Source organism: Lolium perenne, chromosome 5 (assembly GCF_019359855.2).
Source record: "Lolium perenne isolate Kyuss_39 chromosome 5, Kyuss_2.0, whole genome shotgun sequence".
Lineage (NCBI taxonomy): Eukaryota > Viridiplantae > Streptophyta > Magnoliopsida > Poales > Poaceae > Lolium > Lolium perenne.
Window position 1 is genome coordinate 180165370 of NC_067248.2, and position 68619 is coordinate 180233988.

Genomic DNA, 68619 nt, shown 5'->3' on the forward strand with positions numbered 1-68619 from the left:
TCATGTTTCCTCCTAAGTACACTCTAAAAGACATACCGGTAGGACGAGGGTCTATAATTGGAAGAGATAATATAGAAGATTTTTTCACTCATGTTAGTACAGCTGAAGATTTTGAAGATAGACACTTGGTAGAACTTGCTCCTACTTATGAAATTGCTGCTGCCTCTTTAGTACACATGTTGGAAACTAAATTTGTTAATCTCAATCCTATAATTCAGCATATGTTTCTTACACGCTCTGATATGGAGGAAGGAGAAAAGAAAGATTTTGTCTTAGAAACCCTTCTTAAAGAATTTGGTGGTGTAGCAAGAGAGGCTAGAAAAGTCTTTATTAAATATAAGATGCTTGGCTCTTACACCAACTTTGCTAGTACCCTTGAAAAGATGGACATTGATAGAATAAAGTACACTAATAATGTTAATGATGGAGGGGAGATTAAGACATCAATACCTTGCAAGCTCCTAGGAATGCATGAAGCTCTAGAAAATAACTATGGTTGACTTGTTCCTGAAAATTTGTTTGATGAGAATAGCAAGCCTAAGAGTAATGAAAAAGGAGCCTCTGAAACTTACATAGATAAGATACAATGCATAGTTGAGAAAACTCCAAACCCCTCTGTTGATGCTTCATCTCTTGATAATACTTGATTCACACTTTCTGCGCCTTGCTGAAAGGCGTTAAAAAAAGCGCTTATGGGAGACAACCCATTATTTTACTACAGCACTTTTGTTTTATATTTGAGTCTTGGAAGTTGTTACTACTGTAGCAACCTCTCCTTATCTTTATTTTATTGCATTGTTGTGCCAAGTAAAGTCTTTGATAGTAAAGTCAATACTAGATTTGGATTACTGCGCAGAAATAGATTTCTTGCTGTCACGAATTTGGGCAGGGTTCTCTGTAGGTAACTCAGAAAAATCTGCCAATTTACGTGCGTGATCCTCAGATATGTACACAACTTTCATTCAATTTGAGCATTTTCATCTGAGCAAGTCCAGTGCCTCTAAAAAAATCGTCTTTACGGACTGTTCTGTTTTGACAGATTCTGCCTTTTATTTCGCATTGCCTGTTTTGCTATGTTTGATGGATTTCTTTGTTCCATTAACTTTCAGTAGCTTTGTGCAATGTCCAGAAGTGTTAAGAATGATTATGTCACCTCTGAATATATGAATTATGCACTAACCCTCTAATGAGTTTGTTTTGAGTTTGGTGTGGAGGAAGTTTTCAAGGGTCAAGAGAGGAGGATGATACAATATGATCAAGAAGAGTGAAAAGTCTAAGCTTGGGGATGCCCCCGTGGTTCATCCCTGCATATTTCAAGAAGACTCAAGCATCTAAGCTTGGGGATGCCCAAGGCATCCCCTTCTTCATCGACAACTTATCAGGTCACCTCTAGTGAAACTATATTTTTATTCAGTCACATCTTATGTACTTTACTTGGAGCGTCTGTTTGCTTTTATTTTTGTTTTGTTTGAATAAAATCGGATCCTAGCATTCTTTGTGTGGGAGAGAGACACGCTCCGCTGTTGCATATGAACACATGTGTTCTTAGCTTTATTCTTAATGTTCATTGCGAAGGTTGAACTACTTCGTTCATTGATATATGGTTGGAAACGGAAAATGCTTCATGTGGTAATTGGTATAATGTCTTGAATAAATTGATACTTGGCAATTGTTGTGCTCATATAGATCATGTTTAAGCTCTTGCATCATGTACTTTGCACCTATTAATGAAGAACTACATAGAGCTTGTTAAAATTTGGTTTGCATGATTGGTCTCTCTAAGTCTAGATATTTTCTGGTTGAGGTGTTTGAACAACAAGGAGACGATGTAAAGTCTTATAATACTTACAATATGTTCATATGTGAGTCTTGCTGTACCATTTATACTTGAGTTTGCTTCAAACAACCTTGCTAGCCTAGCCTTGTATTGAGAGGGATTCTTCTCGTGCATCCAAATCCTTGAGCCAAAAACTATGCCATTTGTGTCCACCATACCTACCCACCACATGGTATTTCTCTGCCATTCCAAAGTACATTACTTGAGTGCTACCTTTAAAACTTCTATTCTTTGCCTTTACAATACATAGCTCATGGGAAAATAGCCTTAAAAACTATTGTGGTGAAGAATATGTACTTATGTATCTTATTTCTTAATAAGTTGCTTGTTGAGCGGTAACCATGTTTCTGGGGACGCCATCAACTTTTACACCTTTGTTGAATATCATGTGAGTTGCTATGCATGTTCGTCTTGTCTGAAGTAAGGGCGATTTTCATGATCAAATGGTTTGAGTATGCATATTGTTAGAGAAGAACATTGGGCAGCTAACTAAAGCCATGATTCATGGTGGAAGTTTCAGTTTGGACACAAATCCTCAATCTCTTATGAGAATTTTATCTGTTGTTAAATGCTTATGCATTAAAGAGGAGTCCATTATCTGTTGTCTATGTTGTCTCGGTATGGATGTCTAAGTTGAGAATAATCAAAAGCGAGAAATCCAATGCGAACTTTCTCCTTAGACCTCTGTACAGGCGGCATAGAGGTACCCCTTTGTGACACTTGGTTGAAACATATGTTATGCAATGATAATCCGTGTTAATCCAAGCTAATTAGGACAAGGTGCGAGCACTATTAGTATACTATGCATGAGACTTGCAACTTATAGGATATCTTATACATAACACATATGATTTATTACTACCATTGACAAAATTGTTTCTATGTTTTCAAAATGAAAAGCTCTAGCACAAAAATAGTAATCCATGCTTCCCTCTGCGAAGGGCCTATCTTCTACTTTATTGTTGAGTCAATTTACCTATTCTTTCTATCTTAGAAGCAAACACTTGTGTCAACTGTGTGCATTGATTCTTACATGTTTACCTATTGCACTTGTTATATTACTTTGTGTTGACAATTATCCATGAGATAAACATGTTGAAGTTGAAAGCAACCGCTGAAACTTATATCTTCCTTTGTGTTGTTTCAAAGCTTTCTACTAAGAACTTATTGCTTATGAGTTAACTCTTATGCAAGTCTTATTGATGCGTGTCTTGAAAGTATTATTCATGAAAAGTCTTTGCTATATGATTCAGTTGTTTACTCATTGTCTTCATCATTGCTTCGAATCGCTGCATTCATCTCATGTGCTTTACAATAGTATTGATCAAGATTATGATAGCATGTCACTTCAGAAATTATCTTTGTTATCACTTACCTACTCGAGGGTGAGTAGGAACTAAGCTTGGGGATGCTTGATACGTCCCAAATGTATCTATAATTTCTTATGTTCCATGCTACTTTTATGATGATACTCACATGTTTTATACACATTATATGTCAATATTATGCATTTTCGGCACTAACCTATTGACGAGATGCCGAAGAGCCAGTTGCTGTTTTCTGCTATTTTTGGTTTCAGAAATCCTAGTAAGGAAATATTCTCGGAATTGGACGAAATCAACGCCCAGGGGCTTATTTTTCCACGAAGCTTCCAGAAGACCGAGGGAGAAACGAAGTGGGGCCACGGGACGCCGCCACACTAGGGCGGCGCGGCCTAAAGGGGGCCCGCGCGGCCCTAGCGTGTGGGGCCCCTGTGACTCCTCCGACTCCGCCCTTCCGCCTACTTAAAGCCTTCGTCGCGAAACCCTCTGTACCGAGAGCCACGATACGGAAAACCTTCCAGAGATGCCGCCGCCGCCAATCCCATCTCGGGGGATTCAGGAGATCGCCTCCGGCACCCTGCCGGAGAGGGGAATCATCTCCCTGAGGTCTCTTCATCGCCATGATCGCCTCCGGATCGATGTGTGAGTAGTTCACCCCTGGACTATGGGTCCATAGCAGTAGCTAGATGGTTGTCTTCTCCTCATTGTGCTATCATGTTAGATCTTGTGAGCTGCCTATCATGATCAAGATCATCTATTTGTAATGCTACATGTTGTGTTTGTTGGGATCCGATGAATATTGAATACTATGTCAAGTTGATTATCAATCTATCATATATGTTGTTTATGTTCTTGCATGCTCTCCGTTGCTAGTAGAGGCTCTGGCCAAGTTGATACTTGTAACTCCAAGAGGGAGTAATTATGCTCGATAGTGGGTTCATGCCTCCATTGAATCTGGGACAGTGACAGAAAGTTCTAAGGTTGTGGATGTGATGTTGCCACTAGGGATAAAACATCGATGCTTTGTCTAAGGATATTTGTGTTGATTACATTACGCACCATACTTAATGCAATTGTCTGTTGCTTGCAACTTAATACCGGAAGGGGTTCGGATGATAACCTGAAAGTGGACTATTTAGGCATAGATGCATGCTGGATATCGGTCTATGTACTTTGTCGTAATGCCCTGATTAAATCTCATAGTACTCATCATGATATATGTATGTGCATTGTTATGCCTTCTTTATTTGTCAATTGCCCAACTGTAATTTGTTCACCCAACATGCTATTTATCTTATGGGAGAGACACCACTAGTGAACTGTGGACCCCGGTCCATTCTTTACATCTGAAATACAATCTACTACAATACTTGTTCTTTACTGTTCTTTGCAAACAAACATCATCTTCCACACTATACATCTAATCCTTTGTTTACAGCAAGCCGGTGAGATTGACAACCTCACTGTTACGTTGGGGCAAAGTACTTTGATTGTGTTGTGCAGGTTCCACGTTGGCGCCGGAATCCCTGGTGTTACGCCGCACTACACTTCGCCGACATCGACCTTCAACGTGCTTCTTGGCTCCTACTGGTTCGATAAACCTTGGTTTCTTTCTGAGGGAAAACTTGCTACTGTACGCATCACACCTTTCTCTTGGGGTTTCCAACGGACGTGTGTTAATTGCAAGCATCAAACCTCCATTCCTATTTTCGCTGCGAAGAAACAACACTCAGTCGTCCTCCTCATTGGTGTCGTCGTGGTAGTGTCGGCGACAGCGCATCTCGTCGAACACCATGACGCTCATATCAGCTCCGCCAAGGTAGGAGAATGTGAGCACGCAGCTGGCTTCGAGGTCGTGGTAGCGCGCGAACTTCTCCCAGCCGGTGTGGAGGTACATCTTGCCGCGCCCATCGAAGAGCACGTCCATCGGCCACCAGCAGCAGTCGCAGCCAGCCTCGCGCAGATGCAGCGCGGCCGGCTCATTGCCGGCGACGAAGTCGGCGAACTTGTCCAGCAGCCTCTGGATGCCGAGTGGGTCACCCTTGAGGATGACGACAAACTCGAACAACACGTCATGCTCCTCCTCCTGCAGGTTCGACGATGAAGACGACGATGTCGCAGGCGACAACGAGCGTGCAGCTCTACCGCGGCCACGACCACGACCATAGCCGCGACCTCGGCCTCTGCCTCTACCAGCCATGGCGTCGACTCTTGAGATGGTGACGGCTAGGGTTGGGGAGAGAGGCGCTAGGGTTTGTGTGTGAGGGACGATGAGAGAGCGCCCCTTTTTAGAGGCCGGAGGGAGGCGGGAGAGTGGTGGCGCTCATTAACGCCGACACGCAGAGCTAGACACGACGAGACGCTTCGCTGCGCCTCTGCGGGAACTGCACCGTCGCTGCGCGCCAATAACTTCCGTCGCGAGGTAGGTGACGGTTAGGTTGAACTTCAATGTGTCGCTGACGCGTCGGTCCCACCACTCCTCGCTTCGCTTTTTGTTGTGTCATGCATGCCCAGAGCGTCCCCTGTGTAGCGGGGATGGGCTCGGGTCGCCGGACACCTATTGGTCCGCGTCGGACGGAAAGAGGCTTTGGAGCGCACGGTTGAACTTTTTTTGTCCAACGCACCTCTAATATTTTTGAGGGACGCTTTGGGAGACACATCCGGAGATGCGTGGCCAACATTCCGACTTGCTCCTAAATCTAGTTTAAAACCATACACGTCCATCTAGCTTCTTAGTTTTCAACAGGTCTCCCTTGAGCTAGCCTTTGTGTTAAGATTAAAAAGAAGAGCCCTCTTTTCATACGACTCGGTGATTCCATTGCTCTATCCGGCCGCAAGATTCGATCGCGTACAGCACGAGCACGAGATGGGTTGGGGACTTAGAAATGAGCTATGGTCGCTGTGGTAATAGATAGCCCAAAATGGGTGCTAACAGTTTGTAAGGATATCTTCTTCTAAATATGTGATCTTGGCCTTTTTGGAAAAAAGAACTTGCAAATGTTTGAAAACTCTAGAAAAAGGCCGACCTTCTCGAAGGGAAGATAACTCGTTCCGCACGCGAAGTGGTCTCTCTACTCGCCACGTGTCACAAGGGGAAGCAATGTGGGGATGAGGGAGGAGAGAGAAGACAAAGGAGGCTGGCTTGTGTCAGCTTTTCCCATTTTTTTCCTAGATTCGTTTTTCCAAAATAAAATATCTTGAGAACCGTAAGTCCAAACTACGAACCGTTTCCACTTTTGAGACCCTCTCGTCGAGATCTTCAAAACTAGATCCCATGTTGATAGGTTTCAAGATATTTTTTTCGTACTTCCTATACTACTATGGTTGTAATCGTGGTGTGTACTTAACTGTACTCGTGCTTCAACTGATAAGTATTTCTGTTTTTAGTGTATTTGATACAGTTTTTTCCTTACTCAGTAATTGTACTTACCCGTGTGCTACTGTACATGTATTCTGTAGCAGTACTTCCTCGTGTGCCCGACTGTACTTCTGTACGTGTAGTTTGTCGTGCGTATTACTGTACTTCTGTACATGTACTCGCTCGTGTGCATGACTGTACTCGCTCGTCTGCACGACTGTACTCGCTCGTGTGCGCCACTGTACTCGTGTGTTGTACATAATTGTACTCGTCTGTTATACGTAACTGTACTCGTGTGTTGTGTCGGGAGTGCTAGCAACGCGCACAAAAGTATAATTTAATTGCATGGAGAAGTCGCAGTAGCGCGGGGCGAGTACGTGCGGGACACGACCGCGAAGCACAAACGACATATGTGGGCGAGTACGCGCGAGGACGTACGCGGCTCGCTTCGTAGGCGGACCAGACCCTTAGGAAGGTTGGCCTTTTTCTAGTTGTACCCATGGCAAATGTTCCCTCACGAGAAAGATTGTGAAAATTATTCTTTATTAATATTTTTTGAATAATTCTAATACTAGATAGATATAAAACTTTTCCTTATGCAACAAAAAGGCAGAAACAATTTGTAAGAAGAGTTAAATTTTGCAAAGCCAAACAACATCCCAACAAGGCAACAACCTCATAAAAAAAAAGAATCAATGTTCTTCAAGTCAAAAAAAAAATCAATGTTCTTGTTTGGGAAGATTATAAATTTGATGATACAATCCTTTAAAATCAAATCTTTTTCTGGCAGCATGCATCTAATGAGGAGGTTAGGTCGCTTAGGTCAGTCTTTAAAATTATCAAATCTCTTCATTGAAAAAGATAGAGATCAAATCTTGGCACATTTATAGTTACTATTTAGATTAGAAAGTCATAAATACGCGTAATTAATTACCCCTATAAATATTTCACTTCCAAACATAGATCTGCAACATCTGGGTGGCCACTTTAGGAGCACGCCGGTTCCGGAACAGACCATCCGTCGCAGGCGGTGGTGGCCGCCTAGCCCCAGCCCCCAGCTCGTCGGAATTCGGAGACCTCCGCCACTCAACCTGTCTCCATCTCTCGCCGTCCACATCACCACGGCGGCACCGCCGCGGCGCCCCGCCTGACGTCTGTTCCAAGGTGAGTGCCTCGTCCGTCCCCTTCTTGTACGGCAAAGTTTGTCGGAGGACCGTCCCGTCGCCGGATAGATATATGGCCGAATCGGAATTTTAGGGTTTGGTTCTTATCTCCAATGTTGGGCTCGATTAAAGGTGCCTTTTTTTCTAATCTGGATTTGTAGAGCCCGTGTCAAGAATGGTGGGTGTGGAGCCGCCGCCGGCGCCCGCGCGAACTCCGATTGGCGCCAGACTGGCGGCCCGTGGGGTGAGGCCGAGGAAGGTCTCCGCCAAGCGTTCCTGGCCGCCCGGCTGCGGCCGCTTCGCCCCTGCCCCCGAGGCCGGCGACGGTGAGAAGGGCGCCGCCGGTGGCGTTATCGATGGCAGAGTGGAGGAGGCAGCCGGCCACGCCGGCGTTTCCTCCGCGGCGTCTAACAGCGACCTCCCGCTCGCTCAGCCTCAGCCGGAGACTGAGGGGTTGGTGGATGAGAAGAAGGATTGTGGAGGAGCGGACATCGCCACCGCGTCTGTTTCTCCCGCGGCGTGCAACGGCGACCTCACACCTGCACCGCCTCAGCCAGAGACTAAGGGGCTGGTTGAGGTGAAGGAGGAGGGTGGAGGAGCGGACATCGCCACCGCGTCTGTTTCTTCGGCGGCGTGCAACGGCAACCTCCCATCTGCATCACCTCAGCCAGAGACTAAAGGGCTGATTGAGGTAAAGGAGGGTGGAGAACAGGACATCGCCACTGCGGCCGTTTCTTCCCCGGCGTGCAACAGCAGCCTCCCGCAAGCCCTGCCTCTGCCGGAGACAGACGGGGTGGAGGAGAGGAAGGAGGGTGGAGAGGAACAATTGCCGGACAATGGCAATGTGCAGTCATCTAATGGCCTTTCAGAGAGCATGGCGATCGAGGTGATGCCGCTGGCGTTTGCTGCTCCGCATAATTTTACTGTTGCTGCTGTCAATGGTTTTGTCGACAATGGCGGGCATGGGGCCGAGCCCTTGCCGATGGAGGCCAAGGGAGGCCTGGGGAGTGATCAGCTGGTTAGGGAGGAGGATCTGTCTGGCAATGGGGGTGGTGGTGTGATGGAAAACAGAGTTGATTCTGGTGAATTGGAGAGGGAGGATGATGGCCATGATGCAGTCAGAAAGAAGAGGTGGTTAATGTCTGTTGTGAATCCACCTCCCAAGAGGAGAGCCGTCTCGGCTATACGCAAATTTCCACCTGGCTGTGGGAGGTCTGCTGTTACTGCAACTGGCAGCAGAGATGACAAAGTGCTTGTATTGGATGCCACACCTATCAGTTATGCCACCGGGGCTGCCTCTGTAGCAGATGCCTTGCGCACGGCTCCAGCTTCAGGTCTCGGTGCTTCTCCAGCGTTACAGCAAGATGCTTCTAATAAGGAGGTGAAAGGCAAAAGAGAAGGGGTGGCAGTTGCAGAAACTAACAAGGCAAAAGGTAAGAACCAGGAATCTCATGTTGTCGATGGTGTTGTTTCTAGTGATTTTGTAGGCAGCCAACCCGATAGTGGCTGTCCACAGAATGCTGTTACAAAAGCTTCACCAAGGCATGGTTTCGGTGAAAATGTGAATGGGAAGAGGCCATTGCATGAAGGGAAGCATGTAGCACTAGTAGCTAGGGATCGTGAGGTGAGACGCAAAGTCGAAGGAAGTTTGCAGGAAGGTACAACCAAGAGTCATGGCAGAGGTCTTGTTGATGCAAAGACATATGTCAAGCGGCCAAAGAGTAGTGTCACAATGAGAGACACATTGCCGGATGATATAGAGGTCTCTAGGGATAGCATGCCAAGAAACAACAATTCGGACACTCGGAGAGGCAATGAGCGCTCCAATAGTGACATGAAGCAAGGCATTGCTAAGTTGAAGAGTAATGCCATAGGCAAGGGCTCTTTGAATAGGAAATCTAAGGAGTCTAAGTGTGGAAATCATGATGCGGCCGATCAAATTGAAGAAAACGACAATTTGAACTTTGTTGCCGATAAGGTAATTGTACAAGCATTGATGGCCCCGGACAAATGCCCATGGACAAAAGGAAGGAAGTCTATTGGTAGTGCTTCTAGTTCTCTTCCTCCTAGGAGCAAGTCTCTTCCTCGTAGGAACAATAAGAAAAAGGATGATACTCCAAGAAAAGAATTGCCCCCCAAACCGACCCCTTCTATAGAGACCGCTAACGACACAATCGAGGACCAAGAACAGTCTTGCTCGGAAGATGACGATGCCTCTATGGCATTAGTTGTTGATGAAAGAAAGAAAGAGTTGTGTGTCACCCTCCCTCCTTGTGCTCCGTCTGGGGACCAAAGCGTTGATGCCCGAAGCAAAGCCAAGAAGTTGCTTAAGTTGTTCCAGCTGATATGTCGGAAGCTCATGCAAGCCGAGGAACAAGGTACACGTAAGGTTGGAAGAATTGACATTGAGGCCGTCAACGCTATCAAGAAGAACTATGAAGGATATACTAAGCCCGGGCCTATCGTCGGCAATGTTCCCGGTGTTGATGTTGGCGATGAATTTCACTTTCGAGTTGAGTTGTCAATTGTTGGACTACATCGGCCGTACCAAGGAGGTATTGACACTGCCAAGGTGAATGGTATCCCCGTTGCAATAAGCATTGTCGCTTCCGGTGGATACCCCGATGAATTGTCTAGCTCGGACGAGTTAATATATACGGGCTCCGGAGGTAAGGCCATTGGCAAGAAGGAGGCGGAAGATCAAGAGCTTAAGCGTGGTAATCTTGCCTTGAAGAATTGCATTGAAGCTAAGACGCCGGTCAGGGTGACTCATGGGTTCAAAGGTCAAAGCAAAGGTGAAGCCGGGAATTCTAAATCCAAGCAAGTATCGACATACACTTATGATGGGTTGTATATGGTGGTGGATTGTTGGCAAGAAGGAGAAAAGGGGTCGATGGTCTTCAAGTACAAGTTGAAAAGGATCCCGGGTCAACCTGAATTAGCTTTACACATAGTCAGGGAGACAAGGAAGTCCAAAGTTCGGGCAGGTCTTTGTTGTCCTGATATATCTCAGGGAAAAGAGAGGATTCCCATATGTGTGATCAACACAATTGATGATATGCAGCCAGCACCATTCAAGTATACCACCAAAGTCATATATCCACCTTCATATGCAAAAGAAACCCCAAAAGGTTGTGACTGCACCCACGGTTGCTCAGACTCTAATGGATGTGCTTGTGCAGTGAAGAATGGAGGGGAAATCCCATTCAATTTCAATGGTGCAATTGTTCATGCAAAGCCTCTCATATATGAGTGTGGTCCATCATGCAGGTATGTTCTTTATTTCGTTGAGTTAACATATCCTAACTAGATGGGAATAACCATTTGATTTTAATTTAGTTGTTTTTTAGATCACCAAATTGAATTGTTCTTTCACATTGGACAACCTGGTTAAAATGAAATCACATAGTTCTTTTGCTAATTAGTGATCTAACCAAATGCTGGAAATTACATTCAGGTGCCCTCCAACATGCCACAATAGGGTGAGCCAACATGGTGTAAAAATTCAGCTGGAAATATTCAAGACAGGAGAGACAGGCTGGGGTGTAAGATCTCTCAGTTCTATCTCTTCAGGCAGTTTCATATGTGAGTATGGAGGTCAGCTATTGCAAGATACGGAAGCTGAAAAGACAGAGAATGATGAGTACCTGTTTGATATTGGTCATAACTATGACGATGAAGAACTTTGGAAGGGTCTTCCATCAATGATTCCAGGTTTAGAATCTTCTACCCCTGAGACAATGGAGGAAGCTGTGGGCTTCACGATAGATGCTGCAAAGTGTGGCAACGTTGGAAGGTTCATCAACCATAGCTGTACCCCAAACCTGTATGCACAAAATGTCCTCTGGGACCATGATGACAAGAGGATGCCGCACATTATGTTTTTCGCTGCAGAGAACATTCCTCCGCTGCAAGAGCTGACTTACCACTACAATTATACAATAGGTCAAGTCCGTGACAAGAATGGCGAGGAAAAGATAAAAGAATGCTTGTGTGGTTCGTTTGAGTGCTGTCACAGGCTCTACTAAGTTGTTGGTGGCTGGTGATGGTAATGTTCATATTCAGTGGAAAGCAGTCCTATCACGGCAGTGCTCATTCGCTGTACCCTTCTGGTCACTTTGCACTCGCTGATGACATGTAGTCTTTCTTTTCTGTTCTACTAGAACTCTTATCCGTTACTGCATTTTGAAGAGCATATGAGCTAGAGTAGCTCACCCTTTTCATCTATATAAGTGAAACTTCAAAGGAGTATTTCGAAGTGTCCAGGTATGTTTTACTGTTTCTTCTCTTTCTCGAAAGGAAATTGTACTGTGTATTACATGAGGTTTGACTGTTGGTCTTTTATGTGATGGATTTTGCAGAACCAAGCATTTTGCCCTCTGCACATTCTCCTCGTGAAATCTTCGCATGGTACTGAAGGATACAAATGTGCAGTGATTAGCTTGTTGGAGCTTCGCTGTTTTTTTGTAGGTTAGTAGTTGCATCAACCTAGTAGGAAAGAGGATAGCCACAATTGTTCAGAGCTGCGCAGGCCGAGTTCCGCTCTTCCGATGCCTGGGACAGACTGCATGACAGTTTGCTGTGAAATGCCTCTGCATAAGGACTGCCCGCATCATTTTGCTCAGTTGTGGATCACAAGGCTGCAGCAAGCTGGTGACTGAAGTTGTGGATTCCAATGTTCTTTTCTATTTTGTGTTTAAAAATGACCATCTTGGATCAAAAGCTTTCCTTAGAATACTGCCAGCTCTTCCTGATTGTAGTGTTATTTTGCACTACTATCCGATAAACTTGCTGTAGAGCTGCTTTCTGATGCCAGCACGCATTTTGCAGCATCAGGCCAAATAATAGTAATAATATTACAGCTGTTTGAGGTTCTATTTGGTAATGCAGTGGAATATGACCGTCTTTCAGTGAAAACAATATTTCTACATGTTTGTATTCTGTTATGTTTGTTGTTTCGTGAATCCTGTTGCAGGATCAACATTGCTCTCCTTTCTAGTTAGATGATAACCGATGATTAATATGGAGAACCAGGTAAGAAACTAAAACCTGTTGGATCTTGGCATATTAAACACACATGCACGATATACACTGGAAAAAAGATAATCCAGCTGTTGCCAGTGAAGCTGAAACCATGGCTACCCCTCAACAAGCAGCCTCTAGCTCTTATCCTAGGCCTGAACCATACCCCTCAACAAGCCTCTAGCTCTTATCCTAGGCCTAAACCGCCTGAACCTCTAATTACTGTACAATGAGTAAAATACACGGGACATCATGGAACTTGTCCTTAAAAATCAGTTTGGTCACTGTACTCAGGAAAACTGAATTTACGGTCCTGAAAGTCGCGTTGCTGGCTCATGTACGATCACTGAAGACAATAAACGTACGTATTTGCAACCGTGGCACGATGTTGACCAAGTCAGCTGTGCATTTATTTTGCAAAAAGCCCCACGAATTATTTATTAATCGTCATGACATCTTCTCCATGAAACAAGGACGAGGCTTTCTTCATCGTGCAGGACCTCACGCCGTTCTGCTCTGCCCGTCCCGCACAGGAGAGCGTGACCTCGCGGCCACAGTAGTTGATGCATCTTCACTACCGGAAAATCTGTCTATGCCGTGTGCCCAATGTTTGCCGTGCGGCAACACACGGCAAAGAAATTAATGCCGTGAGCCTACAGAGCGAGCGCACGGCATAGAACAAGCCCACGGCACATTAGTCGAAAGCGCACGGCAAAGACCAGGCACACGGCAAAACCTTCAGAAGACGCACGGCAAAGGAAAGCCCACGGCATAGAACGGGAACGACGCACGGCAACTTGATGACGCCGCCTACAGGGGGACAACCTAGCTTCAACAACCTCGGCATCGTCCGCCGGCTTTGAAACCTCAACTTAAATCTTCGGGTGTTGGGCAATGTGTCAATGTATTATGAATCTATGCACTTGTTATGCACTATTTGTGGTTATGGAACATGTATTATGCACTATTTGTGGTTATGAAAATTGTATTATGCATCATTTGTCAATGTATTATAAATCTATGTTGGCTTTGATGCAAATATGTTGCTGTGGTGCCACTGCTGTTGGATTAGATGCAATTATATCAATATCTCTATTTTAATTGCAGGGATTCCTGTAAACAAATGAAAAAGAAAAAAAAAAGTGGCCTATGCCATGTGCCAGCACACGGCAAACAAACCAAATGGCCTATGCCGTGTGCCAGCACACGGCAAAGAGGCCACGCGTCGCCTAGCTGTGTACCTGCGAGGGGTTTTGCCGTGAGTCTTTATCCAGGAAGCACACGACACATATAAATGCACGGCGAAGCATCGGCTCACGGCGAAAAATGCCACACGGTGAAGAGACAGCTCACGGCATAGTCAGACGCACGGCGAAGCAACAGCTCACGGCAAAACAGCGGCGCACGGCAAACATCAAAACAAGGGCGCACGGCGAAAACTTCGCTCACGGCAGACTGCGCCTCGGACCTACCATCTGGTTCCGTCGACGTTGGGGCCGTCGTTAGGTGCTTTACTTTGCCGTGGAGCTCAGCACGGCACACGGCAGAAATTTTGCCGTGCGGGTCTGCGTATGTGCACGGCAAAGATTCATTGCCGTGGCCTTCTCTGCCGTGTGTGCTTTGCCGTGCGCTTACACACGGCAAAGTGTTTGCCGTGTGGGTTTAGGTATTTGCCGTGGGTCCTTGGCACACGACAGAGTCCAGATTTCCGGTAGTGCTTGCATCTCCTCTAGCGATGAGCACTCACGCCCGCGCTTGGCGCGAACAATCGGTTCAACAAGAGGTTGCTGGAGGTGCATCTCCATCGGGGCGACGTGACTGTTTGTGTCCGCGCGGGTCTAAAATGTGTTAAGAATCAGATCTAGCGGCCTGACGCATATTGATCGGGCCGTCCGCGGAGACGCAAACGCAGCGCATGTTTGCCAACTGGCCGTGGCCGGTACAGGATTACGTCGTGATCGACGACGACGAGTAGACGCAGGCGTTAGTTTTTTTATTTTCCTTTCTTTACTATGTAAATTATGTTTTTATGTTGGAAAATGCAAAATCAAAAAAAAATGCGTCGTGCCACTGGACCCACCTGACGCAAACAAACATGCAGTCAATTTCGACTATTTAGATCGACGTAATCGAATGGGCACGAACATTTTAAGCATCCATTTTGCGACGCCCCGGCTGGCAACAAGTAGGATACTCGTTGTTTGTACGCTGAGTTAGCTATGATGCTAAAGCTTCATACAAACCAGGAACAGTGGCAGACCCATGCACCATGCACGCACGTGCCTCGCATCAGCCCAGCCAGCTCGCGTGCAAACAAACGGCATCGCCCTCTTCCTTTCCAGCGAGGATGGCGATTAAATAATTTAGGGAGCTTTTTACAAAATAAACGCACAGCTGACTGGTCATCATTGTGCCACGTTTGTAAATACGTATGTGTATCGTCTCCGGTGATCGTACATGAGCCGGCAACGCGACTTCAAGGACCGTAAATTTAACTTTCCTGAGTACAATGACCAAACTGATTTATACGGACAAGTTCAATGATGTCCCGTGTATTTTACTCACTGTACAATTGTACTGAATACGACCACCACTCACACCTATTCCAGACCTTTAAACCCCTGACCACCTAGATCTATAGTAGTAACTAAAAGACCCAATCACCAAAATAACCCTCTCTATCCCCCTCCCTGACATGAACACTTGTTTCCAGCCACCTATGGCCTTCCAAGACTTAGTTTCCCATAAACATGAACAGCGTATTTAAATATATTGCATATTAGTTGTCGCTGATTTCTTATAGGTTACTACTAAATCGGCCGGTGGATGTGCGGGTCACGCACTACGTTTTGAAGGTGACCGATGGTGTGTGGAGGCGACAGCCCGGGAAGGTGTTGTTGGTGATTTGTGCAGAGCGTGGCGATTTTTTGTCGGAAAATGATTAGATACCCCCGGGGGACGAACGTCTCGCAGCCTCCTGCTTGTGCGTGCGACGCGTGTCGCTGGGCCCACCCTAACTGCGTCGTCTCCTACCTCCTGCTCTTCCCCTTTTCCGCCCCCAAATCCCCGTCCGACGGCACCACACCTTCCCGCTGCGTCGAGCTTCTCGCCTCGTCGCCGGCCCGCCTCCCCCGACCTCCTCCAGCAGTCTCCCCGCCCTCGCCAGCGGCCGCAGCCCCCTACCTCCTCCTCCTTCAGGCGCCCTGAGGAGCGCGCCGCGGCGGAGCGAGCGCACCGAGTAGGGAGGTGGAGGCGCGCGGATGCGGAGGCGGAGGCGCGGAGGCCGAAGGAGACGGACGAGGGCGTGGTCGTGGCTCCGGCGACGTAGGGCTCTCCAAGGACCGCCCGCAGCGTCGCAAGCAGCGCGATCCTACCGACGATCGCCATCGTCGGCGGTGGCTTGCGGAGACGCGCAGCGAGCGAGCGTGGATCAATGCCACGCTCCAGCTCTCACTCGCCAAGGTCGAGGAGGTCAGTCTCACACTCACACCGGCCCCCCGCACTCCAATCCCCATCCCGCGTCTCCCAGCACTACTAGATTGGTTCGTGTCGGAGTTCGTGGGAGAAAATCCGTAGGTGGCGCTCTGCGACTCGGTTCCCGATTTCTGTGTCGATTTTGACTTCATTTCAATTCCCCCTGCAGGCGGCGTCCGGGGCGGTGCAGTGCCAGCTGCTCGACATGGTGCTGGCGCGGGCGGCGGCGCTGTCGGAGCGAGCAGCGTTCGGGCGATGGCTGCAAGACGGACTAGAAATTGACGCCGTGCTGCAAGGTCGTGCGTTGCTGCCGGCGGAGGCCGGCGTTGCTACCTTTAAGGGCCAGGCGTCGACATGCTACAGCCATGTTCCGGTCGACGACGCTGCTGTGTAGCCCAATTTTGGGATGCTACTAGTGGCTGTCATTGGTGCTATCAGCCGAGGGCGTTGATGCTACAAGCGGTCACCGCCGATGCTACAAGCGCCGCCTCCATCTCGCGCTCCTCTGCTTCGTTTAGGAGTTTTGCTGCCTTAGGCCTGCGGCGTTGCTACCTGCGGAGGTCGTTTTTGCTATTTAAGGTGTCCGACATTTGCTACCGGCGGAGTGTGGATTTTTGCTACCATAGACATAGGGCGTTGCTACTAGCAGCTTGTGGCGTTGCTGTCCTGGACGGACGGAGTTGCTGCAACCTTGGACGGCGTTGCTGCCGGCGGCAGGCGATGTCTCCGTTGATGTCTTAGAGGATTTGCAGCATATGAATAAAAAAATTGCTACAATTTATTTGCGGGTTTGCTACATCTGCGTAATATGTTTGCTACGTGATCTCCGGCGAGGTTTCCGGCGGGCCCTGCCTTTTTATTTTCTTTTCTTTTCTGAACGAACCGTTTTTTGCTTCAGTCATTTGCTGCCGGGGGTGATTTTTTGCTGTCGGAGATGTTTTTTTGCTACATGCAAATCTAACCGTCAAAATGGTTGATCCGACGGCTAGGGACCCGGGGGCTGGGGAATCAGATCCCCGGGGGACGCCCAGCAGTTTCCTTTTTTGTCTGGTTTTTTTGTTAACTAACCAGGCAGTTTTTTTTTCTTAACCTTAATCTATATCTCTTATCAAGCAAAACCACACCAACATCCAGATATTATGTCTTTACATGCAACCTGTCCACATCATCTCTTTTTTTATCCATCCAATTATTCATGTCACCCCCACACATTTATTAATTACAGTTTAGATTTGCATGCAATGCAACCACATCATCCATTCATCTAGACATCCTTTATCCATATTATCAACCTTTAGCCATCACATACACAACCATTTCACTTAAATTCAGAAACTCGGATATTGTGACCATTTATATCTTAGACAAATTTAGAAGCAATATGGGCCCAAGGCCCAAACCCCGCGATATCTCCTCGCATCATCTTCCCCGCACCTCCCACATCCTGCCCAAGCTCCGCTCCTCCCCTCCAATGGCGCTGCTCTTCCCACACCCCGCCCTCTCCCCCAAACCTCCATTCCCCTCAACACGGACACGGCGTACCACCTGTATCAGCGGCGCCTCCTCCGCTCTCCCCTCCGCCGCGGCGCCATCCCCATCCACCTCCTCGCCGTACAAGGCGCCGGCGCCGGACGGCGGCGCGGAGGTAAGTAAGAAGAAGAAGAGGAGGAACCTCAAGCCGAGCTTCGAGGAGCAGGCCCTCCGCCGCTGGTCGGCGAGGGCGCCCTCACAGCGCTCCTCCTTCCCCTGGCAGCGGCAGCCTCAGCAGCAGCCGCGGCCGGCTCACCGAGAAGACGAAGCCGCGCACGCCCAAGAACCCACTAGCGCCACGCTTCGGTCCATCGTGGAGTACTTCGACTACGACTCCTCGGCTGGTGGCGACGGCGGTGTTGATGTTGATGTTGGTGCTGGTGCACGAGGCGACAGAGGAGCGGGCAAGGGCAAGAACAGTGTAGCTCTCGGCGAAGCGGCCCAGGTTCGGGACGAAGAGCCGCGTTCACAGCCGAGTTATCTGCTCGGGAGCCGGCCGGTCTCCGCGCCGTGGATGCACGGGCAAGAAAGACACGCCACCGTCGACCGGCTGGTCTCGGGTCCGGCGGATGATGGAGACGAGGAAGAGGCTGACAGGAATGGTGTGTTCGACGATGAGCTAGGTTCGGTGGAAGAAGACGAGGAATGGGTGGACAATCTTGCCGTACTGGAAGAAGAGCCAATAGCCGAGGATTTGGAAGGGGAATTGTACGAGGATGAGGATCCCGCCTCGCCGACAGCAAATTCTTCTTTCCAGCTGGATCCTATACTGGACCGAGGTTCTACAGGCAGTGGTTTCGACATGAGCACTAGGCGAAGCAGTGTAAGCTCAATCGTCAACACATTGAGGAATTCGATGGAGGAAAGTGCCACAATTGGGCGTTCCGACGCGGAAGATTTCGTGCAGAAGCTTGGTCCAGTGCTGCTTCCATGGGAGAGGGAGGGAGGGGGCGCGTCTGATGGCGGCATGCGAAGGAAGCATACCAATGCCGAGCTGGCAGAGAGGACTATCCCGGAACCGGAGCTCCGGAGGCTTAGAGATGTGGCGTTGAGGATGAAGGAGAGGATGAGGGTTGGTCCAGGAGGGGTTACTCAGGCCGTTGTGGAGACCATCCACAGCAAATGGAAGGTGGATGAGGTGGTCAAGATGAGGTTTGAAGGCCCTCCAAGCCTGAACATGAAGAGAACTCATGAGTTGCTAGAGGTACCTATTGCCATGGCCTTTTTATCCTCTTTGATTTTACCTTGTCACTACAACCATGGATTGAGCGAAAGCATGTGTTATTCTTGTGTGGTTTTTTCAGTTCAGTGAAATCTGATAGGCATTTGTATTTGTGGCCTTGTATTTGTCAATCAGGACAGGACTGGAGGAACCGTGATATGGAGGTCAGGGAGGTCCATTGTCTTATATCGAGGGATGAACTACAACCTTCGATGTGTGCAATCATATGCCAAAACAGCGGAAGTTGATTCGTCTCAAGAGGCTGGTGATGCCATTAGTGCTGTACCCAGCTCTTTGCAAAAGTCAAGTGCAAACGACGTGAATCGAGCGACATCTATTGTGATACCATCTCAAGAAGCTACGGAAACATTTGATATCGATAGCTTCTTGGATCAGCTGGGACCACGGTACAAGGATTGGTCTGGTCGCAGCCCCATCCCTGTGGATGCTGACTTGCTTCCCGGTTTAGTTCCTGGGTACAAGCCACCATTTAGGCAACTTCCTTACAGGACTAAAATTAGTTTGAAAGATAAGGAGATGACAGCTCTGCGTAGACTTGCAAGACAAACTACTCCACATTTCGCTCTAGGTACTGGAGTGGAGTTGTTTGATCGCTGTACTTACTTGTACTCAATCTTCAATTATTTTTTCCCTCAAAAAAAATCTTCAATTATTTTGTCACCGTTCTTAATTACATGTTTATGGATAGGGAGAAACAGGGAACACCAAGGTCTAGCTACTGCTATTGTTAAATTGTGGGAGAAAAGTTCTATTGTAAAGATTGCTATCAAGAGGGGGGTGCCGAACACATCCAATGATAGAATGGCAGAAGAAATCAAGGTAAAACACACATATTTCAATGTCAATATGCCACGTTATCTGAGTGCTTTACGATACACAAGATTGTTTTATAGGCAGATTTTCTGCTTTTGCTTGCTTATGAGGATGCAATATGTTAACCATTGCCCCTTAGTATTGTTTCTATAATTCATGGCATAAATTATACTGTTAGAAACCTTGAAGAGTCGGTTGGGGAGAAATCACTGTTTCACAACAATGTAGCAAATGGTAAACATTGGGCATCTATGAAACAGATGTTGTATTTCCTTTTCACACTGTGCTATGTTTGCTCTTCTCCTGCTGATTCTTCTGAAGTATGTTTTGAACTCATTGTGTCCTTGATCATATTGTAGCCTATGCATTTTTTTTGTTAGAACATGTCTTGAATCTGTGTAATAAAACACTTGCAGAAATTGACAGGAGGAGTACTTGTCTCGAGGAACAAGGAGTATATTATTTTCTATAGGGGAAATGACTTCGTAACGCCTAAAGTAAGGCAGGTATTGGTGGAACAGCAACAACACGCAATCACTCAGCAGGATCAAGAAGAGCTGGCCCGGCTTAAAGCAGCAGCCTCAATTGCTCCCATCTCCAATTCATTAAAGAATCCTCTAGTTGCTGGCACTCTTGCAGAAACTAGAGAAGCCACATCTCGATGGGGGGAATCACTTAACGATGAGCTGCGGAAAAAGGAAAATACTCGCTTGATTTTGGCAAAACATACCTCTCTTTTGAGGAACATGAAGAGAAAACTGATTTTGGTATGTTCTTGTAGAGACAAAGTCTATATTTTCCTACATTTTCATTCATTCTCTCCATTTTTAGGAATTTTTTGGTTGCGATCTCTGTGCAATAATAAGTTGGTAACAAGTCTTATGTACTTCCAGGCGAAAACAAAAGTTGCAAAAGCAGAGATGGCTTTGGCCAAAGTTCAGAAATATCTCTCTCCAGCAGAGCTTCCAACTGATCTGGAAACTGTTACAGATGAGGAGCGTTTCTTATTTCGCAGAATTGGCCTGAAAATGAAGGCCTTTTTGATGCTTGGTACAACTCACTTTTCACGTAACAGTTGCATTATGGAATGCATAGGGTGAACAGTGCATGATTTACCTCAATGTGTTAATTTCGTAGGCAGACGAGAAGTTTTTGATGGAACTGTGCAAAACATGCACTTTCATTGGAAGCATCGAGAGTTGGTCAAAATTGTTGTGAAGGGGAAGACCTTTGAACAAGTGAAACATATTGCTATTTCTCTAGAAGCTGAGAGTGGAGGCGTGCTCATTGCACTCGACAGGACAACAAAAGGATATTCGATAATTTTCTACCGTGGTAAGAACTATAAAAGGCCCGAAGTTATAAAGCCACGGAACCTATTGACAAGGAGAAAGGCAATGGCAAGGTCTATTGAGCTCCAAAGGCGAGAGGTAACTCAATCGTAAACTCTGATCTCCCTCTTTTTGTATAATTTGAACTAACCTTTTGTATATCGGATGGCTGGACATTTTCAGGCATTAAATCACCATATATCAGTTCTGCGACACAAGATCTGGAAGATGAAGTCCCAGCTTGTAAGTCAATTTATGTCCCATTTCATTGGATCTGAATCTTGAACTGCTATGTAAACTCTTCTTGATGATGCACTACACGTTTGTTATCATCATCAGGTACAGATGAGGGCAGCTGGGGAAAGGCAGGATGCAGGGTTACTCCAAACAGTTGACGAGGATTTGTCTTCAGATGATGATAATATAGAGGTAAAGCATACATGACACCTGACTGGCATAGCAAAATACTCAATTAGAGGATTCCCTTGCAAGCACTCTTTGCTAGTAGAATGTGCAATGGCCCATGCGTTTCGCCTCAATATCTTAAATGCTCTTTTTAACATGTTGCTCAGGGCAATTGCTTTTAAAAAACTTAAGAGGTTGATAGGTAGTTTCTGCTATTGCAGGATGAAGGAGATGAAGCTTACCTGCAAACTTACATCAGTGACGACGAGGATGATGCCGACAATGATTCCAACGAATATCTCTGAGTTGTGGCAGTTTGAACTGATGAAACTCCAGGCCAGTGTTCTTCCCTCACATAGCCACGGTTCAAAACAAGACAAGTCCATATGTAAGGCGGTGCTTGCCCATGTGGTCTCAACTTCTGCACTGCTAGAGCACTGACACTGATAGCATGTAGTTCTGAACCGAAGATGTTGGCAGTACGTGGCTCATATGGCTCCTTTCCAACAGGTCGAAGTGTAATGCTGTTGCCGATAGTGAGTTCCAAAACCAACAAGGCTGCAACCCCAGTGGCATCATTGTTCTACAGATTCAACGAGGTTTCCTCTGGCAAGACCAAGCCAGTCTTTCTTGGGAGGAGGAGGAGGTCTGCAAGAGGGAAGTCTAAACGAGGCTTCGGTGCGTTCCTCTTGCAGCAGCTGTAAATTGCTGTATGTAGTGTTTGATCTACTCTACAGATTCTACTGATGCTGGATATTTCTGGAATGCACTAATATCTGGGGAGTTTGCAGCACTGATGATTTCCTCCTGAACCATTGCAAAATTCCAAAATTCATGTGTTCGTTTGGGCGTTTGGATCCAAATACATGTTTTCACGTGGGAAATGAGGGATTGTATTAGTACAAAGTTTGCAGGACTGCACCGTAAAAATATCTCAACTGTCATTGTACTTTCCTGTAATTTCTTATGCTATTTTAGGGCATCTGATTCACACATAATTCCCTAAAAAAAGAAATATGGAAAACATAGGATTGCAACCTTTTTTGCATTTAATGAAATGTACTGGAAAGGTTCATCATCAAGGAAATGTGTCTATGTAGTGCAATCGAAAAATGAAAGAAAAAAAACCTCACTTGGAGAGAATTTCTAATGACTAAAAAGGAAGAAGATAAATTCATGTAAGTGTAGACAGAGAGAAACAATCGTCCTTCCTCCTCTCCTGACCTAGTCGCCGCCCTCCTCCTCCCTTGCCCCCCTCCCGGGAGGCGGCAGAGGATCCTCCCGCCCCGCCTCGAGCAGCCGCCGTTGCTGCTGGCCCCGGCAGCGGTGGCGGCCCCCCCTCCGTCGAACGACAAGGGGGAGGAGAGGGTTTCCGCGGCGGCATTTCATGGGAGGTGATGAAGCGCCGGTGGAGGAAGTCGGGCGGCATAGCTACTTGGCCAGGGCATGATGCTCTTCGTCGGTAGCCATGGAGGATTCGGTGGAGCGGTGGCGGCCTCCACCCCCGGTGACGGTTCGGCGGTGGTACGCATGATCCACGCCGCCGTCCTCTTCCCTGGTGATCCGGCAGGAGGGACTGCTTTGTTTTTTGTGGTGGTCCTCGTGTTTCTCGCAAGCGAAGATGAAGATCTACCGGAGGTCAGTTTGCCTTGATCTGGCTGGAGAGATGAGTTCCGAAAAGCTCCACCGGCGAATGGAACAGTGCATTTTTTGCCTGAAGTTTGCTAGATCAGGTGGTATTCGATCGCGCACACCCATGTTTTTATTCCGACCGTTTGGTTCCGCTGGGAGCGGCGTGAAGCTCTATTCTGTGTTGACATCAGATGTCTTTTTAGTCCATGATGAAATCAGAAGAAGGAATATCATGAAGGTCGGATTGGTGGACTGGCTAAAAGGGGTTCGAGTCTTCGTGATGCCGAGGGATTTGCTTGTCATTCCGAGCTCCGCAGCTGTGGTATGCATGTGGGGCGGCAACACAGGTGAAGTTCAGAGTCTTACATCTCATGGTGAAAACCCAAGGTCTGGCCTTAACTGGTTGTGTCTGGCAATGACTTTGTTGTAGGCATTATTTTGAGAGTGGGGACTATCTTCAGGGTGAAAAACCTAAAACCTTTGGCCAGGCGACGACGGAGCTGACGCACTGTTCCCTTCTTGGAGGCGTCGCTTTTGGTGTTGTCACGGTGGTGGTTGTATTATTGTTGCTTGGTCTCGAATGCTGTAGCGGGACTTTTATTTCTTAGTTTTCTTTACTCTTTTTTAAATGTGTGAATCCGTACTGCAACTAGGGTGAGGCGTTGTTGCAGAGGCTGGGTGTAATTGTTTCTTTTGATATTAATTAATATATTCCCTTTATCTAAAAATGTCCGTTTGGACCCGAATCAAGATAGCATGAACAAAAATGGGCGTGTGATCAGACTGCACAAAGTACGTTTATGGCTGGGCCAGGTTTACATTTCAGGCCCGCTTCCTCCCGCAGTCCCGCTGCTTCCCTCTTCTCTTTCTCTTCTGTCCATTTTCGAATTTTGAATTCCGTCGAATTTCTCCAATTCCCCACTCCACCGACCACCGCGGCCGCCCCCCATGGAGCCGGAGCCGCGGCGCTGGGCGGCGACGTACACGACGCAGCTGAAGAAGAAGCGCAAGGCCTACCACGACGGGGCCCTCCTCCTCCACCCGGACTCCCGCCGCCTCGTCCTCCTCGACGACGCCGGCGTCACCATCGACGCCAAGTTCCTCCGCGCCGGCGACTCCGTCTCCGCCGGCGCGGCCATCGAGTTCCCGTGCCACCTCGTCGACGTCGGCGGCGAGGCCCAGCGCGGCCACTCCGGAAGGCCCTCCGAGCCCGCCGCCTCCAGAACCGCCTCCTACCGCGGCGGCGCCAGGCCGCGTCAGAGCGCGCCCGCTCCCCGCGCGTTCGTGAACCCACCGAAGAGCGGCGGCGGCGGCGGCAAGGCTGAAGCCGCGGGTTCTGGCGGTGCCAACTCCGCGGATTCCGCGTGCCAAGGTTTGCGCGCCACCTGTTCTACCTATGGCCCGTGAGCGGCTGAACAAGCTGGCTTTGCCCCGAGGATTGAGTAGGGTGCGCTTTTGCTTGATTGTAGAGTGGCATGCGATGTACACCGCCCAGATGACTCAGAAGGCTAAGAAGTATCACGACGGCTTCGTGAGGCTCAGGCCAATGGGTTCACATTCGAAGCAGGTAAGGATGCAACACTCGTCTGCAAGTGTTCTCCATTCGTATACTGGAGATTGTGGGTGCTAATGAGTAACCATAGATTCGTAGCTTGATTGGCACGCGATCAGTTTATTTTTCGGATGATATATTAGCAGTTGGCTTAAAATGTTGTGTGAATTAAAATGTTTCAGGTCGTTTTGCTGGATGAAGATGGCGAAATACTAGGCAGCAGGTACCTCAAGTCAGGGGAGTGTTTGGAAGCCGGGAAGAAATGCACCTTCCCGAACTATCTGATTGAGATCGGCGAGGCCAAAAACCTAAACAGAGGTTGGTTTTGTGCATCTCATAGTATAGGCTTATGTGTCGAATGTGTGCCTGTGCCGCCTGAGAATTCCTAATTTGTTTTGCGGAATTATGGAATAATAATTCATAGAGAACATTTTCCTTGCTGCCACTGAAAGGGTGTGTTTCTGCATTGATCAATGTGTAGGTGGAGAACGTAACTCTTCAGAGGAACCTACGGTGCAATCAAGACCAACGGGAGTGGGAAATGCAAACAACAAAGTGGGAACGGGCGCAACAGGTTCCCTGAAATTCATCAGTCCACAAAAGTTCCATTGTATGTGGACTTAAAGTTACACACCAGTTAGTTATTTTCACATGATTCCGGCATATCTCAGTGAGAAGTTCATTTGTTTCTGCAATCTGTAGATCTTGATGAGAGTCAATCAGAAGTAACTTCTAGTTCTAACAAGCCGGATCTTGGAAAGGGTAAAGTTGAAGCTGCTAGCAGCGATGGGAGCCTTATGGGTTCAACAGACTCAGCTTCCAAAGGTTCATGTGTAGCCTCTCTCTACTATAAAGGATGCTTCGGCTTTGTACATATAATGTATTATTTTTTATTATATATAGATACTTATATGATGATTTTCGAAAAAAGATACTTATATGATATATGCTTCCTTTGTAGAATGGCGCATCTTATACACAACCCAACTAACTCAAAAGGCAAAGAAGTATCATGATGGTAGTCTAAAGCTCATGCAAGTTGGTTCTCACGCAAAGCAGGTTAGCAACTAGCACTCAATACTTAATGGCCATGCTAATTTGAGGTTGGTGTTTTATGACAGCTTTACAGAGAGTTCTGCTAGATTATATCTGATGAATTGCTGTGATGATTGTACGAAGGTGTTATAGCTGTATTCACTATATTTTCAGATTGTTTTATTAGATGAAGATGGTGTAGTGCTTGGCACCAGATATCTCAAGTCAGGTGAATCTATCGAAAGCAGGAAGAAATGTCAGTTTCCTAATTATATTATTGAAGTTTTTGATCTCAGAAATCAAAAGAATGGTTAGTTTTTGTTCATGCCTAAGGACTGTCATTTTTGTACCCGATCTTCCACTTCTGATTCTGCATTAGAAAATAGGTGGATTGTAGAAAATATGCCTCTTTTGTTTGGTAACATGCAAGTATTTCTTATTTGTTCGCTAATTTATATGCAGATGTAGAGCCTAAACACACTTCTGGGGAGGCTTTGGATCACACAGGACTGAAGAATGGAGAGAATACAAGTGAAAAGAAGAGTGACAAAAGTAAATCTCCAAAGTTTGTTAGTCCACTTTTCAACGGTATGTGATCACAAGGTTACACACATATTAGATGCACCTTCTTGCTTGCCACACATTTCATTTGCAATCATTCATCTGTCTCCGCAATTAGCAGATAATCAAAAGAGTAAAACAAAAGGCACTACTGGCTCTAACTGGCCACAGGTTGGAAAATCAACACGTAGTGACATGGGTGATCCACATAACTTTCATGGTAACTGAGCTTAATTCAATGATCAGTTTGTTCTATTTCCTTTTGCCTGTATAATGTAGTAGGACCTCTGTTTGTTTCCATCATGTGCAGATTTTCAGAGGGGTAAACCAAATAGCACTGATGGTTACAGAAGAACAGACCTGGCCAACTCAACATATAGTGGCATCAATGATCCACATAAATTTAATGGTACTTGGGCTTAATTTTACACACCATTTCTATTTCTGCAGCAACATTTTTTTTATGAAGTGAGACTACCGGTGGTTTCCAGATTTTGCAGATTTCCAGGGGAGTAAATCAGAATTTTCTACTAGCTACAGCCAACTAGAAGTTGGCAAATCAACATTTAGTGACCAGGGAAAATCAACATTTGGTGGCATGGATGATCCACATAAATTTAATGGTACTTGGGCTTAATGTTACACACCGTTACTATTTCTGCAGCTCCTTATATATTTTCATGTAATGAGACTGCTGGTGGTTTCCAGACTTTACAGATATCCAGAGGGGTAAGTCAGGATTTGCTACTAGCTATAACCGGCCAGAAGTTGGCAAATCAGTTCTTAATATATCAGATGAACCACTAGAATCTTGTGGTACTTGTACAAAATTCTCATACTTTCATCCGTAACTCTACTTCTTGCTGGTATATGAATGCAGTAATAACCATGTTTCTCCGCATTTTGCAGATCTTCAAAATGGTATATCACCGTGTCCCACTAGTTCTGTCGGGAGAGAGGTTGGAATATCAACATTTGGCAGAACGGATGATTCTTTGCGGACTGGTTAGTACTCCCTCCGTCCCAAAATATAAGGCACCCTTACTTGACTATGATTTATATACTTATAATATGTCCACAAAATTTGTATAAATATATATGAAATGAAAGAGATTTGCAAGACGAATGCAACTATACCATGTATACATTCTGAATCCATATATTTTGATATATATTAGTGGTCAAAGACCGTGTGAAAAAAGCGTGGTTTATATTTTGGGACAGAGGGGGTATACCTTTACTGAACTGCTAGATTTGATATTTGTTGCATGGTTCCTTCCAGGCAAGCAATTAGGATGAACAATATTTGTTGCATGGCGAATGCCAGTATGCCACAGGGACAGAGTATGCCACATGGTCTTCTGAGCGGCAGATTTACTGTTACTTCGCATTACCCAAGGATCATGGATAAGCACCTAAAATATGACAATACAATTGGTCGTTATTACAAAAAAGAGCGTAATGATCATCATTTATTGCATCAAATAGACAGTATGTTACTGTTCTTAAAAAAAATACAGCTGCATTCTGTAAAGTTCTGTACATAACACGGACTGCCAAGGTTAGTGTTGAACGATAGTGTTTGTTATTCAAGGCTAATACTCAGCTAGGATGGATCCGAGTAACTCCATACTATGAACTTCAAATTAGTTTGATGCAAGTCTTTGCTGTTCAGGATTCAGGATGTTCGATAGCATGCACCTGAAGTGTTTGGTTACATGCGTCGTGAATCAACTGTTGTAGAGTTGTGATATAGTTCTTCCTTATTTTCTTAAGTAACTGATTTTATTAATTCTGGTTTAACTCACTGGCTAGGTAAATAATCAATCTAGATACATGATGTTATAGACATTACAAGACATACTTAATGCTATTTTGACGCTTGTATAGAAATTTAGAGCATTCGTGACTAGTTGTTTATTCCTCCCTGATGTGCATTCTGCTCTACTTGTTCTTACTTACTACCAGAACACTAATTGACAATCAATGTTCTGAGCATCATAATTTTACAAATACTTAAATAGTCTCTGCACTAGTTATTTACAAAGTAGAATGCTTGTAGGAACTATTTTTTTCCAAAGGTGTCTGCTTGTGATCCTTGTGGCATATGACCAACTTTGGCTCACACATCTACAAAGTGGAATGCTCGTGGGAACTATTTTTTCCCAAAGGTGTCCTGTCCTTGTGGCATATGACCAACTTGAATGGCAGCGCAGCTACTTTTATCATGTACATTCATGTGCTTTTATACTAACGACAACAATGCAACTTGATCTTTAGCATCCCAAATACTATCTATCATGAAGCCCCCAGCTGGATTGTCTCACTTTGCTACCCAGCTCCGCACATCGGTGCAATCTTGCTTGAAGTTGGACACTGTACAAGCAAAGAACTCGATAAGCACTCATAATTGGAATGAACCATCTGGGAATGCCTATCCAACTTATGATCGTCAGGCCATCCCGTAAGATGTTGTACTTTTATATACCCTAGAATATTTCCTTGTTGAAAGTAAGCGGAGCTCCAACTGTCCAACATGACAAATGGAATAACAAATGAATATTGACAGTAATGACGCTTTTGTAGGAAACCAGCAGCTTTTGATGGCCCGAAAGTGGCAATGATGGATATCCCAGCATCTGAGATCCCCAATGCAAACGAGCAGAAACTAGAATCACCAGGCAATCTTCATATTGGAAACTCTAATGGTACAGGTAAGTTGTTTCAATGAATTTCTTTGCATTAAAACCACCGTATACATTCTAAAAAGCATGCATGCTGTTCGAAAATAAACAACAAATGTGGCTTATGCTAGTTTTTATTTGACAGATTCTGCGCCAGTTTCAAATGATACTAGCATCCCAGGCCTGCAAGAAGAGAAAACTGGAATTGCAGATCAGGTTTGCACCCTAATCCATGAAAAGTTTTACCATTGTGAATTTGATAAAGTTAGTGGTGCATTGAACACCTTACTGGCAAAATATTGACTGTACACAGTGGCGGTTTAATTCTCATCAGATCAGACTTCAAGTTCTAGTTTCAATTGTTACATATTTTCTTAGGGATACTTTCTTAGTCATTGTATTTGTTGTGTGTCTGCAGCTCGGTGCCAATAGCACAGCAGCGGACCCCAATTGTGGCAGTGGCCCTTTTCCGGCTCCAAGCATCCGTAGATGTCTAGATCCCAGGATTCAGGATTTGATAGATGACTGCCCTTCTTTTGATCTTGGCTTCTGATGGAAGTGGAAGGTACAGTTCTATTTTCTACTCCGCAATCTTTATTCATGCAAGTCTGTTCACCGATGCCTCGGTAGTTTTGCACTACCCCTGTCGGTCCCAGATCCTCAGCCTTACTGCTCGATGTGCTGAATAATATGATTTCCTTTATTTCGTTGCAACCTCATCAGATGACATAGGGGCTAGAGCCACTTGCCATACATTTTGCACATAGTAAAGCACGTCTAAAGTTTGACCCAATTTTTCTTGATTTACAGCCCCCTCAGCAAAATCTCCTTACTGTATTTTCTGATAATTTGAACTGGTCTCGTAAGGCATGCTTTACACAAAAATTCGGTATTTGTGCATCTTTCGTGTGCCATGTTTTGAAGGCACAAAGCGGGGTAGAAAAAATTCTATCAAAATATCTTCCAACCAGTAGACTTCAGTTCTGATAAGAACATAACAACGGAGGTGCAGCTTCTGTGAAGACGTGAACAGGTCACCATCCACTGATCAGAGTCACACTGACCTACGTAACAAAAAAGAAGATACTGTACTTCCACAGTAGCAACGCAGTAGAAGTTTCTGCTGCCCCTTTCATCTCAACGGAAGCTGGCCACTGCAGCACGTGGTGGTGAAAAGGATCCACCCCGCGCACGTCCTAGTCGTGGACCAACAGCTGCTGGATCTATGTACAGTTGTACTGTTGTTAGGTTAAACCACTGGCTGATACGTTCCCAGTAGAGCATGCGACTCACAGACTCATACTTGCCACTTGGAGGCCCAACTCATGCACACTTGTTTGCTTCCCCGCTTGACAAAAAGATGTGCAAAACTTTTGCACCTTCTCTGAATGTTTTTTCTTCGAATGTGCAAAATCCTTCCACGTAAAAGGGGCTCGGCCTCACGCAAGCCAACGATTGGTTTGTACAGTCCGTTCCAGATCCATGCATGTGTGCTTGTATTGTATAGACGGTTTCAGGAACGAAAATATCAACTGTTGACTCCTGTGGCTTGCTTGCTGAGTTTTTGCTTTGCTTGCAGGCAGGCAGGCAGGGTGCCGTGCACGATTTGGGGAAACTGCGAGGAAACAGTGCCGCCTGGCGGGGATTAATTCTTCATCGGTGGCGAGAGCAGCAGTTTTTGCGTAGAAAATGAGCTAGTTGAGTGAGTAAAGCCGAGTCTATTTCTTCGTTGGTTTGTACATTAGTGAGTGGCTGTTCTACCTTTTACTCCCTCCGTTCACTTTTACTTTGACCCTGAGAGTTGATTAAAAGGGAACGGAGGTAGTATTTAGCATGATCATTTGTCGATAGTTATAAAGATTGGAACTCCAGGAGAAGAAATGGATGATGTTTACAATATCCTAGGTTTGTGGAGACTTGGTTGAGTTTTATGCTGTACAGAACTACAGATCAAACATTGGAACGCCCAAAAAGTGTGACTTTTACTGTTTGAATACCATCTGTAAAACCTATGGGTTTGGGTGGCGGAGTGAGTCACAAGTCACAAACTCACAGCTGCACAAGTACGTACACCTAGCTTGAAGTGGAAGGTGAGGTGGCGGCGTCAGCAGGGCGCAGCTGTCCCCACGCCGACCCTGCCCAACCCATACGTCCTCCAGCCAGCCCCCACAGTACTCCCCAAAAAAGACCCGCAAATTAAAAAAAAAAAACTCGGTCGTGAGCGAGACACATATGGATAGGATTCCCGAGATTCCCATCGGAGAAGCCACGAGACGGCAGGGATCCTCGCTCCGAAAAGTAGACCAAAGATACTGAATAAACTCCCGGCAGAAAATGGGCTGACACGGAACCGAAATTCCTGGTCAGAGACGGGGGGAGAAGAGAAGAGAAGAACAGGGGCTAAAATCCAATCCTCCGGCGCTGTCAGCCAGCCAAGGTAAGAGAGAAAATTTCTTTTTTATTTTAGCAGTAATTAAAATTAAAATATCTGTGTGCTTGATTGTTCCCCCCTTGCTTTGCTTTCACGTCATTCTCCCAGAGGGAGTAGAGTAGCCAAGCAAGCGAGACAGCTCCCGCCGCGATCCCCTGCAGTTCCGCTCGGTCTCCCCTCTCCCTCATTTCGTTTATTAGGGGTTCGGTTCTTGGTTTGAGTCGCATACAAGCTAGCTAGTAGATCGCTGTGAGGAATCTCGTCGCCGGCAGCAGGGAGGTCCGGTCAGATCATCAGAGGAGGAGCTCTTCGTCGCCGTCGCCGTCGCCGTTGCTGAAGCCTCGTGCCCTTGGCTTGAGTCTTGTTGATCTCGTGGGGCTCGCTCGTCCCAGCTCTCCACTTCTTGCTGAGGTGAGGTCGATTGCCTCCCCCCTGACAGTCCTCTTGGATCTCGCGCATGATTGTCCGTACAATTATTTGGTCGGGCCAAGTTAAAAAAAAAACAAAGGAATCCCGCTGATTTTGTGTAGCGTCTGGGCCAGATCCAGCCGACATGATTTGAGTCTGCTGGGCGAATCGCGTAGTCTTTTTTACTTCCATTCCAGAGTTAACCAGCTGGAATTAGTAGTAATGGTTGCTTTGATTTCTTCTTGGCCATTGATATTTCAACGTTGCTTGCTTTGTGGGAACAGCATAGTGCTACCATAAATTACAACATGACACTGTCGTAGACTTGGCGTCGTAAATCGCTTTGACACCAAGCGATTCTCTATGTTGGGATTTGGGAATTGCTTTGCATCGTAAGCTTAAGTTTATCCAACAAGTATGTGAATGTTTATGAACAATTATGTATGGAGCTAACGCTAATGAGCAACTTTCTCATGTGCAGCACTCTTGACATGCAAGAGTGATGGCGGCGGCTGAAGCGAGAGCTGCCTGGCAACGGGCCGGGAACCGCTGCTTATTTCAGGAGGACGCAAAGAGAGCTCCGAAACTGGCCTGCTGTCCGCAGTCAGTGCAGCAGCACGAAACAAACAGTGGGAACCCCACGAATCCGCAAGAATGCCATATCCCAAACTTCATGCATTTGAATTGGAACCCAATGAACTCCAATCAGCCGATAGATACGTGGTTTCTTCAGTTGCAGCCCAACTTCGGGTGCCAGAAGGCGCTTGCCGGTGAACATCTCAACTATATGGGCGGGGAAGTCCTTGCGAAGAAAGCGGACAGTTTCTCGCCTGTGTCTACGCTCGAGGACATCGACGCGAAGAAGAACGAGTACCCTTTTGAGCCGCCGTGGATGGTTTCGACAGCTTTTATGAAGCAGACATCTGAAACAGCCTCTGAAGAGTTCAAGACTGTTTCTGGGAGTCTCAAGTGCAGAGGAAGTTCCATTAACTTCCTTCATGAGGATAAAGAGTTTATGGAGTTCAAAACTTTCGATCCTTTGTTCCCGAAGAAACCACAGAAGACACGCTATGAGATGGACCCACCTTGGGAAGAAGACAGGAAGTCTTATCCGTGGTGGCAAGTAGCTGATGAGGATGGGTTGGCTTCGCTTGTTGCGGAGAGAGCAATGCAGCACATTGAGAACAATGATCTTCCAAAACCCACTCAGATAGTCCGTGTTCACGGGCCGAACTTGAACAGCCATGAAACCAAGGATGGCTGTGGGAATTCGTTGTCTTCTGGTAATGAGTCGCAACCTGAACTATACGACACCATAATGTGCAGCTATAGCATTTCAAGCACCAATGAGACAAACTCATCTGATGGTGGATCTTGGCAACGATCTCAGAAAAACAATTTACCTGGGTATGTGATCTTCCCTTATAAGTTTCATAACCGTGAAAAATACAAAAAAGGGCCTCCTTTGTAGATTTGCACAAATACATGTTTTATTTTGTTGTATGTAATTTTTCATTACAAAGGATTCTTTATAGCTTTATCAACTGCATATTAACTCTACCTCAGTTAGGCTGAACACGAAAAAGCAGTCTGTTAATTCCAGTCTCTCTATATTTATGTAAATGGCTGTCAGTCCTTTGTACCTCATCGCAGTCAGTTAAAACTTGTTTTGACAGCTCTTGCAAAAAAAAGTTTATTTTCGATTAAGGTAAAATGCACCTGATCAGAAATTGAATATTTATTTTACATCAATTTAAGTTCAAAGTAATATGGCATCATGTCCATTGACGCCCGTATTATGCCTCTTTTTGTATGTTCTTTATTTGTGTATAACTCTTGGACATGTTTTTTCTTTATCGAATCTTCTTGATTTCTGTCCATTGACATGATTACATTTGATATGCAGGGGTGCACAAGATTCATACAGTACTGATGACCATGTACCAAGCAGCAAGCCAACATATCAGAATCAGAAAGCCGCTGAGAGGGCCCAGCTATTGGATGCTCTCCGCCATTCACAGACACGGGCTAGGGAAGCCGAGATGGCTGCCAAGAATGCTCACGATGAGAAAGACCATGTCATCAAACTATTGTTTCGTCAGGCCTCCCATCTCTTTGCGTGTAAGCAGTGGCTGAAAATGCTGCAGCTGGAAAACATATGCCTCCAGCTCAGGCTCAAAGAGAACCAGATAGCAGCTATGTTCCCGGAACTTCCCTGGGGGATGATGAAGGAGAAGGCAACGCCAGAAGAGGAACGGAAGGACAGATCAAGGAAGAAAGGCAGGAGGCAGAAAAAGGAAGGTGGATTCCGGAAAGCCATCATGTTCGCGGTTGGCGTCGGCATTGTCGGCGCCGGATTGCTTCTTGGCTGGACTCTTGGGTGGCTGCTGCCCAGGCTGTGAGTTCATTTACTAGTTTGTGATTCCACGAATAGGTGGTAGGTAAAGCTCCAGCTATGTGCTTCATGAAGTGGGAGAGTGGAATGATTGAATTCTTCGAACCGCTCATACAAGCATGATGATTTGGAGGCCTTGCTGATGATATCTCTCCACGCCTTCGTGTATATATAGGAAGGATTTGGTGTACATATTGCCAGAATAGTGTATTTCTGGTGCACCTGCAGGTTCCATGGGTACTGGGTTGAATATGTGAATATTGTGCATATGGGTCATGTGGTGGTGGAACTTCAAAATCAGTCGACTTCAATGATGTGTAAACATGTACTGTAAGCATGTTTTTTTAGATTATGTGTACTGTAAGTATGTAACTTGGTTTTTTTTTCTTAATGTAAGAACAGTTATATTACTAAGCCTGATATTCTTTTACATAATGTATATTATAAGTTTGTAACTTGGTTCTTTTCTTAATGTAAGAGTAACTATATTACCAAGCTTGATGTGTTTGTAGATAATGTATGCTGTAACTCTTTAAGTATGTAGCTTGGTTCTTTTCATATTGTAAGAATAATTGTATTACTAAGCTTGATGTGTGTTTAGATAATGTATACTATAATTCTGTAAGTATGAAACTTGGTCATTTTTGTAATGTAGGAATAGTTGTATTGTCCAGCTTGGGTTTTACAAACTGATTGCGGGTTGGTTAGCAACGTGTGAGAGTTAATATCAGCTCTGTATTTGATCAACTGACTACATTTCACCCCAAAAAGATAAGGTTGTTGCAGAAAGAAAAACAAGAACCTACAAATGTAGCACATATACGACAAGTGGATTTTTCAATCTGAAATTTGCAAGTTCTGGTAACATATTTTATGGAATTTCAGGCGTGTATAGCATGCACAACATATATGTGCTCCTGTATAGCAAGCCTATTTCTGTTCATATTTGTTTAAAGGAAAACAGTAAGCAGAGCTTAGACTATAAAACACAACTAGGGTGCTGTGACTGTACACCCACTTCTCCAACCAAGTGACCTAAGATCACTTTCTAAACAAAGTCTATTAGAGGTCGTTTGGTATCCATCATTTAGGCCTGGAATCCTGGAATTCATTTTGGAATTCCATAGGTGGGCTATTTGGTTGCCACAGAATTGAGCCGTCATTTCATTTAGGAAATCCAGCAAAATGATACCATGGGTAAACACAATTCCAAACTGAGACCTGTCATTTGTGATTCTCTATGGAAGCCATTTACAAATTCAATATTGAATTCTGCTGTCATTTGCAATTCCTGTGGCAACCAAACAAGTGTTCATTTCTGAAATTACAATGTAAATGAAATGAATACATGTATTCATTTCAAAATGCTACAAACGAAATGAAAGCCTGGCTTCCAAACGACTTCTTAAGGAACTGGCAGTAGAGTTGCAGGAGTAACTCTTTCTAGTACTCCAATGACAAATTTCAAAGTTGACATATGGGGAACATATCAAGATGGATTGTATCAAGAGAATAGCTACAACAATGAACAAGGACAAATACTAAAGAACTAAATCCTTGTCATGAAAGCATTCGGCACAGATTGAACTGAAACTAGAATTACAACAGAAAAGAAAATACAGTTAGCACACTGCACACACAAATGCATTGATTTGCACATTGATGTGTGATCATTGTTTGGATAATTGACTACTTCTCCAGGCCCCGACAACGAAACGCGCAGAGATGGCTCCCAAATCCGGAGATGACGTCCACCAGACCTCCATGCCCCGCAACAGCAGCCATCTGAACGTTGTGGGTAGCAGGTGAGAACAGAACCCCAGAAATTGGGGGATAACGCAAATCCAAGTGGAGGGACAGATATACATACACCAGATGAATGCATGGAGATGGAAAATGCCGATGGAGGGGCACACTTTATTTGCGAAAGAACAGCCCCGTTGATAGTAAAACGGGAGAGTGCATGTTCAGCACCAACTGCTAAAATCTGAATGGATGCAAAAGTTTGCACAGAAAAAGGGTTAGCATGCTACTGGAAGCACAAGAGCTGAGATACATATGACTTTGATATTCATCCAACCCCATCTCCCTTCTTTTTTACAATAATAATCCAGTAAACTCTCTAAAGAATGTGGAAAATATGGTATTTCCCAGAGGAATGATGAATATTTTATCTCTATTCAGACCGAAGTGTCATCTTTTATACTTATTTCAGATTCTCTCATCAGGAAACATCTCAAATATTTTGGCGGACCACAGACTGCAAAGCATGAACAACCCAGGCTTCTTATTGCATACTTTCAGCAACATATGTATGGTGGATCTTGAGAGGAGATCCACTCAAAATTTACAGACCTACACAATTATATGTATACAACTCTTGTTGTTCTTTGTATGGTAGCCAACCAGAGGCTAGTGATGAATCAGGCACTAGTGGGAACTATCGTTCTCCTTAACCACATGAAACGCATGGAGATTGTTGCAGTAATTGGACAGTCAGTGTTTAGTTTGTTGTAGCCAAGTGCTTGCTAAACTCCCTAAAGACAGGTCTGATATGCATAAGTATTATTTCATCTCATCTTTAAACCAATTATGAACCATTTGTATCAATGGGTGTTGAATAATCTTGCCAATTTGCTGGACCTCGTTTCGTGTCCATCTCCACACTAAAGATGAGCTATCTCTAACAATGAGCTTTGATGAAGTTTACCAGTACTAGACACTCGTTTAATGGCCATTTGAATCATGTACACTGAATAATTTTATAAACAACAAGGAAGGTCTGTTGAACAATATCACCAAAATATATTCAGTTAAGTTTAATTACTATGGGTTTTACTATCCTACCTATATTTGAGTTCTGGAAAAACAAGAAGTGGTCTTTTATGGAAACTCATAACTATGAGCATTGTAAAAATAGTTTTACTATCCAACTTTATCCTAACCTAGCCAGCTACCTAACTAAGGTCTTAGTTGGATAGGCTTCAAAATGATTTTACCACTTTATAATTTATAGATCCAAGCAAACCATTAGGTAGGATGCAAATGAAGATAAATGGACAAGCACTTACTTGGTTTTTGTCAAACAACAGATCTTGAACAGGGGCCCCACAATTCGCATTAAAGATGCACTCATTTGAAAGAAGGCTCCAGACCGATATACCACTGGAAGTACCACAGGCCTGGAAATAGTACAACAAAGAAAATAACAAAACGTAAGATGCATGGTGTATACCAAAACGCCTAGCTACAACAAACAGAATACTTAGTAACTGTATGATCTAGGTGTGGGTGATACCAGCCAGCTTTCACTTGCATCAATGGCAATGCAACCGACCCATGAGCCCTCAAATTTATTGTTCTGCACTGGATGTATCGTCTGTGTACACTTCCCACTTCTGCAATCTGGAAAGCACGATAATAGATTTTTCTTAGAGAATTCTAGCCTTTAAAAGCCTGCTAAAGTTGAGGCTGCATGATAAAGTTTGTAAACATGTTGCATCCTAGTCTTATGATCAGAGAAGTAGAACTAGCAGGAACAGAGGATGCTATAGCTTGGTGGGTGCCTTTTCTTTGTATGAAGTAGAAAGGAAAATACTACTTCCATATCATTAGGAACTGAAAGAGCACGAATAAGCCATATTCCCACCAAAGACAAATACAAACACTTCCTCGAATTGAGAGTACCACTTACCCCAGATACGGGCTGTCCCATCCTCTGATCCTGTTACCACCTGAAAAAAAAAACATCTATCCAGTAAACATCTACAAAAAAAAGTCTGGCAGGTGCAAAATCAGGTAATATTACAGTAAAATAAAATCTAACCTGATGGTTTGCCTCACGAACTGCGATGCTGTGCAAATAGTCAGTATGCCCCTTAAAGGTCATTTTACATTTGCCACTTTCCTGAGACAAGCAGACAAAATCAAAATTACCCTCAGGTGGCCTCCTCCTCACGCAGTCACATTGAACATTAATTTAGTGGAAACTTGTGACTCAGATGTTTAGGAAGAAACATATTTCATTTCGATTAGATACATCATATTTTTACCTCAAGAAAATACATACCACATCCCAGCAATAAGCACATGCATCACCCGCTGCTGCGAAAATAGATCCATCCTGATTGAAAGAAGCATGGAGGAGACAATCATAACCCCTCAAAAGAATAAGAAATCGAGCATTCTACGATAAGAATGAAGACAACCTGCACATAAGAGGATATTTTGTTTATTGTCTTCTTCATAAAGTGAAAAAGTATTGACCTGTTTGCTTATTGCAATGGCATTATTTTCCGGTATTGGAGAGCGTGCACCCCAAGGGCCTCTGAAAAAATGACAGAATCATATATCAAAATATGGAGGACGTGAGAGATAAAGCATTCCTCAGGAACAAATGGCATACGAAAAGATTTGTAAGATCTGCATGTCTTGGTACGGAATCTTACTCATGCTGAGGGTTAACCAAGTCAAGCACTGGTTCAACATGATCCCCTGGGGAGAAAAGCAAATGTAACATATTATGAGAAAGAGAAAATAAGTGATCTACCTATTAATAAATAACCATTAGATTTTTCTTAGGTAGCTTATGCACACAGGTGCCTGTTTCACTATGCACTCATACTAATATAATTGACTCAACTGATTGACAAATTATCAACCTTTTCATCAGTGCAGGCCACAAGGGATAATATTAACATAAATGATCTGCAAAGAACTTCCGGTTTCATTGAAGAAAGTGAGCAAATTTATCGAGCACTTTGATAATTGTTGATTTTAGGATTTCTATTCCAAATTATGCTCTAATAAAATAGCATGGATTTACCCTCTTTTATATTCAACTGTTGTAAATCAGCTATATAAGCCCATATACAAAGCTGAATGTGAAAAGATTGGCACCTTTGCTAGCAAAACAATGTAGCTTTTCCCCCTCTTAAACTGAAAATGCATCTACCTAAGAACCCCTAGCTTAGCACAAGTCCAACAAATCTAGCAAACCAAGCCACGAACGGGAGCTCACCTTGCAGATAGAGTGGCAGGAGGCAGCTCTGCATCTCGTGCCATCTCCAACCCCGAATGCGGCCGTCATCCCCGCAGCTGTCAAAAACAATGAGTCACGTTGCAAATTCCCCATCTTGAGAGAAGCACTCTTCACCGCCAATCCCACGGCATCAACAGAAGAAAAAGGAAACTAGTCAGAAAGAAGAAGCAATTACCTGAAGAGCAACGGCTGATGCAGATCGTTGTAGAACTTGACGTCGTACGCGGGGCCGCTGTGCGCTTGGACTATGCAGACGGGGTCGACGAGCGCCGCGGCGACCGGCTGGATCGAACAAAAGGGGAATTTTTGAGTACTTTCTATCTACATGCGTGGAGAGGAATATGACGTGGGGGTAGACGGAACCTGGGGAGAGGCGTGGTTGGGGGCGGAGGCTGCGATGCAGGAAGAGAGGGAGAAGGAGGCGAGGGAGCCGTCGCTGGAGGCGGCGGCGAGGAGGACGTCGGGGTCGGAGTCGTCCGGCTGGTCGAAGAAGGCGGCGCGGAAGAGGGTGCGGCAGGAGAGGTCGCGCTCCCGCAGGATGCCGCGCCGGTACGCCGCCTCGTCCCACTCGCGTGCGTCCGTTCCTGGCTGCGCCTGCGCCGCCGCCGCCGCCGTCGCCATCTTCTCTGCTGCCGCTGTTTCTGCTTCCGGAGTGCAGTATGGTACTGAGGTCGGAAAGACGGCGTGTGGGCCTCGTTGGGCTGGGCCTTCTCCATGGGTACATTGCGCGTCCTCGGTCGTCTGCCCTGCGAAGGCCATGTTCAAAGGCTAAAGGGCTCGTCGTTGGCGAAGGATGAGGTGGCCCAAAAAGCCTAGCTTGCTACCGTTCGCGCCCAGCCCATAACAGATTCGAATTTATCTCCGAATCCGACTACCAAACTCAGTGCCAGCTACTACTATCCACCCATCCTCCCAGCCTATATATACGCAGCGTCGGCGATCAGGCGAGACTATCCTGCGGGCACGTACTCGATCGAGTAATCGGCAACGTACGGATGAATCAACTGACGCTCGGATCGATGGCGATCGACAACAGCACACAGGTGACGGACACAGGCGCCGGCGGAAAGAAAGGAAACACGGCCGAGCTGGCGGTGGTTGCCGCGAAGCTGAAAGAATTCCTGCGGGAGGTGCCGCCTAACTACCTCTCGCTGTCTATCACGCCTAGCCCCTCCGCCAAGGCGTACCGGCACCGGCGGCGCAAATTGCCGGCGGAGGTGTCTCTGGCCAATGTGAACGCCCCGCCTGGCTACCTGTCGCTCTCGTTCACGCCCTTGGACCAACCCAAGCTGGGCGGTGCTGGCGACTCCGTCGTCACGGATGCCTCTTCGGCCGCATCGAGAGGTGGAGAGAAACAGGCGCTCGTGGTCGTGGAGCAAATCGCGGAGAAATGTCTGCCACCTAAGAAGCGGAGGCTCGCAGCGGCTGGTGTTTACCAAGAAACAAAAGGAACAGTGCCGGCCAGCAGCTCACCGTGTCTCGCTTTAGCAATCGTGAATGACGACAACGGCATCTCGCAATCCTCTAAGCCTACCGGCTCCGGGGGCGACGCCGAGACACGTTCTCCGGCGGCGACAATGGCCTCCGACCCCATCGATGCTGTCCCGCTGCAGGCGGTGTGCCTCCGTGGACGTGTCGCGCGGCCGATAAGGCTGAGCGGCGGCGCCCCAGAGACGATGAACCCCGCGGCGGCGCCACCACCGGAGCCAGCCTGGATACGCGAGATGCTGCAACTCCCTGCCGAGCTACCGCTCCGCTTCATCCTCGGCAAGCGCATCCAGCACTCGGACATTTCCACGCAGCAGAGCCGCTTCATGGTACCGCGCGCAGACGCCAACGGCCGCCTCCTCCCGCTCCTCAGCCCCGACGAGTGCCGCGCCGCCGGCCTGCACGAGGCCTGGGAGAGGCCGAAACCGCAGCCTTCCGGCGGCGAACACGACGGGGAGAAAACTAGGGTGCAGGGAAAGGATCACGGCGGCCTCGCCGTGCCCGTCTTCATCAACCGTTTCGGTCGCTTGATGGATGCTAAACTGACACGGTGGGATTCAACCGGCGGCACGGTGCTGAAATTCAGAGACTCGAAGAGCTTCGTCAACGAGAGTGGCCTCGGAAAGGACGACGTCATCCAGATATGGGCGTTCAGGCTGTACGGACAGCGGCGGCGGGGCCAGCAGGGCAGCAAGTCGCCATACTGTAGTGTATGTTTAGTTCGAAAATACCAAACGGTCTAAAAATTCAAAAAAAGAAGTGCTATTTAAAAGTTTCAAAATAATTAAAATAAAATTTCACTTGTTGATATTATCTGATACTTACCGGTGTAAGTTTTCACGGAAAAATACGATCCACAAAAATGACAAAATATCCAAATGACACTATAATGATTGGATTTATACTGTTTAAAGAAATAGAAATTTCCATCTTCTCTTTTTGTGTAGTTCATGTACAATCGTATTTTTCTGTGAAAATTACACGAGCAAGTATATAATATGTAAAAACCATTATGTTTCAATGCATTGATTACAAGTTTAAGAGAGGACTAACACCACGCTATACAACTCGACACAGAGAGCTAACTAAGGGAGAAGCTGGTGAAGCCCCCCTTGCTCCCGCGCTTGCCCACGATCTTGCTTCACGGAAAGGATGGGTAGCAAAATTTGAGATCTTGTGACAGCAAGGATTTTGAAATGTTGCTACTATGACCAAGCTAATGTTTGTTACGTCATCTTGTTACCAGGGCCGTAACATTAAAATTGATGAGGCATGGCAAGAAAGGTAAGTCTCTGAATCTAGACCTATCATAAGTCTTAGTATGATGTTCCTGGCTATCTCAACGTGAAGCACCTGAAAGCCTCATAGTGACCATTGTCACCCTTCCTCTCACGCAACTTGCACTCGCAGCTTGCGACCCCTCCAGACCTGCACAACTCAAAGCCAAAACATAAGAGTGCGTCAATCAAGACCGTGGTCATTCGGGTTTTCTGAATAAAAAAAATACTAGTTTGGGGCATGGAAAAACGGTACTAGTAGAAAATTAGCATCACCCCACTGACAAACTAGGAGCGATGTCAATCATCTCAGTAAAACCAAACCATACGCTGACCTGTTTGTTGAGGTCCCAAATGGCGTCCTCAGATTCCTGCTGCGTCGCCATCGTGACGAAACCGAAGCCTTGGGAGCGCCGTCGAGCTCCTCGCCCCTTGTAAAGGACTTTAGCATGGACCACTTCACCGTACTCGCTGAACAGCTGTTTCAGCTCAGAGCCGTCCACATCCCAGGGCAGATTAGCCACGTAGAGCTTGAACAAAGAAGACGTGGACGGGCAGGGAGACGGTGTTTCTTCTGCCTCCGCACCTCTCGGACTAGCACTAGCAGCTGCCTTGCTCACGGTGACGAGCCTGCCATACAGCTCCTGAATTCTCCACAATAAAGGTCGATCAGCACGGCATGACATTTTCTACATTCTTCACCATAGGAATTACATGTGGCACTGACCTCGAGAAGAACATTCACATCTCAATGAATAACCTAGTAAATAATTATTAAAAAGACTAAAGTGGTTCCTTATTCTGCCACATCTCAATACGTCAAACAGTTTCGTCGTCCCGCACAACGTCGCCCGCTTCGTCCGACCTTGTCTGCCCCGCACGCGCCAAGCTGGGCCAGGCGCCCAGGCCCATCACAAATTCACAATGCATCCCCTATCTCTTCTCTCCCCTGGCGAAGTGGCCATCCCTCCCTATCCAACCCTAGCCGCCATGCCTTCTCACCCCCACACGATCTCCTTCCTCCACCCGTGGGCGTCCTCCACGCGTGGCCAGGCAAGCCCCAGCTTGATCGCGTCGGCCCGGGGGTCGCCGGCGTGTTCCTCGCTCGCCCGTGTGATCTCACCATCACCATCCTTGCACGGCCGCCCTAGCTCCCCATTTTCTTCCAAGCGCGGCCAGGGAAGGGCACACACAGCACGTCCTCCACATCTCTAGCCACCGCCTCACCTCTTTGAGTCAGTCAAGAGTCAGGACATGGGCATCCCTTTCCCATGGCTGCCGTCGAGGGCGGCCAGCCGCTGACTTGTAGAGCGCTTTTCACCGCTGCGAGATCTTTGATTCCTCTACCTCCACTAGCCTCCTCTCTCATTAGATGGAAATTTTCTTGGATGAAGAATTGCAGATGCTTCAGAACATAATGGGGATCCTCGCGCTGCTCCGGGCCCCACGCCGCTATCTGGAGATTCAGGGCTGCCTGCATCGTCCGCGCCATCGGATACCACTGGAGGGGGAAGAGTTCGTCGTGATGGCGCCTAGACCTCCCAGCGCCGCCCCTCCTTATAGAACTGATTGTCACGGGTTGACGACATGAGGTGTCGTGCTTGCTCAAGGTAATCTCTTTGTACAATTGTGTACCTTCGAAGTCATAGCAAGATCTGAGAACGAGGTTAGTGAATTTGGGTTTTATTTCAGGCTGGTTGGTTGATTTGGTTCAATGGAACAATTCCTTCATGGTCATTAATAGTTTGTTTACATAGGAACTTTCGAAAAAAAACTTCACTTTTCTGTTTGTCCATCGGGTGAAGAATAAAGTTTGGATGCAAAAAAAACTTCACTTTTCTGTTTATTTTTTACTAGCAAAAGTGCCTGTGCATTGCATCAGGTTTAAAATAAATATAACGTTTTAGTTTTGAAGTATATATACCTGGATTTTGGTGTTATCATTGTTTTAGAGGCATGTTGGTTTTTATCCAAATTTTGGTTCTTCCAAATGTCCCACTATACAACGATGATCCACTATCCAAGGGATCAGTGGCGGAGCCAGATCAATAAAGCTGTGATGTCAAGTATATTAAGTCTCTAATTCTTGTATTATTTCCTGAATTTATGCACGAATTTTCATGTTCTTTTTAAGGTTTTGCTCAAAACCTGTGTAGTCAATTGACTGCACAGACTTAACGTGGCTCCGCCACTGCAAGGGATCGACTCGATTGTTTAATTTGTAAATATCGTTCGATCGGGAACTCATCAAATGGACCAAAACATGTGCGGGCCAGGGATTGATGCAAATACAATCGGCATCAAATGGACCAAAACATGTGCGGGCCAGGGATTGATGCAAATACAATCGGTACGACTTGAGGATGCTTCGGTGGGCAATTTAGGTTAACTTTGTGGGTAATTTAATGTTGGACGAAAAAATCCCAAGAAAAGATATTTTTTATTATAATATATATAGCAAATTTGTCCATGCTTTGCATGGGAGAGAAAGGCAAAGATGTTACCTTTTTTAAATATTATAATCTTGTACACAAAATTATATCACGTGCATTGAGTTATCATACGTGGAATTTTACATCCACCTCAGAAAATAAAAATGATTAAAATATTGGGCCGACCATTTGTTTCTCTTTGTTGCTACTCATCATCTTGAGTTAAACTTTAAAGTTTTGGAAAAACAATATCCAACTCTGTCTTAGATTGAATATTTAATAACAACAAAGAAGAAACACAAGAAAACATGTATTTGTCCTTTTATCCGCTCACCCTTTTATTTGTTAACATGTATAAATTGTAGGAGCTTCTAAAATCTGAATAAGATTAGGGTTTGAAAGTACCTTCAAATTATGCCTACAAAAATCTGCAAGTCGCCGCGAAGCCCTCCAATGTAGCACTTTTGTGAATGAAACACCTCTGATGGTAGAGAGCCCAACGTGAACATCTTTTCCTTTAATTATTGATCTGATCTTCCTTTATATATATCCTCCCTCCCTTAATTACATACGTCTCCTTTCTTTTAGGAGACAATTCGTTCCAATCCCATTACCTTCTATAATTAGGCAACAATCCTCACACGCATCCTTCAGTTTAACTTTCTTGCTTTCTCCTTCCAATCGTTATGGACCGACATGCTCGCTACCAGCCGATTTAATTCCTTCCTGATCATGTGATGCTCCTGCTTTATCGGCTTGTTAATTCCTAGGGAGCTAACGTATATAAGTAGGTAAGAACATCTGCAACACAGCGAGGTGGGACTAATCGTTCCTAACATATGACCACTCGATGCAGGCTAGCTCGCGTGGTTACTTTTTAATGACTGAACGTCGTGCTCATGGCCCATTAATAGAAGCGCACATCGAGCGCGGCATTGGGAGGGCCCGGGTTGATTTCGTGATGGAGTCGGTTCTCTTCGGCCCGAGCAGACGCGTGAGGGAGGAGTTCGATCGGGTGGAAAAAAGAAAAGAAGCGAACAGGTATATGATGGCACTATAAGTATTATGCGGTTTGGTGGGAGGGCAAAACAGTCCCAAAAAAAGCGTTGACGAAAGTTTTTGGCAGAAACCTTAGCTCCTTTATTATTAGGTATAGACTTCCATCTCTATCTAGGAATTGCATGTTAAGGTTTTGTTATGTTTCAAGTTTCAGGTTGTGAACAGTGGAGCCTATCGCTGCATTGTTTTGTCTGTACACTAAGCCTACTTGAAGGCGTTCGCTGTAGCCAGCAAACCCTGTGCTCTCCTGCTCTAGCCCGTGCACCAGATGATCTGGATTTGGTAAGCTCTCTCAGCTCTGCACAAGAAGGTCTTCTCTGCACCTTTATTTTTGAGGTGTTGCTGATATGTTCCTCGCATATGTTTCACTTGCATGTATCATTTTGTTTCTGGTTTCCAGACCTATAGAACCTATCGTGAAGCTAAATAAGCATTTGCACCTTTTCAGTAAGTATGCAATATTTATGCCATGGTTCTATATTAAAACCTAAAAAGTACCATTGTACATAAGGTAGTTTTTTTAATATGTGGGTGCATTTACATAATTATGCATTTGTTTATAATCCCATCTCATACCATGGAATCCATTTCTTGCTATATCAGGGGACTGTTCTTTGGAATGTCGAAACCAGGATTGTTTTCGGTGTGTTATTCAGCTCACCAAGTGCAAAGTTCTGGCATCATCAACATCACAATGGACAAGTAAAATCCAGTTTGTTAACTGAGGTATATGTAATCCCATCATTACCTTATTTTGGTGCATGATCATCATAATTTTCTACTATGGTTCTATACTTCAGATTGTGTTTATTGTACATAAGAATGTTTCTTTAGAGCCATCATGAAAACAGGTTTAGACCCCTATTTCAAGGTACAGGGTCTAGAACATGGCTTGGGACTCATGACTTCCTATTTTGTTCTAGCATGAGCAAATTGTAGGCTAGGATGCACGTGATGGTTTCTACCATGGACATGGACATCGGGGTAATTCTCCATGTCATGTGGTGGGGGTCATTCTTCCATAGAGATGCCAAGATTTTACTACTCCCATCTATTCAAACTGCTGGTTCTTATGTTACCAAGATGGTTTTGTTATTTATAAATTGCCTGATTATTGTGTTTTGTTTTCCAACCAAGAATTATATTTATTCTCTGTTTTCTAAGCAAGAAGAATATTTTGTGCATTTTCTCCATTTTAAAACTAAGTTATCCTGCCTCACAGTTTTTTCTATTTTGTAAACTTTATTCTCCTTAACCAAATGGAAGTAGACATGGGTAAGTTTACGATTTACCAATTTTAGATTTTTTTGATGTTGGCTTGCCTAAAATTTATGCTGAGTTGTAAATTCAATTCCCTCACTTTGCATGCCTATGTTGATGTTTATCGGCCTGCTGCACGAGTAAGCTTTTATTCATTCATCCAAATGGGATGTGCATCACTTTGATGCAGAGGCTGGGGTATGCCCCCATTTAAAAAAAATGGGTTGTGCATGTTTCTAACTAGGCATTTATGGCTTTATAAGTGCTGGCCTAACTGGATCCCTTTGGTCAGTCCTTGCTCCGGCTCTCCGCTTCAGGCACATATGTGTGCAGCTCTGCTGGTGAGCTGTTGGGTCCCGTATGGCTGCAGCACTATACTGTGCTGCGGATGCTGTAGCGCATGAACTCTACTATTTCTCTGTATATTTGTAGGTAGAGCTGATATAAACGCCGACTAAGTTTTCCAACAGAAGTAAGTAATCCCTCCTTAAGGCATCCTTTACTTTTTCCCCTGCATTTTGGGAAGTGGATATCCTTACTCTAGGCGCAGGCAGTGAGTTTACTTGGGAAGTGTAAATCCTATTGGTTCCAAACTGATGAAAATTTGGAAACTTGCTGTTTAAATCATTTCGTTTGGACATGCAGTCTTCAGAAGATTAAAAATTCAGCTGTCAGTGGACTTTGAACTTTATTTGTGTCCTTACAAAAATAAATAATTCATTTGTTATACATTGGGTCTCAGATTTCAATTTGCGTCGGAATCCAAATGTGTGCTTTGGTCGATCAGAACAGGTTCCAGACCAATCTACTGGCGCATATTACATGAAATGGATGATAGTTTATTTTTTTTGACAGCATCAGTAGCTCTCAATTCATCCAAAGGATCATCAAAAATGGTTATCTTATTCATCAATAGTTACACATTGAAGATATTAGTAGTTGGTCTGCTTAAATGGTTCTTTAGAATGTTGACCCTCTAAAAATAGGAGAGTACTAATATATGTCAGGGATACAGAGTGAGGTCCATATAAAGTACTCTGAGATTGAGCAAGCATGTGGATTTAAAAGGTCAGCTTTTTCTCTAATCTTCTTTGAATCCTATGGCAAGATTTTTACAAAATATTTCCAAAAATTATAAGGTATATTGAGGAAAAATTAGCAACTAATAGATATTATTGCACCATGGTCATGTATATAGTTTAGCCAATACATATATTCACAGGCTTGGGTGAGTGGGTATTGGAAGCTAAAACTATGTCAGGAAGTAATATGGGTGAACATATGTACATACATAGGATTGTGCTGAATGCTAGATCTACAAAATGGTCTTCTTCCTGCTGCGTCGTGGAAGTACCCAATCTGATTTTGCTATCCAATGATAATTTAGAAAATTCAGGAGCCAATGCTTTATCAGGTTGGTATCTATTTGTCAAAGACTGTATTTGCACGGCCAGTACTATGTTGCCCCTCATGCTTTTGCCTTCTTGATATATGCATTTTGTATATTCAGTTGATTAATATTGTTCTTGATTTTTTCTTTTAACCAGGATTCACTCAACTGAAAGCACCAAGCTTCCTGCTCTTCTTGCGTTGGGATTTTTTATGCCAAAATGCTTAAGACAGCTGAGTCTGAAGTGCAAGTTTTTCCATTAGTCTTTTCTCAAACCTTTTGTCATCTTCTGTTCTGTCTGTATAAATACATGGAGCTGTTTCATGTGTAACGCTTCAGCTTGAGCATGTCGATTTGGCCCAGTAGTTGTGTCAACTATTGAATTTATCTGTCAGCATGAACATGGTACGGCTGTTTTATCTATATTTTCTACTCCAGTAGCCATTTTCATGCTATGCTATAGTCAGCCCTTCGCTTTCTATACTTCATGTTGTTGTATATAGCTCTACTCATATACCGTTTCAATCAGTTTACTTGACAATGACATGACTATGGTCTCTGTAAAATTAGTTTTGTCCTTTGCTTTTCTAAATTTTATTTATTTGTCACAGTACCAAAGATAAGTTTTAGCAGGTTAGGCAAAATAGGAATAGAATTCATAATTTCTTTCTGTAACTTATACACTTAATTTTCTTCAGTGCAAAAATTTCAGTTAACATGTGCACAGAACGCTTTAGTTATTACAAAAACGAATAGCAACATGGAATTGTTTTTCTACATGCAACGTGGAATCATTAGTGTACTGTCGAAATAACTCTGATACTATGTAGTTTTCACTGCATGTCTCAACATATATCGCTTCATAGTACATACGGAAAGAAAACGCACCAGGAAGTGCCAAACCAGCTCGCATCCGCCCGAGCAGTCGTATTGACTAATTGTCCCATGCGGCTCTCCATACGCCGATGCCTGGTACCAACAAGACATTCCTCTTCGCTCAGGAACACGCCGGCTAGGTCGTCGACGTATTTCCATAAATGCCAAGAAAATTGCCACGGTCGCCCAGGAAGGTGAGGCTGGCCGGCCGGTAACACAAGGCGCACAGAGCACAATAACGGCTTGACCTGCGTGCCGGCTAGAACGGCAAAGGATGGAGCGAGGCGGCGGCCGTGCATCGATTACCGGCGGCGGCGTCTCATGTCTCCTCGGTGCTTCATTCATTTCAGTTTCCAGTTACTTTGGTCGCCGGTGGTGACCGCTTGCTCTGTCCACTTAGTTATTTTTTACCGCCTTAGTTTTTAGCAGCTTTAGAAGAAGAAGAAAATGGTAGGAAGCTAAAACTATGTTCTGTAACTTTTAATTCACCGGCTTAATTGTTTGGCTAATTGTTTGTATTGTATTATTGCAGAAAAATCAGTGTAGTTGTCTTTGTTACCTGGATACATATCTTATTTTATTAATGTGAGGGATTATTCATACTGTTAGTGTGGCAGGTGAAGTAGTTGACGAGCATGGCTATAGAAATTGCTGAAGGAGACATATAGAAGTTCTATGGTACCACTTTGAGAGTGTTTTTGAAACTGAAGGTGAAGAGGAGATGTCCAACAATTGAAGGAATTCCGAGAATCTAGAGATAGTTTCATGCAGCGGCCAACCAACGATTTTAAATTAACACAAGAGATATTTCTATAAGTACTATTAGTTTTTTTAATGATTAGTATAATTTATAATATCTCAAATTTTTATGTTTTTTCATAAATGCATTATGAACTATATATGTGCATTGTGAAATAAAATTCGAGGACCCGTGGCAACGCGCATTTTAACTAGTAGTAAATAAAGTTAGCAAATGCAGAGACCAATTAGGTTGACTTCAGTTCAGATTAAGGTGCTCCTTCAATAGACACTAAGGGAATGTCATGAAAATGATAACTTTGTACAGGAGAAGTACGCAAATGCAAACTAGGGGGAGACATTCCATGTACTTATTCAACTATTTGCAAACGAGCTAAAGCTAAGACAGGAGAACTGGTTCCTTATAAATCGACAAGACTAGCCGCATCAAGTTATCATTTATAAAAATACTCACACGCAGATGGTAATTCTTCACAACATCATCAGCCTCCTGAACAGTACTCATGGTGACATACCCATATCCACAGCTCAGGCCTGTTTCCCTGTCGTAGATGACCTGCAGACACAAAGTAGAAATTGCGTTTTAGAACAAAGAGAAAACACATGCATGTCTTACCAACTGCATATTGTCTTACTTCTTCCCAACACTAAAAAAACAGATACCGTGTAGGGCATGAATAGCCTAGAGAAGACATGGAACAAATGCTTTCAGTCTTGATAAGAACCGTATTTATATTATTTCAGCGTCCATTAAGAAGCTACAGCTGTACACGCTACAAAGTAATAAGGAGTATAATGACCGATAGTCACTGTGTATTAGCACAAATAGAAAACCCATACATGTCCTAGTCAATGTATTGTCTAACTGCCTCCCAACAACACTGACATGAATAGCCTTGCATTCAGTCTTCATGAGAAACATATTCAAACTATGTATCTCACAGTTTATCAAGAAGCTAAAACTGCCCTAATAAGGAGTATAATGACCAATCCAAGTGGCTACAAATGAATTTGATATGAGCTAGTAATCAACAACATCTCCAAAAATCACAAACATCGGAACAAACAAGATCACACAACTACCAACTGAACGTAAACATATCACACAATCTCACAAAACAGCCAATTCAATTCCAGCAGCTCCACCCCATGGACTTCAACGACGCACATCACCACATAGAACAGGGGAACTACAGAAATGCGTGATGCTGCTACAGATTTGTGCCCTTGTATGGACCATTTTTAGTTGTGCATACATTGCTGATGAATCAGATATTTTAGGCACTTCTTGACCTATCAATGACCGTAGAATGATAATAAGGAGATGGAAGGCTCACCTCCGAGAACACGACAACTCCAGCATACCAGAAGAGCTGGCCAAGGTACTGGCTGTCAATGCCATAGGGTAGGTTCCCGACGCACACCGTTGTCTCCTCATCCTGATCCGAGTACTCTTCCTTGTCCTGATCCGAGTACTCTTCCTTGTCCTGATCCAAGTACTCTTCCTCGTCCTCCACTCTGTACTCCTCCGATGTGTAGTCATTGTAATAATCCTGCCGTCTCGGTGATGGTGTTGATGGGTACACAACATTCTGGTGCTTTTCTGGATAAGTTGCTGGCAGAATTTTGCTCTTGAATGCTTGCCTCTGTGTTTTCCACTTTGCTTCCTTATCAGTAGCATGACAATGGTCATTATTTGACACACCTTTGCCCCAATACTTACATGGAGCCAGAGCATCGCATACAAAACAGTAGCACTGCATTTGACAAACAAAAAAAAAAAACAGCGCAACCGCATTACAAAATGCTGAACTCTCTATTCTGTATAATAATGATCTTAATAATAATTCTGCTAGCAGCATCAGGGGCAGGGAGTGAAAATGTTTGCTACTTACCATGCTGCAATGCTTCACGTGAGAAGTAGTGCCGAAGGGAAATTCAGAACATACATGGCGCGAGTGAGGGAAGTCCTTGCAAGCTATCTGCAGAAGCATACCATCTAATTGCGAGTTAAGTGATAAAGGAATGCCACCGCAGGTAAATGCAGTTATATAGGATCTACGAAAATGCTCTTCGCTTATCTCTGTCGAATTTAACTGATAAATGCATTGTCCCGAAACTGCATATGGCAGAAATATGCTAAAAAATTCAGATACCAGCTACTGTTTTTTTAAGCTTTTTAAACTTCCTTCCAAGTTCCAAATATGCCTGTACATTTGTAACATATTAATAAAAATTGCAGTGTGAATCTCTCCTACTTTTTCAGCTAAAGAACTGCAAATATTCATAGACAGTATGGAGAGGTAAACAACTGCAAATATGCATAGACAGTACGGAGAGGTAAACAACGACCCAAAGAGATGTACTAAAGCAGACCACTTCCATGTTGCAAGTTGATTAGTGCATGTCTTTTTCTTGGAAAAACCACTGGTGCATCTTTAACCAATTACATACTATTTGAATCAGAAACTATATTCTGCAGCAGTGAACTCATGATACCTAAATCGTCCTCTCAGAACAAAATTTTCAATTCAATTCTAAATTGACAGATACAGATGCCTGATAAAAAAACAGCAGTCTAACCATCTTAGCAAATTATAGTTACTATTTGAATCAGACAGTAAGTTCTGCAGCAGTGACTGCGCCGTACCTGAAATAACTTGTGATGTCTGAATCAAAATTTCAATTCGATTCTGAAGTCACAAATACAAATACCCGATGAAATCAACAATGTGATAACTATTTGAATCAGAACTTATGTTCTGCCGCAGTGAACACCCGATATCTAAATTAGCATATGCTCTCTGAACCAGATTCTCGATTCGATTTCTGAAGTCACGGACACAAATGCCCACGAAAGCAGCAATCTGATTATTTCTACGTATAGCCTCAACATAGCAACAAAGGCATGTACTTCTTCAGTGGGTGGTATGCTCCAAATGCAACGCAATGCGATCATCAGCATGGAAGGAAACCGGACCCCGTACCTCGCCTCTCACCGCCACGATCTCCACCTCGTCCGATCCGCCACCGTACCCCGCGCCCGAAACGGCGACCGGCCTGTGAGGGTCGCCGTCCAGAATCACGCAGTCGTCGTCGTCGTCGTCTTCATCGTCCTTGCCGACGGGGACGCCGGCGGACTTTCCCTTCATCTTCCCTCGCGGCGGCGGCGAGTCGTGGATCACCACGGTGGCGGCGAAACGCTTCGCGAGCTGATCTCCACCACGAGGCAGCCCCATCCCCACCACGCCTCACCCTGCGCAACCCAGATGCGGCTGCGCCCCTGACTCCGGAGGCCCTGCCGAGCTCGGACCAACGCAATGCTGCTTCGGCGGATTGGCTCGGTCGCCGCCGCCGCCGCCGCTTGTGTGTTTGGGTTTTGGTTTTGGTTTTGCCGCTGGGAATGGGAACGGGTTTGGTGGCGGAATGTGGGCAGTGATTCCGGACAAGGCAGCGAGGTTGGTTTTTTTTATTTATTTACAAAAACTGACGTAAATGTGGTAAGTACTTTTTTTTTAGATACGCGAACGCTCACAAATACGCACGTACAAACACCTCTATAAACGCAAGCACGCACACCCTACCCTATAAGCACCTCCGAGGAAATGTGGTAAGTAATATGGATCAGATGGAGTAACAAATTCATAAAATAAACTTTCGATGATCTAACTCACAATATATCCAACAATGTAGCGTTCCTCCTTAAGACCCTACACACTAGCTGAATGCCAGTGCGTTGCTACGATTTTTTCGTTTTTTTTCTTGTCACACATGTATAAAATAATTTACATGGGCTAGAGAGTAAAAAGCAACAAAAAATATGACGGTTTCCTTTGAACATCTATAGAATCAATGGAAGACATAGCTAGTATGTAGTTTCAAAAAACTACTGGCCGATAATTATCTGAAATCTCATCGGAAAAACAATTATATATAGGAAAAAATTAGGTGATAAAATATTTCTTTCAAAGAACATGTTTTAAACTATGTTTTTTTTGAAACATATATATATATATATATATATATATATATATATATATATATATATATATATATATATATATATATATATATATATATATATATATATATATATATATATATATATATATATATATATATATATATATATATATATATATATATATATATATATATATATATATATATATATATATATATATATATATATATATATATATATAGGGAAATTCGTCTTGGCTCGGGAGCATTTGCTCCCGGATTTTTGGGGAGCAAATTTTGTTTTTCAAAACTTTTCAAAAAATTCCGAAAAAAATCATGCACGTACCTGACCATGGCACGCACCACCTTGTGAAATGTCGCTGCGAAATGTCATCGTATGCGTCCTGGGCAAAAATGACAAATTTCCAGATCTGAGATTCATATTTTTGGATCTCATTTCATGTCAGAAATTTGTCATTTTTGTCCAGGGCGCATACAATGACATTTTGCAACGAAATTTTACACGGTGGTGCGTGCCATGGTCAGGTACATGCATGATTTTTTTCGGAATATTTTGACAAGTTTTCGATTTGTTTTAATTTTTCAAAAAAACCGGGAGCAAATGCTCCCGGGAGCCAAATCGCCGCTCCCTATATATATATATATATATATATATATATATATATATATATATATATATATATTACTTTCTAGCAAGCCGCCTCATTAAAAACTTTCCAGCCCCCTTAGGTACCCTGGAAGGAAAAGAGTGTGTCTGAAATTTGCCGCCCCAAATCACATAATTGTTACATCATCTAGCAAGGTTTGTGAAAGGAAGCTAGGGGGCTCATCGTCCCAAGTACATGAAATATGTAAATCAAAACTATGTTTTGCAATAACATGAGCCGCCTTGTTTGCTTCCCTCGGACAATGTTGAAACGTTTGTTTCGTCGTGGGGAACAGACAGATGCCATAGGATGGCTTAAGTTGGGGCCGAATGGACGCTAGAGGATTCGGGGGAGGGTTTTTGATCAGGTAGGATGAACTTCCGGGTGCTTTCCTAAAGAACTCGGCCAAGGCCAGAGGTAGAAGAAGAGAGACACAAGGATGAACCCCGTTCTAGATCTTCTCTATTCCATGAACAACAAGGTTACAGGTTTTTTTCTACACAGGGATCGTTGTACATACGTGCCCGTGAAGAGGGCTGCCCCCTCTCCTTATATAGGGGAGAGGGTGGCTTACAGGGGAAGAAACCCTAATGGCATCTTTGACTAGACAAACTACTTTACAAAGTTACTTTAATCATAGATGACATCGGGGTCTTCTTTAATCAGGGAGGCTGATGTCCTCCGGCTTCTTTCAGCGTCATCCTCTTCTTTATCGTCAGGGCTTCGTTTAAAGCTACTTTGCTTAGCTCATCCTTGTCCTCTAGCTCTGAAGAGAATCTTTGACCAGTCTTGCCGACGTGCTACAGTGCACTTCTTGCCGGTAGCCCGGTGTCTTCTCTATCCGGTTCCGGTATACCCCTCCTGGGGATACCGGCTTAGCTTCACTTAGCCAAACTCTTTACTTCGTGCTCCGGTATAAACATTAAACCGGTATCTTGATGGCCTAAACTATCCGGTTTTGGCATGCCTTTGGCATACCGGGGGTCATCCCCCCAACATTAGTCCCCGAAGCTGGTATAGTCCGGTGGATTCTATCCGACGGACCATGCCAGTTTCCCTCATTGCAAGGTACCGGTTTAACCTTTCCGGTGGCAAACCTATAACTCCCAGCATCTTTGCCGGACTCACATCTTCTTCTCTTTACAAAGTGTCTTCCGGTATCTTATTCCCCGGTATCTTCGACATTAACTCTCTCCTCGGCGAAGTCGAGAATTTCTCGGGTACAGCGCCTGTCAGTGACATGCGCACTGTGCCTGACGCGCCAGTGTCAGAGGTCACTTCCCTTCGGCTTCCGCGCCAGCATTAAGTGTGCCACACCGGATCCTTCTGGCCATTCCGGATCCGTGCGGCGACCTTGTGGCCTCTTAATTTTTACGCGTGTATCTGCGCGCCACGCGGCGGCCCATGAGGCGAACCGCCGCGGCCCGACGGTTTTCGGCCCACTTCCTTTCCTCTCTATATAAGGGCGGAGCGGTTCCACTTCATCTTCTCCTTCGCATTTGCCCCCATTTCCAGAGCACTTCGAGCCCTTCGCCCCTTGCTTCCTCGCCACCACCGGTCGCCGCCAGAGCGCTGCTCCTGTCGACGTTGCGACGCTGCTCTCGCTGCGCTGAAGCTCTTCACCGCGCGGAGTTCCTGCTGCGTTCCCTCTCCGCTGCTGATTTGAGCTTCCTCCGGCGGACTTCGCCCTTCTCCGTCGCCGGCCTTCGTCGACGGCCAGGGGCCCGCCATTTTTCCGGTGAACTTCTCCCTTGTGTCTCCCGCAGCCTCAGGTGAGTCCCAATGCTTGTTTGCTCTCCTTTTCTCGTTTTCCAGATCTTGGGTTGGTAGCATATTTATTCTTTCTTTTCTTTTGCTTTTTCTCTTACTCGTAGATCTTCACGCAAGGGTAGATCTTGGGAAATCTATTTTTCAAGTAGATTCCGGCATCCCGTAGGCCCGTATGTCTAGAGGGGACCATCTTTCCGAATCTTCCTCCAGCAGCCGCGAAAGTCAAGCTTCCGGTGAGCCCTTGGCTGAGCGTATCCGGATGGAAACTGATGCCGGAACGAGTCAAGATGCCGGCAGTTCTAGCCAGGCTTCCGGAGCGGATCGTTTCGGCGTCACTCGTGGAGCCTGGAAGGGTTCGGAGGTGACTCAGCACGAGATTGACTGGTTGTACCGGTCTAGAAGGATACCGGAAGGAGTATCCTGCCGGATTCTGGGCGACGAGATCGAACCGGATCTGGAAGATGGTGAATTCGTTGTTTTTCTTGCCCACTTCGAACGCGGCTTCGGCCTTCCTGCCTCAGATTTCTTTCGCCAATTTCTTGATTTCTACAAACTCCAACCTCACCATCTTCCTGGCAATGCCATCTTCTATCTCTCTTGCTATGCAACGTTCATGGAGGCCTACATGGGTCTCCGCCCTACTCGCGAGACTTTTGCTCGCTTCTTTTCCCTTCGGATTAACTCCGTTCAGGGCAAAGAGATTCCCAAGCCTAAACCCCCCGTTCAATGCGGGTCTTGTATCATTGGGTCCCGCCATGGGAGCCCCTTCTTTAAGTTTGCTGGTCTCGACTAATGCCGAGCATGGGAAAGGACCTTCTTCTATGTGAAGAACACCGGCACCCCAAACCTTATTAATCTGCCGGCTTTCAATCCGGCAGTGCCCACGAAGACCAACTGGAGCTACAACCCGAAGGAGTCCCACATAGAAACCAACCGGATTGTACGCTTCATGAAGCAACTTATGAAGGACACTGCCATCTGTTCGGATGACATTGTTAGGACATTTATCTCGCGTCGGGTGCTTCCCCTTAAGCGCCGGGCTCACAAAATGAGCGAAATGTACGGCCCAGGCGATCCTACGAAGATCACCAGCTTCCCTCTCAGCAAAGAGGACGTAGTCCTTAAGGCTAGGCACATCTGCCAAAGCGCCATGCCGCTGGATTGGGAGTGGGGCCTTTTGCCTCTCAGCTCCCTCAACCCTCCAACCGACGAAGTAAGAGATTAGGCAATCCGGGTTGTTTTCCGGTATCTTTTTGATATATTACTAACTGTCTTTCTCTTTCTTTTCATGCCAAGCAACGCTTCCCTCGCATCGCGGCGGAGCAGCGAGGCCCTCCCCGGAACCCGGCTCTGGACAAGGTTGACCCGGATCCATACATCCACTGGACCGACCTCAAGATGGGCCGGACTCACACTTCACGCCCCGGTAACTTTTCCAACAAAGACTCCGGTTCGGACGACGAAGTTGTTATACTCGAGGTACTTAGCCCTTTCGTTTCCTCACTGTTATCTTTTTGTAGACGCTCCCTCAGCCAACACCAACCCGCAGGTCCACGAACACGTGGCTCCGCTGCAGGCCGAGGTCGGCCATGAGTTCCTGGAGAAGCTCACCTCCCAGGAGAAGAGAAAGGCTCCAGCACCTGAAGCCGGCTCCAGCGAGGTTCCTCCCGCCAAGCGCCCAAAGAAGCCCTCTAAGAGGCATTACGTGAGGCGAGAGATGCCAACTTCTGACGGGTAAGATTCTGCCTTTCGTTTTGCTTCATTGTTCAAATTTCTTTTTTCCGGATCGCTTTTCCAACCTTCTTTTTCCTGTCTTTCCAGCCCGGCGCTCAAGATTTCCAAGAGCGCTTCCGGCATGCCTCCGGAGAGCTCCGAAGACGCCACAAGGCCTTTGCCTCCTCCTCAACAAAGTCCGGTACCTTCTGGTGCCGACAACTCTTCTGCCTCCCCTCTGAGGGGCACAACAAGTGCGGGGCACGCGGCCCCTACACCGCCAGATCACCGCGCGGAGGAGAACATCGTCTCCCCTCCTGAGAACCAAGACACCGGCGCCAACAACACCGGCGCCGATACTGAAGATACCGGGCGGACGGAAACTTTGGTTTCCACCGCCCCTAAGAAAAAGAAGAAGACTGCGGATGTTTCCGCCTCCAAGCCTGTGCCGGATTCTTCCGCGCCGGCAAGCTCTACACCGCCGCCAGAAACTCCTACCACCAAGCCCACCAGGGACGCGCCGATGCCGCCGCCAGCCCAAGGACCCTCTGCGGCCAAGCCGACGCCACCGCCAGAAGGCGCCAAGCTTCGCGTGTCTGAGCCCTTCAAGGGGAAGGGCACGGCTTCCGGCCCGCAGTCCTTGGTGCTGCACGCTGGCCCTGCCGCTGTCGTGGCTGGAGAGAGAGCTACCGGTCTCCTTGGCCGGATTACGAAGCTGAAGCGCGAGGGCAAGGAGCTGGGGCACCTGCTTGATTACGCTGAGAAGTGGAATCGGGTAGATGTGTCCGCGGCTACGCGTGGCGTGCAGAAGGATCGGCTTCCTATCATTGACCCGGCCGGCCCCCGGAGCACCGAAGAACACTTCATGCGACTCAAGCGCGCAGTGAAGGAGTTTGACAATGCGTGGCATGACGCCACCAGCAATGTGGTGGTAAGTTTCACCAATCTTTTTGCAACTTTTCTGTTGATGCCGGTTTTGTTCTTTCCGGATTCATATATATCCTCCCAGTCCCCGAGTTTCGGGTTGAGAGCGCAGCTCTTAGCGCGAAACTTTCTCTAAAACTCTCGAAACCGACACCTTTCTCATAATTATTTTCCTTTGAACAGAGCACGGCAGATGCTCGGAAGCAGCTCTTCGAGGAGCTTCTCTGGGAGCATCGGGACCTTGCCGAGGCCCACATCCACTGCCAAGGTTTGTTTCCTTTGCGCATCCGGCTTCTTTCTTATGCACAGATTTTGCTTCTTAGTACTTATGAATTTTCGCATAACATCCATTCCGGAAGCCTCCATTGAGGCCCTCAAGACCCAGCTTAGCAATCTTCAAGGTACTGTTTTTTCTCCGGTTGCATCGTCTTTCCGTGCTTTACCGGTTATACTTTTGTTTGAATTTCTTTTTCCGGATTCCAGCTGAAAAGGAGCAGCTCATCCGGGATCACCAGAAGGCCCTGGATGCCCAGAAGACTATATCCAGGGAGCTCAAGGACCAGGCTATCCAGGCCGCGCTCTGGCATGACCAAGAGCTGAAGGATGCCAAGGCAGCAGCCGAGGCCAGGCTGGCGGAGGTTGTGGATGATTCCGCCAACTCCACTGCGGTGCTGAGGGCAGAGCTAGAGGAAATGGGCAAGTTCCGGAAGGCTGCCGAAGACCAGGTTGCCCGCTTAACCGCGGAGCAGAAGGAGTACGATGAGCTGGTCACGCGAACCGACGCGCTCGCCCTCAGTAAGTGTTTCTTCTTTCTTTTCCGGCTTTTTCTTATAAGCTTATATGTTCCGGTAGCATTTTCCTTATGTCTTTCCTTTATTTTGCAGAACTCTTTCCGGACTCACAGGTGCACGCGCAAAAGAAAGTTTCCGATCGCCGGATTGCGCAGCAATTCCAGAATCTGGCCGCGCCTTGGGATCCTTATGATCACTTGGTTGCCCTTTCTGCCCGCGTCCAGCATATGCGCGCTGTGGACCGGCATCTCTCCGACCTGCCTGACGTGGCGATCCAGCTCTATAAGGTCTTGTGGCCTGGAGAAGCGCTGCCGGCCAACCTGACGCTCACCTCCGAGCGGCTGAAAGATGCCGGGCGGAGGATTCGCGAGTGGCAGTGCTCTGCGGCTCGTGCCGGAGCGGATGCGGCGTTACGTGTCGCTTGCTCCTGGTATGTGGATCTGGACTTGGACGCGCTCCATAGCTTGCGCCAGGATGCTCCCACCGACACGGATCCGGTCCTCACCGCAAAGCGGAAGGACCGTGCCTACCGGATCGCAGAGTACGCCCCGGTTCGCACCTTTATTCCCCCTCCTCCTGGAGTCGAAGATTGGCTCAACGACGAAGGAGAAGAAGAGGAGGAGGAAGAAGAGGACGCCGAAGACGCGCTCCCGGAAGCTCCAGAGGCCGGTGATGCTCCTCCTGAAGCCCCCGTTGCCTGAAGACTCTCTGTTGTGTCTGTTAACTCAAAACAATGCTTGTTAAATTCTACCCCGGTATGCCGGGGTTTATGATGTAAGATAAAGCTTATCGTTTTGGTTGTGGTACAACTTTATGCCGGTGTCTTGCATACCGGTAACTTACTAAGCTATGTTGGTTTGTTAACTTAGCATGTTGGCTTTGTTATTTGCCTTTATCTTGCACTGTGAAAATTCCGGAATCGTTTCCGTATCCAATTTGATGCACACTTGGCTCTTTTGCTTTGGCTCTGCCTAACTTCTCTGGGCGTTTTGGTGTATGAGCACAAAGTTCTTTTACCAAGCAAGCACTTTCTTGAACTTAGAAATAACTCGAAATTTTCACAAAAAACCGGTATAACCGGGGTTAGTTAAATTTTTCCGGATTGTTCTTTCCCGCTCTCTCTCTTCGCAGTTCATGTGCTTATGCCCTACCGGTTTATCTTGCTTGCCATGAAGCCGGGTTGCAGACAGCAGCAGAGTCGAAGACTCCGGTAGGTTTTAGCACACTACTAAACCGAAAAGAAAAAACGTTCAATAAGCAACCGGTGAACTGAAAAAATAGACATATTGCATGCAATAGGGGTAGTCCCCGAGATTCATTCGAGGTTCCGACATCTTTTATTCATAGCAAATAAGGTACAAAAAGGAACTTCTCACACCACAACTTCATGAGTAGAAAGGACGCAACAACGCTACGTTCCATGGACGCTTGGTCTCATCTCCGGATCTGTCCGCCTTTCCTTTCTTCCATTCCTATGCATCAATTAGGTAATAGGCATCATTGTGGAGAGCCTTGCTCACAATGAAAGGTCCCTGCCATGGGGATGAAAGCTTGTGCCGGCCTTCAGTGCGCTGCACCAGGCATAACACCAGATCTCCTTCCCGGAACACCCTCGGGTTAACCTTCCGGCTATGATAGCGTCTGAGGTTTTGCTGGTAAATGGCTGTTCTTGCCAATGCCAACTCTCTTGCTTCTTCTAGCAAGTCCACATCGTTTTCTCGGGCCTCTTTTACCTCTTCTTCGGTATAAAGTTGCACCCTTGGTGAGTCATGGAGAATGTCAGTTGGTATGACCGCTTCTGCTCCGTAAACCATAAAAAATGGAGTGTATCCGGTAGACCGGTTTGGAGTTGTTCTTATGCTCCACAACCCTGATGGTAGCTCATCGAGCCAACATCCCGGTGACTTTTCCACCGCATCGATGAGTCTTGGTTTGATACCGGAAAGTACCAAAGCATTTGTTCTTTCAACTTGGCCATTGCCTTGTGGGTGTGCCACCGAGCACAAATCCAACCGGATATTGTTGTCCTCACAAAATCTTTTGAACTCACCTTGAGCAAAATTTGTGCCATTGTCTGTGATAATGCTATGCGGGTAGCCATACCGCAAGATGACATCTTTTAGGAATTTCACAGCCGTATGCCCATCACACTTTGCGATAGGTTTCACCTCAAGCCACTTAGTGAATTTATCCACCATTACTAGAATGTGGGTCATGCTTCTCCTTGCAGTTTTGAATGGGCCAACCATGTCAAGGCACCAAACAGCAAATGGCCAAGTTAGCGGTATGGTTTTCAAACCGGATGCTGGTGTATGATTTTGCTTGGCGTACCTCTGGCACCCGTTGCATTTTCTTACCAAATCCTCAGCATTTTCCAAGGCAGTGGGCCAATAGAATCCATGCCGGAACACTTTTGCCACCAGCGCCCTTGACGAAGCGTGGTGCCCACACTCCCCTTGGTGAATTTCTGCGAGCATTTCTTTTCCTTCTTCCGGCTCCACACACCTTTGAAGGACACCGGTAACACTTCTCTTGTACACCTCGCCATTGATAATGGTGTATGCCTTGGACCTCCTCTGGATTCTTTTGGATTCATTTTCGTCAACCGGCACGGTGCCATTGATCAGGAATTCCTTAATAGGTTTAACCCAAGATGGTGCCTCCCGCACCAGGAACACCGGTACGTCTATGTCCATGCTATCCACCAGCATTGTTTCTTCCGGTATAGACGCAGCAGTCCCCGAGCTTACCGGAACAATCCCCAAGTTTGCCGGAACAGTCCCCGAGTTTGCCGGAACAGTCCCCGGGTTTCCTCCATCGATATCCATTGGTACAACATGTGATTCCGGTACGAAAATTGATTCTGACTCCGGACTCGGTTTGATCGATGGTACCCTTAAGTGTGCCAATGCTATTCCGGGAGGAATCTCTTGCCTAGATGAGCCCAGCTTGGACAAAGCATCCGCGGCTTCATTTTCCGCACGCGGCACATGGTGAAACTCACACCCTTCGAAGAAGCCGGCAATCTTTTGCACGTGAAACCGGTATGAGGCCATGTTGGCATATTTTGCGTCCCAATCTCCGGAACATTGTTGTACCACAAGATCTGAATCTCCGTAGCAAATGATCCGGTGTGCACCGATTTCTTTTGCGACCTTAAGCCCATGGATCAGAGCCTCGTATTCAGCGACATTGTTTGATGCCCTGAAATGCACTTGTAAAACATACCGGAGATGATCTCCCTTTGGTGAGGTAAGTACCACACCGGCACCTAGACCCTCTTTGAGTTTGGATCCATCAAAGTGCATCTTCCAGTATTCTATCTTGTGTTCCGGCGGCTTGTATTGCATCTCCGCCCAATCAACCAAGAAATCAGCTAAAGCTTGTGATTTTATGGCGTCTCTCCTTTCGTACATTGGTACATATGGATTGCCCATTTTGCGATCCTACCGCTAGCATCTTTGTTGCACATGATATCGGAGATGGGTGCCCCACTCACCACCTTCATGGGGTGCTCCTCAAAGTAGTGCTTGAGCTTTGTGGTGGCCATGAACACGCCATAGGTCATTTTCTGGAAGTGCGGGTAGTTTTGCTTTGAGAGGGAGAGCACCTCGCTCAGGTAGTATACCGGCCTCTGGATGGTTTTTCCTTCCTCTTCTCTTTCTACTACCACAACAACACTTACGACCCGGTTAGTTGCTACTATGTGATACGTCCAATTTGCATCACTATTTTATATCATAATTTGCTGTTATTCATTGATATATTTCATATTCGGAGATAATACTTATGTTATTTCATCTATTTTGCATGTTTCATGATTATTGGAGGATCGCGCACCGGAGTCAGGATTCTGCTGGAAAAAGCACCGTCAGAATGCAATATTTCGGAAGATCAACAGTTGACGGAAATTATATGAAAAATCCTATTTTTCCAAAAGATGAAGGGAGCCAGAAGGGGGAGCCGAGGGGACCCGAGGTGGGCCCACCTCATAGGCCGGCGCGGCCCAAGGCCTGGCCGCACCGCCCTGTGAGGAGGGGGCCCACAGCCCCCTCTCGCCTCCTTTTCTTTGCGTACGCCTTCGTCCCGAAAACCTAAGCTTGAGGGGTACATCGCGAAGAGCCACAGCCGCCTCTGCGGGGCGGAGAACACCAGAGAGAAAAGAGCTCTCCGGCAGGCTGAAATCCGCCGGGGAAATTCCCTCCCGGAGGGGGAAATCGACGCCATCGTCATCGTCATCGAGCTGGACATCATCTCCATCACCATCATCATCATCTTCATCATCATCACCGCCGTCTCCACCGCTGCACGCCGTCACCGCTGTAGCAATTTGGGTTTGATCTTGATTGTTTGATAGGGGAAACTCTCCCGGTGTTGATTTCTACTTGTTATTGATGCTATTGAGTGAAACCGTTGAACCAAGGTTTATGTTCAGATTGTTATTCATCATCATATCACCTCTGATCATGTTCCATATGATGTCTCGTGAGTAGTTCGTTTAGTTCTTGAGGACATGGGTGAAGTCTAAATGTTAGTAGTGAAGTATGGTTGAGTAATATTCAATGTTATGATATTTAAGTTGTGGTGTTATTCTTCTAGTGGTGTCGTGTGAACATCGACTACACGACACTTCACCTTTATGGGCCTAGGGGAATGCATCTTGTACTCGTTTGCCAATTGCGGGGTTGCCGGAGTGACAGAAACCTGACCCCCCGTTGGTATATCGATGCAGGAGGGATAGCGGATCTCGAGTTTAAGGCTGTGGTTAGATTTATCTTAATTACTTTCTTGTAGTTGCGGATGCTTGCAAGGGGTATAATCACAAGTATGTATTAGTCCTAGGAAGGGCGGTACATTAGCATAGGTTCACCCACACAACACTTATCAAAACAGTGAAGATTAATTAGCCGTATGTAACGAAAGCACTAGATTAAAATCCCGTGTGTCCTCGAGAACGTTTGGTTATTATAAGTAAACAAACCGGCTTGTCCTTTGTGCTAAAAAGGATTGGGCCACTCGCTGCAATTATTACTCTCACACTTTACTTACTCGTACTTTATTCATCTGTTACATCAAAACCCCATGAATACTTGTCTGTGAGCATTTACAGTGAATCCTTCATCGAAACTGCTTGTCAACACCTTCTGCTCCTCGTTGGGATCGACATTCTTACTTATCGAAGATACTACGATACACCCCCTATACTTGTGGGTCATCAAGACTATTTTCTGGCGCCGTTGCCGGGGAGTGAAGCGCTATTGGTAAGTGGAATTGGTAAGGGAAATTTCTACTGTTTGTGCTCATTTTATTTCTGCCTGCCGCTATAATTCATTAAGGAGAGATCTTCTCTTGAGTGTTTATTTGGGAAATCTACTACTACTGCAAAGGTAGTGGATGAGGCACCAGGTAAGGAAGAAATACCATACAAAATACCTATGAAAATTATTGAACGTGTATTGGATAACTGATGACCCACAAGTATAGGGGGTGTATCGTAGTATCTTCGATAAGTAAGAATGTCGATCCCAACGAGGAGCAGAAGGTGTTGACAAGCAGTTTCGATGAAGGATTCACTGTAAATGCTCACAGACAAGTATTCAGGGGGGTTTGATGTAACAGTTGAGTAAAGTACGAGTATGTAAAGTGCGAGAGTAATAATTGCAGCGAGTGGCCCAATCCTTTTTAGCACAAAGGACAAGCCGGTTTGTTTACTTATAATGACCAAACGTTCTCGAGGACACACGGGATTTTAGTCTAGTGCTTTCGCTACATACAGCTAAATAATCTTCATTGTTGTGATAAGTGTTGTGTGGGTGAACCTATGCTAATGTACCGCCCTTCCTAGGACTAATACATACTTGTGATTATACCCCTTGCAAGCATCCGCAACTACAAGAAAGTAATTAAGAAATAAATCTAACCACAGCCTTAAACTCTGAGATCCTGCGATCCCTCCTGCATCGATATACCAACGGGGGTTTAGGTTTCTGTCACTCCGGCAACCCCGCAATTGGCAAACGAATACAAGATGCATTCCCCTAGGCCCATAAATGGTGAAGTGTCATGTAGTCGACGTTCACATGACACCACTAGAAGAATAACACCACAACTTAAATATCACACCATTGAATATTACTCATCCATAGTTCACTACTAACATTTAGACTTCACCCATGTCCTCAAGAACTAAACGAACTACTCACGAGACATCATACGGAACATGATCAGAGGTGGTATGATGATGAATAACAATCTGAACATAAACTTGGTTCAATGGTTTCACTCAATAGCATCAACAACAAGTAGAAATCGATACCGGGAGAGTTTCCCCTATCAAACAATCAAGATCAAACCCAAATTGCTACGGCGGTGACGGTGTCCAGCGGTGATGACGGCGGTGATGATGGTGGAGATGATGATGATGGTGATGGCGATGATGTCCAGCTCGATGACGGTGACGATGGCGTCGATTTCCCCTCCCGGAGGAATTTCCCGGCGGATTCCCCGCCACGGAGAGCTCTTTTCTCTCTGGTGTTCTCCGCCCCGCAGAGGCGGCTGTAACTCTTCGTGAGGTACCCTCTGTGGCTTAGGTCTTCGGGACGAAGGGTTTGGCGAAGAAAAGGAGGCGAAAGGGGTCGTGGGCCCTCCACACCACAGGCCGGCGTGGCCAGGGCCTGGGCCGCGCCGCCCTAGGGTGTGGGCCCACCCTGGCTGCTCCTGGCTCCTCCTTCTGGCTTCCTTCGTCATCTTGAAAAATAGGATTTTTGGTATAATTTCCTTCCAGAGTTGATCTTCCGAAATATTGCGTTCTGACGGTGCTTTTTCCAGCAGAATCCTGGCTCCGGTGTTCGATCCTCCAATAACGATGAAACATGCAAAATAGATGAAATAACATAAGTAATGTGTCCCAATATGAAATATATCAATGAATAACAGCAAATTATGATATAAAATAGTGATGCAAATTGACGTATCAACTCCCCCAAGCTTAGACTTCGCTTGTCCCCAAGCGAAACTGAGCTCGATAGACATGACCACATGTTTATGGAGTGAAGAGTCGATAAATAAAATACGGACAAGAAGCATCATATTCATTCACACAGGACATTATAGTAGACAACCTCTTATAACTCATATTGAAACAAGTATAGGGTAATCACAAGTAAAGGTGCATGAGAAATCATGATTGGTGATGGCAAACTTCGTTCTTGGTCAGAGAACAACTAACAGATTATATTTATCTTATTGAGCAGCGCTCTAATGTTAGAGTTTATAAGGCACAACTTGCATACTCAATCATAATGGTCTTCTCATGATCATTGATAACTTGCAAAGCTATATTCATTCAGATAAAACTTGTACTAAACAAGGAAGAATAAAAGACATGATGTAGCAAATCACAATATAATGGTTTGATCACAACTACTCAAACGCTTGCTTGAGATGGAGGGAAATAGGTTTACTGACTCAACATAAAGTAAAAGACAGGCCCTTCGCAGAGGGAAGCAGGGATTAAATCATGTGCTAGAGCTTTTTCAGTTTTGCAATCATATAAAGAGAATAAAAGTAACATTTTGAGGGGTGTTTGTTGTTGCCAACGACTGGTAGCGGGTACTCTAACCCCCTTGCCAGACAACCTCCTAAGAGCGGCTCCCATATTATTTTCATTTTGTGTGGCACTCCTTCCAACCTTTCTTTCACAAACCATGGCTAACCGAATCCTCGGGTGCCCGCCAACAATCTCATACCATGAAGGAGTGCCTTTTTATTTTAGCTTTATTATGATAATGACACTCCCCCCAACCTTTGCTTACACAAGCCATGGCTAACCGAATCCTTCGGGTGCCGTCCATCAATCACATACCATGGAGGAGTGTCTATTTAGTTTGATTAATTTGGGACTGGGAATCCCATTGCCAGCTCTTTTTGCAAATTTATTGGATAAGCGGATGAAGCCACTAGTCCATTGGTGAAAGTTGCCCAACAAGATTGAAAGATAAAACACCACATACTTCCTCATGAGCTATAAAACATTGACACAAATAAGAGATACTAAGTTTTGAATTGTTTAAAGGTAGCACATGAAGTATTTACTTGGAATGGCAGAAAATACCATGTAGTAGGTAGGTATGGTGGACACAAATGACATAGGTTTGGGTTAAGGTTTGGATGCACGAGAAGTATTCCCTCTCAGTACAGGTCTTTGGCTAGCAAGGTTAATTAGCAAGCATAAGAGTCGAGGGAAACAAACAAATATACATGTGATAGAAACAATCATGCATCTTCCTTGTAAGCACAAACAATTTTAAACTTCAGAATAATAAGCTATGAGCTAACAAGAAAGACAATGAAACATCTACATGTATTTCTCTTTTCTATTTAAACCTTAAAGTGTTGTTGCTATTGACCCATGCTAAGTTTGCCAAAACCAAATAGATTTATTCAATGCTCCCAAAGTGATACCAATACTAACAACAAGGTGAATCATATAGTAAAGATTGCAAACTAAAATAAGATGTGCAATATGTAAATGATAAGTCTTCTCATTAATATTCCATAACGATAACTCACACCAAGGGATACATAGACAACCAACTAAAGGAGAGATACTTCCAAACGCAACCCATCTTATATGATAACTTCCCTACTCATGATATGAGACTACTTGACAATAAAAGTAAAAGGTAGTGATAATGTGATACCGCGGCACTCCCCCAAGCTTGGAACAAACCAAGGGGATGCCAATACCGATGATGAATTACTCCTTCGGCGATGGTGGTGATGAATTCCTCCCGAGCTTCTTAATAAGCTCCTTCGTCTTCAGTTTCTCAGCTTGATAATTCTGCACTAAGATTCGAAGAGATTCATTGTTATCCGAAGTTGGCGATGACGACCTTGTAACGCGAATCGAGTGGTATTCAATCAATCTTCGGAGACGGCAGTTCTCCTCTGGAGTATCTCCACTTCTCTTTTGAGCCCGATATTGATCACAAAACTCATCGGTAACCCGTA

At 45.5% G+C, this 68619-nt stretch overlaps 6 protein-coding genes and 1 long non-coding RNA gene across 17 annotated transcripts; 5 read left to right on the forward strand and 2 right to left on the reverse strand.

The window, feature by feature from the left end:
* The first annotated feature begins 7509 nt into the window (after positions 1-7509).
* LOC127300814 (uncharacterized) lies at positions 7510-12555 on the forward strand. 2 transcript variants are annotated; one of them, XM_051330988.2, is made up of 5 exons: positions 7511-7681; positions 7842-8257; positions 8372-10950; positions 11138-11946; positions 12042-12555. In XM_051330988.2, exons 2-4 carry the CDS (start codon positions 7856-7858, stop codon positions 11706-11708), a joined length of 3552 nt encoding a protein of 1183 aa, XP_051186948.1. In that variant the 5' UTR covers positions 7511-7681; positions 7842-7855; the 3' UTR covers positions 11709-11946; positions 12042-12555. The 2 variants fall into 2 exon arrangements, with proteins under 2 accessions (XP_051186947.1, XP_051186948.1); XM_051330987.2 differs by having other exon boundaries at positions 7510-7681; positions 7842-10950.
* A 5023-nt stretch (positions 12556-17578) lies between these two features.
* LOC127300815 (CRM-domain containing factor CFM3, chloroplastic/mitochondrial) lies at positions 17579-22291 on the forward strand. Of its 2 annotated transcripts, XR_007851574.2 has the most exons (10): positions 17579-18910; positions 19064-19517; positions 19638-19768; positions 20179-20529; positions 20656-20812; positions 20900-21192; positions 21277-21336; positions 21433-21522; positions 21720-21886; positions 22009-22291. XR_007851574.2 is itself a non-coding variant. In XM_051330989.2 (9 exons), the coding sequence occupies exons 1-9, from the start codon at positions 17648-17650 to the stop codon at positions 21801-21803; spliced, it is 2883 nt and encodes a 960-aa protein (XP_051186949.1). In that variant the 5' UTR covers positions 17579-17647; the 3' UTR covers positions 21804-22291. The 2 variants fall into 2 exon arrangements, 1 of the variants encoding a protein (XP_051186949.1); XM_051330989.2 differs by having other exon boundaries at positions 21720-22291.
* Positions 22292-24017: 1726 nt separating this feature from the next.
* Positions 24018-30878, forward strand: LOC127300816 (uncharacterized). 5 transcript variants are annotated; one of them, XM_051330990.1, is made up of 18 exons: positions 24018-24502; positions 24600-24697; positions 24865-25000; positions 25164-25292; positions 25385-25507; positions 25644-25741; positions 25892-26027; positions 26180-26305; positions 26400-26498; positions 26589-26687; positions 26770-26901; positions 26987-27094; positions 27188-27283; positions 28559-28742; positions 28865-28992; positions 29108-29178; positions 29381-29527; positions 30542-30878. In XM_051330990.1, the coding sequence occupies exons 1-17, from the start codon at positions 24079-24081 to the stop codon at positions 29513-29515; spliced, it is 2322 nt and encodes a 773-aa protein (XP_051186950.1). In that variant the 5' UTR covers positions 24018-24078; the 3' UTR covers positions 29516-29527; positions 30542-30878. The 5 variants fall into 5 exon arrangements, with proteins under 5 accessions (XP_051186950.1, XP_051186952.1, XP_051186954.1 ...); XM_051330992.1 differs by having other exon boundaries at positions 30546-30878; XM_051330994.1 differs by having other exon boundaries at positions 26996-27094.
* A 315-nt stretch (positions 30879-31193) lies between these two features.
* On the forward strand, positions 31194-34691 carry LOC127300817 (uncharacterized). Of its 2 annotated transcripts, XM_051330997.2 has the most exons (4): positions 31194-31399; positions 31502-31804; positions 32283-33208; positions 33708-34691. In XM_051330997.2, exons 3-4 carry the CDS (start codon positions 32304-32306, stop codon positions 34201-34203), a joined length of 1401 nt encoding a protein of 466 aa, XP_051186957.1. In that variant the 5' UTR covers positions 31194-31399; positions 31502-31804; positions 32283-32303; the 3' UTR covers positions 34204-34691. The 2 variants fall into 2 exon arrangements, with proteins under 2 accessions (XP_051186957.1, XP_051186958.1); XM_051330998.2 differs by lacking the exon at positions 31502-31804.
* A 930-nt stretch (positions 34692-35621) lies between these two features.
* On the reverse strand, positions 35622-39881 carry LOC127300818 (THO complex subunit 6). Its single transcript, XM_051330999.2, has 12 exons — positions 39601-39881; positions 39413-39519; positions 39217-39293; positions 38645-38690; positions 38463-38523; positions 38266-38319; positions 38023-38103; positions 37891-37930; positions 37495-37601; positions 37268-37378; positions 36067-36183; positions 35622-35981 (listed from the first exon to the last, which is right to left on the reverse strand). The coding sequence occupies exons 1-12, from the start codon at positions 39856-39858 to the stop codon at positions 35886-35888; spliced, it is 1155 nt and encodes a 384-aa protein (XP_051186959.1). The 5' UTR covers positions 39859-39881; the 3' UTR covers positions 35622-35885.
* Positions 39882-41891: 2010 nt separating this feature from the next.
* On the reverse strand, positions 41892-53017 carry LOC127300819 (uncharacterized). Its single transcript, XM_051331000.2, has 6 exons — positions 52766-53017; positions 51674-51760; positions 51116-51535; positions 50233-50334; positions 42338-42646; positions 41892-42153 (listed from the first exon to the last, which is right to left on the reverse strand). Exons 1-6 carry the CDS (start codon positions 53015-53017, stop codon positions 42115-42117), a joined length of 1209 nt encoding a protein of 402 aa, XP_051186960.1. The 3' UTR covers positions 41892-42114.
* LOC127300820 (uncharacterized) lies at positions 45597-48580 on the forward strand. 4 transcript variants are annotated; one of them, XR_007851582.2, is made up of 3 exons: positions 45597-45775; positions 45894-45940; positions 46097-48580. It is a non-coding gene; the product is annotated as an uncharacterized lncRNA (long non-coding RNA). The 4 variants fall into 4 exon arrangements; XR_007851578.2 differs by having other exon boundaries at positions 45597-45940; XR_007851583.2 differs by having other exon boundaries at positions 45894-48580.
* Positions 53018-68619: the final 15602 nt, after the last annotated feature.

What these genes read in the sequence shown, in the direction of transcription:
- LOC127300815 (XM_051330989.2), top strand. Translation starts at nt 17,648, where the DNA reads ATGGCGCTGCTCTTCCCACACCCCGCCCTCTCCCCCAAACCTCCATTC. An exon ending in GAACTCATGAGTTGCTAGAG is followed by an intron (nt 18,911 to 19,063) that starts GTACCTATTGCC and finishes TTTGTCAATCAG; the next exon opens with GACAGGACTGGAGGAACCGT. An exon ending in GGAAGATGAAGTCCCAGCTT is followed by an intron (nt 21,337 to 21,432) that starts GTAAGTCAATTT and finishes TATCATCATCAG; the next exon opens with GTACAGATGAGGGCAGCTGG.
- LOC127300817 (XM_051330997.2), top strand. Translation starts at nt 32,304, where the DNA reads ATGGCGGCGGCTGAAGCGAGAGCTGCCTGGCAACGGGCCGGGAACCGC. An exon ending in CAGAAAAACAATTTACCTGG is followed by an intron (nt 33,209 to 33,707) that starts GTATGTGATCTT and finishes TTTGATATGCAG; the next exon opens with GGGTGCACAAGATTCATACA.
- LOC127300818 (XM_051330999.2), bottom strand. Translation starts at nt 39,858, where the DNA reads ATGGCGACGGCGGCGGCGGCGGCGCAGGCGCAGCCAGGAACGGACGCA. An exon ending in TTGGTTAACCCTCAGCATGA is followed by an intron (nt 38,524 to 38,644) that starts GTAAGATTCCGT and finishes TCATTTTTTCAG; the next exon opens with AGGCCCTTGGGGTGCACGCT. An exon ending in TTCGTGAGGCAAACCATCAG is followed by an intron (nt 37,931 to 38,022) that starts GTTAGATTTTAT and finishes TTTTTTTTTCAG; the next exon opens with GTGGTAACAGGATCAGAGGA.
- LOC127300816 (XM_051330990.1), top strand. Translation starts at nt 24,079, where the DNA reads ATGGAGCCGGAGCCGCGGCGCTGGGCGGCGACGTACACGACGCAGCTG. An exon ending in AACAGACTCAGCTTCCAAAG is followed by an intron (nt 25,508 to 25,643) that starts GTTCATGTGTAG and finishes CTTCCTTTGTAG; the next exon opens with AATGGCGCATCTTATACACA. An exon ending in TGATCCACATAACTTTCATG is followed by an intron (nt 26,499 to 26,588) that starts GTAACTGAGCTT and finishes CATCATGTGCAG; the next exon opens with ATTTTCAGAGGGGTAAACCA.
- LOC127300814 (XM_051330987.2), top strand. Translation starts at nt 7,856, where the DNA reads ATGGTGGGTGTGGAGCCGCCGCCGGCGCCCGCGCGAACTCCGATTGGC. An exon ending in GAGTGTGGTCCATCATGCAG is followed by an intron (nt 10,951 to 11,137) that starts GTATGTTCTTTA and finishes AATTACATTCAG; the next exon opens with GTGCCCTCCAACATGCCACA.
- LOC127300819 (XM_051331000.2), bottom strand. Translation starts at nt 53,017, where the DNA reads ATGGGGCTGCCTCGTGGTGGAGATCAGCTCGCGAAGCGTTTCGCCGCC. An exon ending in TCGTGGCGGTGAGAGGCGAG is followed by an intron (nt 51,761 to 52,765) that starts GTACGGGGTCCG and finishes ATGCTTCTGCAG; the next exon opens with ATAGCTTGCAAGGACTTCCC. An exon ending in TGAAGAATTACCATCTGCGT is followed by an intron (nt 42,647 to 50,232) that starts GTGAGTATTTTT and finishes TGGAGAATTCAG; the next exon opens with GAGCTGTATGGCAGGCTCGT.